Below are 72,089 nucleotides of genomic sequence, written 5' to 3' on the forward strand. Positions count from 1 at the left end.
TTTTTAACCAGGACTCAAGCTATCCCACTGTCTTCTTAAAAAAGAAAAAAAAACTTTTTAAAAAAGTAAGTGAAAATATTATAGGGAAAAGTTGAGGAGCGTGAGCTCGACTCCTCAGATGCCTAAGCCATTAGAGATGATCTAATGCAGTGCAAGGGACGCGGGTGGCACTGTGTGTTAAACCACAGAGTCTAAGACTTGCTGATCAGAAGGTCGGCGGTTCGAATCCCTGCAACGGGGTGAGCTCCAGTTGCTCGGTCCCTGCTCCTGCCAACCTAGCAGTTCGAAAGCACGTCAAAGTGCAAGTAGATAAATAGGTACCGCTCAGGCGGGAAGGTAAACGGCATTTCCGTGCACTGCTCTGGTTTGTCAGAAGCGGCTTAGTCATGCTGGCCACATGATCCGGAAGCTGTACGCCGGCTCCCTCAGCCAATAGAGCAAGATGAGCGCCACAACCCCAGAGTCAGTCATGACTGGACCTAATGGTCAGGGGTCCCTTTACCTTTACCTAATGCAGTGCAAAGGGTTGCAGGAAGAAGGGAAAATTATTTGTGTGCCCCTTTTCTCATGCAGAATCCCAGGATCCCAGTCTTGGTGTATATACAGTGGTACCTCGGGTTACATATGCTTCAGCTTACATACGCTTCAGGTTACAGACTCCACTAACCCAGAAATAGTACCTAGGTCTAAGAACTTTGCTTCAGGATGAGAACAGAAATCGTGCTCCGGCGGCGTGGCAGCAGCGGAAGGCCCCATTAGCTAAAGTGGTGCTTCAGGTTAAGAACAGTTTCAGGTTAAGAACGGACCTCCGGAATGAATTAAGTACTTAACCCGAGGTACCACTGTATTTCTCCAGATGAATGATAATTTTACAACTGATAACTATGTAAACAGCAATTGGATTTTGAATTGCCAAAAATCTCAGCCCTGTTTTGATATTGGATGTTTATCTCTGCTTTGGCTGTTTTTTAAACCTTGTGAAAGGTTTTTAATAAATGCTGGTACAATAAGGCATGTAAACTTGAATAAACCAGTATTCAAGGGCTGATTATAGACCTGTACTCACTCTTGCATGCTAGCAATATTGAATATGAACCTATGTTATGGAAACCTCTATGTCCTAAACAGAGTCCATTTAAAAGCAGATTAGGCTTAAGAGAAGCAGATATCATGTTCCATTTCAGTCATGGTGAACCACTAAATTCCACTGGCTACCACTCTGGTTATATTCTATGCTGGTTATATTCTATTCTGTAACAATGTGGGAAGCTAAATTACATATTTTTATGTGAAGAGATGTTAATGAAATGAAGCTCTTCTTCCGAACACAAGCCAGGAACAAAAATCATCATGGTTCCATACCTGGAAAGAAAGAGAATGGAATGCAAACTGCCTTGAGACCAGGAGATTGCCAGTAGACAGCCATACCGGCTGCAGTGTGACGATAGCCTTGCATTTTTATGCATATAGGAAGATATAAGGATACCAGTAGTTATCATACTAGGACTGGGTAAATCCAAGTTCTATCCTGACTCAGCTCTGAAGCTCACTGGATGATCTTGGGCCAGTCATGACCTTTCAGCCTAACTTACCTCACAAGTCTGCTGTGAAGACAAAATCGAGGTGGGTGGAACCGTATATTTCAGCTTCTTGGAGGAAAGATGGAGACATAAATGTAATAAGTTTCATGATGAGAAAGGAACCTTTTTATACAGCCAGACCATAATTTGAACCAGGGCATCCTCTTCTGAGTGCACCAAGTCTTTTCATCTCCACAATCAGAGGCCAGAATGAACCACTTCCCCTTCCTGATGTATGGTTGGGATTCCAGGTCAAAAATCTTCATGAAGTCCTGGCAGGCTTGAGGCCTGGAGCCTTTCTGTTTAGGCTGAAGGCAATTCACTAGTAATATATGATGACCCACATTTCCCTGGCTTTTGTGCATGCCTGGGAATGCAAATTTGCTAAAGGAGATTGTTGAGCAGCTGTCAATAGATGGCTCAGCAGGTCATAAATTTTAGAAGGAAGCCTTGGCTGCCCACTTACTATGTGAGAAATAGCCTTATTTCTGCTACTTTTCCCCCTATAGCTAACTGGCAAAAAAGCCCCTATGCATTAGCAATGACCATCGGCTAATGTATCATTTCCTTAGAAGAACTCCAAGCAAATTACTGGCTTTTTCATTCCTAAGGAGACAGGAATGATGTAGTGTTGATTCTCCAGGCAGAGGTTTATACATTTTCTGCAAAATGAAATGGAAAAGGGTGGGGAGGCTGACAGATCTTTGCAGTGTAATCTTGCACTGACAATATGGCTTCCTGTTAATAAGCCTATAAATAAAGCTTCTCATCTTCCCACCCCCTCCGCAAATTTTCATACTTGCTTGCATTTCATACTCTTATCAGGACAGATCTAAATTGCTGTTCGCTAATGATGTGCTGTAATTAAATCCAGCTATCTGGAGCTGGTCTGTGTAGATTGCAAACATCTCCCAACAGTTGAAATTTGGAGAAGCAGCTGCCATGGAGACACAACAAAATCATATCCCGGAGTTTCCTCCCACCTACCCACCCAAAGGTTGTTTAATTAAACTCCATAACTACTTTCTAGATTACAATTAGCACACAGACTCGCCATACTCTTCCTCGTCGTTACATTCCACTGAGGTCGATTCCTGGCAAAGTTTACAATTCAAATAAAGGCCAGTGTTGTCGTAAGGTAAGGTACCCTAGAACTGGTCTTTATACTGGTTAATTGTTAATAAATTCTCCTCCCAAACCCTCCAAGCGCCCCTATTTTCCAGGGACAGTCCTAGATTTACAGAAGCCATCCCGGTTTGATCTCAGAATGTCCAGCTTTTCCTTCTGACTTTTCCTCTGTTTTCATCAGAGAAATGTTGGAGGTTAGGACCTCCAAGTGGCAGTAAGAGAGGCAACCACAAATGTATATATTTATTTTTATTCATTTGTTGGTCTTGCATTTATACCCTGCCTTTCTTCTGTCATTTGCGCAACATGGCTTCCTCTCTCTCCTCCCCCCCACCCCGTGTGCCCCACACCCCTAAAATTGGTTCAAGGGGGATTGGAATAACCCTCAGAACAGCCTGCGGGGGGACAGCCCTATTCTATGGGGACAGCCCTATTTACAGTAATCAGATGGCAACAATATTCCAAAGACAGATGCAGCCAACTGAGTTCCTGTTTAATATGCATGCTTGCAAATGCCTGTATACCATGTGTTTATTGGTCCAGTTGCAAGGGGCCCTGAGGATCATCTTGTCCAACCCCCTGCAATGCAGGAATATGCAGTTGCCCCATACAGGGATCGAACCTGCAACCGTGGCGTTATCAGCCCGATGCTCTAACCAACTGAGCTATCCAGGCTCTATGGTCCATATGTGACACAACTTTTTTTAATGGTGGAATTGCAAGCAACTTGGCAACCCTGGAACCTAGTACCTACTCGTACAACAGCACTGTATCCTAATGAATCTATAGCTTGTACTGGGTTTGCAACACAACCATTTTTAAATAATGGCATTTTGTGAAAATTACTAGATGATGGAGAATGTTTTGTATATATGTTAACACATGCAAACTAACTCCCACCTATTCTCCTTCACTGCTGCATTACTGTACCATCTTATTTCACTTTGGGTAATCACCCTCCAGTTATACACACATATCCCATAATACAAATTAGAATGCACATTACACCCATATACACTGAAAATTTGTTGTTGTTTTTCTCAACTATACATTGAAGCAGCAATGGGACATTCTGTTCCCTCTACTGACCTGATTAGCAATATCATAAGGTGATGGTAAACATAATCTGCTTCTTTGTTTGTCTGCAGTCCATCTGACTGGGTTGCCCCAGCCACTCTGGGTGGCTTCCAGGAAATGAAAACACAGTAAGACAGTTATGTCTTCTTTTTGGTTAATACCAGCAGGGTGCTGCTCCTGTTCAGACGCCTGATGCCAACCTCCATTAGCAAATATGCCAAGCTGAACAATTATTTTTGTAAACCTGTTTTGGGTGGGGAGCAGGGAGAGACAGGTCTGATTCTGAATCTAGTTTGCTGGCATTTGTAACAGTGCTGTAACACCAGGAGTCCTTTCGATTCCAGACTGCTGTTTAACCCCCTTTTCACCACGGACTGTATGAACAGTTATTAGTGTTACAAGAGCTCCACCTGCATTCGGTGACAGGGACAACGAAAAGCTTTATGAAACAGGCGAGGATTTCCGCAGCCAAAATGCATGCATCTGCTCTAGGATTTGTGGCTTGAGATGATAACTAAGAAGATGGGAAGGGTCTCTGTACCAAGTCAGGACATTTTGCTCACCTGGCCTTGTTTTGCATATTTTGATTAGAAATTGCTCTCCTAAGCAGGGAGCTTTCGCAGCACCTACCAAGTACAGATGCTAGAGATGTTTTCATGTTTGCTTTTATAAAAGGTAAAGGACCCCTGACAGTTAAGCCCAGTCACAGAAAACTCTGGGGTTGCAGCATTCATCTCGCTTTATGGGGCAAGGGAGCCGGCATTTGTCCACAGACAGTTTTTCTAGGTCATGTGGCCAGCATGACTAAGCCGCTTCTGGCGTAACAGAACACCAAAACCAGAGCAGCGCACGGAAATGCCATTTACCTTCCTGCTGGAGCAGTACCTATTTATCTACTTGCACTTTTTTGGCATGCTTTTGAACTGCTAGGTTGACAGGAGCTGGGACCGAGCAACGGGAGCTCACCCCGTCATGGGGATTTGAACTGCCGACCTTCTGATCGGCAAGCCCAAGAGGCTCAGTGGTTTAGACCACAGCGCCACCCGCGTCCTTTGCTTTTATTAGTATTTCTAATTACTATTTAGGTTGTTGTTTGCAAGCCATTTAGAGGTTTGTTTGTTTTTTATTGACTAAGCAGTATATACCTTTTGCCAAAGAACAAAAATAAAATAAGTATAAAGGAAGCTATGCCAGAGATCAGTGAAACTTAGTGTGATCAGTGTGAATTGGCTTCTTTTAGATGAGAATAGAGACGCATGAAAGTGCTTAGTTTGCCCAATTTTCCAGACTAACAAAAAGGCAGCGCTATAATTTAAAGGTCTATAAAGCTCAGAAGCTCGCACATTCATTAGAGGAGCTTGTAATTTAAATAGTCAAGTCCTAACTTATTTTCTGGGAACAATACATCAAATTGCCCTCTGCGAGAAAAAGTTGCAAGAGCCTACCATCTTTTGGAAGCAGTTTCATGTCCGTTTACCTAGGAGCAAGTCCCATTGAACTCATGGGGCTTACATCTGAGTAGACATGAATAGGTTTGCCTTGTGTGTGCTTTTAAAATAGATCAAATTTATAATAAAGTTATAAATATAACACTATTCGATTTAAAAAATGAAAATAATAATCTACTGCGGATCTCTAAGAAGCGGTAGTCAGTTTTGCGTCTTTGCTGTCATATTCTTGTTCAGCACCACAGAATCTATAAGAAATGGCTACTTTTATCTCAGAGGCATGACTTTTGTCAAAAAATTGTTGTGCGGAGTTATGACAATAATTCAATTTCTATTTAATTCCCAAGAAATTGTAGTTAGAAGCAGTGCTTCTTTTCTGGGAGTACACAGGGGTACACATACCCCTAAACATTTTGTGAATCTAAGTTTGGCCTCACTGAGGGGCAGTATTTCAGTATGAGTAGTGTTAAGTTGTGGGTGAACATATCAGACAACACAGCGATTCTTCAAACATCTCTTGTTTATTCACAGGCCAGAAATGAACTGAACTGAAGGGTTCAGGCAGCTGGCTTGTATAGAGCTCCACTACAACGCAACAGTAACAACTTTCTGTAACTATCCAATCACTGAACGTCACTTTCAATTCCTAATTTGCATATGTGGACCTGAGTATCCCCCTGCTGGCCCAGGGTGAGAACTTCAGTACATAACAAGTAGGAAAATGAGAGTATATATTTTTTAGAAAAAAAGCACTGGTTAGAAGAATGCTTGTCACATCCACTACTCAGAATCTTCCACCTCAGGCGGCTGCCTTACCATACCTAATGACAGGGATTGCCCTCTTCAAAATATGCCCCAAATACCCTATGGGAATAGTGATTTGCCAGGGACAATAGCCAGAAAATAATAAATAGGAATAGCCAAAGTATTTCATGGAACCTCTTCTGTTTACTACAATGTTTGGTTCCTCCATTCTTGACCATGAAGAAGAAAATATCCCTAATCCTTTAAATAAGTACTTATTTCCCATCCTTAGAGCACCCAAGGACCCCAGAGAGGGTGGAGCAGGACAACTGCTCCCATGTTTTCTCATGACACTTTCCCCCATGAAGCTTCTGCTATTGGCCATTTTGGGAAATCAGGTTGAGAACTGGAAGGATCCTAGCTCATGCCATGACTCATACCACTCATCCTTGTGTTGAAGTGTCAGGCATACCATGAGATGGCTCTGGGCCCACAAAAGATTTCACCCTGGAGGTGATAGTATGCTCCTTTGATACCAGACACCAAAGGCTGACGTCATGCCATTCCACTGTCCGCCTGAAACCACATTTCTTCATCTGCCCCCAGATTCCTGCTGCCAACTCTAGTTTATTTGGGAGGCCAGGCAGGAAAGATATCAAAAGCTATCCAAACATTCTCTCAGAATGCCAGTCCGGTGTTACTGGCACCAGTCCTCCGAGATCTTCTTCCACCAACAACTTGCTTGTCATTCAAAGTGTTCCCTGCTAATACTTGGGCAATGTCTGCATTGCTGGAGTCCTGCTGGCCTGGCATGGGAGGAAGGGAGAATGCACTCTTTAAATTAGGAATGGATTGAAAAGTTTGATCTAAGAAAAACACGTAGACCTATACAGTGGTACCTCAGGTTAAGTACTTAATTCGTTCCAGAGGTCCATTCTTAACCTGAAACTGTTCTTAACCTGAAGCACCACTTTAGCTTTAGAAATCATGCCGCCGGAGCCCGATTTCTGTTCTCATCCTGAAGCAAAGTTCTTAACCCGAGGTCATATTTCTGGGTTAGCAGAGTCTTTAACCTGAAGCGTATGTAACCCGAGGTACCACTGTATTAGATTAAGGTCTGGTTAAGTACAACAGCAAGTTCCCCCTCTCCCTTTTTGTAACGTACAGTGGTACCTTGGGTTACAGATGCTTCAGGTTACAGACGCTTCAGGTTACAAACTCCGCTAACCCAGAAATAGTACTTTGGGTTAAGAACTTTGCTTCAGGATGAGAACAGAAATCGTGCTGCAGTGGGAGGGCCCATTAGCTAAAGTGGTACCTCAGGTTAAGAACGGATCTCCAGAACGAATTAAGTTCTTAACCCGAGGTACCACTGTATCTTTGTTGTTTTGTTTTCTACATGGGTACTATTTCTTGTTTCTTCTTATTATTTGTGTCTTCTCTTGCTCTGTGCTCTCTGGGGTTTCAGGTAGGAGTCTTTTGAAGCCCTACCTGGAGATGCTGGTGATGGAAGCTGAGACCCTGAACTGCAGTCCCTGAGCCACGGTCCTTCCTATATGCCCTTCCAGCTTAGTCTTTCACCTCAGAGGAAAGTCTCAGGGAGAGCTCTGTAGGCTCCTAACCAGCAGGAAGGCCTAAATTTGGATAAAACCTAGTCAATGAAACAGTGAGTGTGAGATGGCCAAGTCTGAAGGCATCATAACACAAGTCTGCTCAGAACTGTCCGGCAGCATCAGTCTGCCACAACAGCTGCTGGTAGAAAGATCATGTTGCTTCTTCCATGGGGAACAAGCATTTGAAATTTGCCCACATGAACTCAGCCGGGGATTGTTTGGCATGAATTAAAAGCAGCAGGTGCCTAGATGAAAGGACTTTTAAAACAGTTACAGCCTTTGCTATCACCAGCAGCCACAAACAATTCTGCTGTAACAAATCATTAAAGGAAGTCTAGAATGAGGTGGGGGGTCTGTGGTCCTCCAGATGTTGGTGGAGTAGATGTTCTATCATCCTGAACCATGCTGGAGCCCGATAACATCTGGAGCAAGTGCTCTGGCACTGAGCTGCAGCCTCAATCAGTTAATGCCACAAATGCCTATGTGGAGCCTGAACTCCACAGTCAAGATTCCACACATGGAATATTCCAGCCTTTGACAATCTTCCAAAGGTTGTAGACTCCAACTCCCATCAGTCCCAGACAACATAGTAGTAGTACAGTGGTACCTCGGGTTACATACACTTCAGGTTACAGACTCCGCTAACCCAGAAATAGTGCTTCAGGTTAAGAACTTTGCTTCAGGATAAGAACAGAAATCGTGCTCCGGTGGCGCGGCGGCAGCAGGAGGCCCCATTAGCTAAAGTGGTGCTTCAGGTTAAGAACAGTTTCAGATTTAGAACTGACCTCCGGAATGAATTAAGTACTTAACGCGAGATACCACTGTATTGACATTTCAACAATTGTTTTGACAAATCTGTGCTTATTAGAAAAGGCTTTTGCAGTCAAATGCTCTGCCACATTTCATAGGTTGTGGATTGTAAGTATGCAAGGGTATTTTGGGAAATGATATATGATGAGATAAAAAAAAAGATGTTTAAAATGAGTATACCAAAAAACAAACTAACAAACCCTGAAGCGTTTTTGTTAAGGATTATACGGACAGAAATCCCCCGAAATATGCTAAAGTTGTTTATGTTATGCAGCAGCTAGGATTGTATATGAACAGAAATGGAAGGAAGAAGTTCTTACCAAAGATGAATGGATAATGGACTATGCAGAACTGGCAAAATTAACAGCAAAATTAAGAGGATCTAATGATGAGTGTTTTACAGAAGAAAGAATGCCTTTTTCGGACTACTGAAAGAAATATTATAGTATGATGAACTCGTGAGCAGGATTTGAGCCATGAGCAACAGAAATAATTAGATTATAATATTGTGATTATGATTTAATAGATAGAAGATAGCAGAAGGGGAGAAATAACAACTCCATTGAAAATGGGGTGGCAAGGTGACAAAAATAAAAGATGTGATTGTATTTTGATTGTTAAAAATATTGAAACTTAATGAAATATATTTGTGAGGGGAAAGAAATGCCTTTTGCAAATGCTCATTTGGAAGAGAACTGTATCCTTCTCAACAGACATCCTTCTGACTTTGATTACCAGCTCAAATCTGAGGTTGTCATCTCTGAGTGCATCAACATGACCCACACTAGGCAACACTTCACTGATGATGAGATGCATTATCTTACATCCAGACATTGCAACATAGTAAACAGGGAAATTACATGGTACCCCTAGCTGATAAACAAGCTAAGAAGGCAGGATTTGTATTAGACTACGACTGGAAAGTGTGTTGGAACATGCCAGCAAACATGTGGTAAGATAGCATTTTCTAAAACATTCCATGGATAACCATTAGATTTGCCACAGTGACCTAGAGGAGTCTACTTCTCATTGTTAGCACGGCTCTGTTTACGAAGAGTCTGGTCACAAATTTTAAATCATGGCTTATGGGTAAGTATTTCATAACACTGAATTATTGTCTGACTACATTCATTATCAGGATTTTACATCTTTACTCAAAACACTCAGTTATCGGGGTTGCTGTCTCCACTATTCTTTCAATCTTTGATCTGTGGCTGTAGATTAGTAAAGGTAAAGGGACCCCTGGCCATTAGGTCCAGTCGTGACCAACTCTGGGGTTGCGGCGCTTATTTTGCTTTATTGGCCGAGGGAGCCGGCATACAGCTTCCGGGTCATGTGGCCAGCATGACGAAGCCGCTTCTGGCGAACCAGAGCAGCGCACGGAAATGCCATTTACCTTCCCGCTGGAGCGGTACCTATTTATCTACTTGCACTTTGACCTGCTTTCAAACTGCTAGGTTGGCAGGAGCAGGGACTGAGCAACGGGAGCTCACCCCGTTGTGGGGATTCGAACCGCCGACCTTCTGATTGGCAAGTCCTAGGCTCTGTGGTTTAACCCACAGCGCCACCCGCGTCCCTTGGCTGTAGATTAGGGTTTCCCAAACTTGGGTTTCCAGCAGTTTTTGGACTACAGTTCCCATCATCTCTAGCAAGCAGGACCTGTGGCCAGGGATGATGGGAATTGTAGTCCAAAAAGAACTGGAGACCCAAGTTTGGGAAACCCTGCTGTAGATCAAGGGCTTTCAACTTTACCTTTAATCTGAAACTGCAATGGGGATTTAGTTTAAAATACAACAGCCATTTCTTCTATAGCAGGGGTAGAGAGCATGGTGACCTCTGGGTCTTTAGGATTACAATTCCTCTAATTCCTGCAAATTGAGCATGCTGCCTGGGGCTGGTGGGAGTTGTATGTCACAGTGTCTTGAGGGCACTGTGTTGGCTGTCCCTGTTCTATACCAGCCTGCCACTCTGCTTCCCAATCCTATCCCAGTACTGGGAATATTTGCTCCACTCTTCAGAGAACTCTAACACTGCACATGCCACTTATTTCAATGATGCTTCTCCTGCTACTTGAGAATGAATTAATGGCCTAATTTGTGCAGTCCTTAATGGTGTGTCAGTGTGGTGCTAGCCTGCTGTGCAAAGTAAAGAGATACGTTGGGGGCTTTATTCCTCTAGATTCTTGCATGGTATGATTCTTGATGGTGAAGAAAGGCTGTTTCTGAATAGTCAATAATGGCCCATCATGGTAGTTTGGTCAGAAAAAAAGCTTGAGGTAAAATTTACTGCCTTTCACAGAATCATAGAATTGTAGATTTGGGAGGGACAATGGTTATCTATCCCAATGCCGAAATATTTTGCCCAACACAGGGCTCGAACGCATGACTCAGTATTAATTTCAGAGAAACAGAACCTACGCAGGGTGCCCAATGGCATGGGAGAAGCGCGGCAAGGAAAGGAAACGGTCGATGTGAGAGGGAGGGAGGGTGCCTGGCCCGCTGCCACCGCTCTGCTCCCTCCTGAGGTCCACTGCTGCGGGAGGATGAGGGTGCCGCTGCGGGATGGGATGGACCTGCGTAGGGCTAGGCAGGGTGCCCGACGGCACGGGAAGAGAAGCGCAGCAAGGAAAGGAATCAGGTGGGATGTGGAAAGGAAAAGCTTTGCCCGCGGTGCTGGGTGGAGGTGGAGAAGCCACCATGCTGCCCTTACCTGGGCTTGCACACCTTCCCTGCACCCATCCACAGTGAACGGATCTCCCCCCTAAAAGTTCCTAGGGAGGGGGATGTCCAACTACAGCCTCCAGGGCTGTCTTTAGCATTTGGTGCCCCCCAGAATTTGGTGCTGGGGTGCCCCACACTCCTTGTACCCCCAGGTAAAGACAGCCCTGTTCCCATGTACCCTACCTGTAGATTTACAAAAAACATATACAAGTCTTCAATCATCTATTCTTCCAAGGAAACAATATTCTCCAAATGTAGCTTGCAATTCCCTACTTCCAAGGAGCAGGAAACACAGTCACGCACAGAGAATATCCTGAACATTCGTTAACTAGGACAACAACAAACTTAATCTAGTTTGATGTCCTGGCTAATAAAAACAAACGTTAGCCAGTTCATTTCTTGCCAGCTTTGTAGGGATGCTGTGTTTTTGACGCACATACTAATAATCCATTGCTAGCTTTCAGTTGATGTGTAACTGTGGATATAAGCCTCGCTGACCACATTGGATGGGATCATTCACCACTTTCTTATTATGATCTCTTCTCAAACTTGGCGTGTCAGAGCACACACGTTTCGCAACACGGCTAATTATTTAGAAATCGGATACACCAGGTAAAAACACTGTGTCAACAAACCCAGCGGTTTCTTATACAGGAGAATCCTGGGTCTCTGAAAAAGTGGGGAGCCTACAGAAAAACAGAAGGAATAGCACAATAGAGTCAGAGAGCAAATGGAACACCTTTAATTCATTTAATTATTTCTCAAAAACCCAGCCAGTACCAGCAGGGTTGATAGCTCTAAGTCGGCCAATTGGCCGGCCAATTGGTGCCAAAGAAGGACAGAACTTTTTTTATGTATGCAACAACAGCAGCAAGAATACTTATCGCAAAGTATTGGAAGACACAAGATTTACCCATCCGGGAAGAATGGCAGATGAAGTTGATGGACTATATGGAATTGGCGGAAATGACTGGCAGAATCTGAGACCAGGGACAAGAGTTGGTGGAAGAAGACTGGAAAAAATTCAAAGATTATTTACAGAAATACTGTAAAATTAATGAATGCTAGAAAAATGTTGGAATGAAGTTATATGGCTTTAGCAGAAAGGTTATAAGGAATTAAGTATAAATAGATTTTTAATGTATTAAAGGGAAAAAAATAAGGCTAAAATAAGTTAAGATAAAATACAGGACAGAAAACTGAGGAAGATGGAAAGGATTTGCTGAAACAGTTAATTGAAGTGGAATACAAAAAGGGAGGTGTGAGGAGGTCGTGGAAACAAGTGAATGAAAGATAAGATATTGAAATTATGGATGTGTTTTAAATTGTGTTTGTTGTATTTTGTTAATTTATTGTTTCAGTGTCAGGGTTATGTAGTGTTTTTGTTTTTGTATTGTATTGTATTGTATTGTTGAATTATTTTTCTTTCTTTTATACTCTTTAAACTGTTAATAAATATTTTTTTTTTTTTTAAAAAGATAGCTCTAAGTCAATGAATCAATTACGTGATGCTTCTGGAGCAATTTTTTTCTCTCTTTGCATTTTTCACTTAATAAAGAAGGCAGGATATGACCTCTTGGCATTTCTGGGTGGATACATCTGATCCATTCACTTCAAAGATAACAAGTAATGTTCTTTTCATATTCTAAAACATTCTGCATGTGTTTTCCTTTGCTCATGGGCTTGCCAGACAAAGATAGGATTCCAGTGCCTTTTAAAGTTAACACTGTCCAAGTAACCAGTGGTTAAATCACTGATTTCAGTGGGCTGGATGCAAACCAAGCATGCAGAAGGTGCCAGGTTCAACATCTCGCGTCTCCATGTATGCTGGGAGGGCCCGTGCCTGTAACATAGCTGTCAACTTACAGATTTGAAAATAAGGAACCAGCAGCCTCGAAAATAAGGGACCAGCAGCCAAAATAAGGGATTTTGCTTAACTCATACATCAATCCGCCACTGATGGAGCCATGCTGCTTTGGCTGCGACTGACTGTGTTTTGCAGGGGGTTGGACTAGATGATCCTAAGGGTTTACAACTCCCACCAAAGAAGAGTGGCAGACAAAACTGATGAACGACGTTGAGATGGCAAAGCTTACAGGCAGAATTAGAAACCAGGAAGAGGACCTCTTTAATAAAGAATGGGGAAAGTTTATAATTTATTTGAAAAGCTATTGTAAAGAGTTACATACATTGGTAGGAGTGACAGAAAACTTGTAGTAAAAATTTGAACTATGGACGCACAAATGATTTATAAAAATAGAGTTATGAAAGGGATGCAGAGGGGGAAATCACTACATTAAGATGGTGCACTGGTTGGAGAGTATGCTAAGCAGCACGTTTGGGCTGCCGTCGTCCCAGCGCAAGGAGTTCCACCGGCCCTTCCCCGCCCGAGAGAGGGAGGGAGGGAGGGAGACTCTCGCCCACACCGCCCACGAGCCTGGCTTGAGGTGGTTGCGGCAGCGCCGCGGCCGCTGAAGCGCCGCCCTTCTGCGTCCCTCCCCATCCCCTCCTCTTCCTCCTCCCTCAGGCAGCCTCCTCAGCTGCCGCCGTCGCTGCCGCCTTCAGCTTCCCCTGGCAGCGCAGCGGAAGGCTCGCAAGAGAGGGGCTGCCCGCCCGCCGCCACCCGTCTCCTCAGGACACGCCCCTGAGGGGGAAAAGGGAGAGACAGAGATGTGGCAGCTCATGCGCGTGCTCTCTCTTGCTCTCTCAAGGCAGAGGACCCCAAGCCGCTGCTTCCCGCCCGAGCATGAAACCCGGGAAATTTAAGGGACATCATCAATCCGGGACAGCAGCGGGACACAGCGCTGGGATAAGAGAGTTTCCCGCCAAATCAGGGACAGTTGACAGCTATGGCCTGTAACCTTGTAGAACAGCTGCCTGTCAGTATAGACAAGGGTTTCAAAAACTGCTTTTGGACTACAATTCCCATCACCCCGGCTACTGGTCCTGCTAGCTAGGGATGTTGGGAGGTGTAGTCCAAAAGCAGCTGGAGACCCCAAGTTTTGGGTGGATTGGTGTAGACAATAGTGAACTAGGTGGACCAACGGTCTGATGCTGTACAACTTAAATTCCCAGGTGACAATTGCTACTTTACAACTGAGGATTGCTTTGGAATCTTTGCTGAATCCATAGTTCCATGTGCGTCTTGGTCCGAGTTTGCCTCTGCCTGACTAAGCTGGGGTGTAGACTGGGCAGTGCAAGAGTAGGAGGCAGGAGGGTGGGCCAAACTCTGTGCCATAGACTGGCCCACAGGATCCAAGCTTCATGCTGGTCACCTAAGGAGTATGTATGAACAAGCAGCAGCAGCTGTTCATAGCAATCAAAATGATTCCTATGCATTACTTTACCCATCTGTATTCACAAGAGTGTTTCTATTTGCTCCAGCGCATCGGTTTAGTGTCAACATTATGTACTGTACTGCATGAAACATACTATTTTTACCTTAATGCTTTAAAAATGAATGAATAAATAAACTACGCTGTGCATAAAGAGGAAAGATGTTACTAAACAGTCTAACAGACCCAATCTAAATTGCACTGCTCATTTGCTCTTATAATATATAATAGCATATAATTTGATCTACGGGGCTATTTGTCTTTCAAATCTCAAGAGGGAATATTTAATTTTCATAGTGCTTAATACTTTTATTCAAAACAGAATGATGAACATTATACATTACAAACACAACTCATTTAAAGTGCTTTGATATTTCCCCCTCCATTCATTCAGGTGTATATTCAAAAGGCAACAGAGATAAGCTTACTGGCTTGGCAAGTCTCTCGATATGGCTTAACTTCTCCTCAAGAGATATTTGTTTTGTGGGCCTCAGTTACCCAAGAGAGAATGAGAAAGACATAGGATAGGTTCATATAAAAAGAGAAAAACAATTTTAAAGCACTTTCGTCAGCTGTCTAACTGAATTATCAAAATATAGAATCGAGTTGGAAGCAATCATCTCGTTCAGGTGTGCAGAATCTTTGGCTCTCCAGTTGTTGTTGTTGTTGCTAATTAAATTTCAATACCGCTCTTCATCCAAGGATCACAGGCTGGTGTACAACATAAAAACACAAAAATATGTAACATAGTAACAAAGAAAAACAATAACCCTTACCGCACACAGTTTAAAAGGCCACATAGACTGCTTAATTAGCCAAAGGCCTGGGAGAAAAGGAATGTTTTTTCTGGCACCTGAAGATATGTAGTGAAGGCATCAGGTGAGCCTCCCTGGGGAGAGCATTTGACAAGAGGGGAGCCACCACAGAAAAGGCCTGTTCTTGTGTTGCTGCCCTCCAGACCTCTGACAGTGGAGGCTCATGAAGAAGGGCCTCAGATGAGCACTGCAGGGTCGAGGTCGGTTCATATGGGAAGAGGTGGTCCTCGTTCAGTTACAACTCCCATCATTCCTGGCTACTGACCATGCTTGCTGGGACTGATGGGAACATCTGGAAGGTCAAAGCATTCTCCATGCCTGATCTAGTTGAATGTCTTGCAAGAAATCCACCACTAAGTTGTGGCATCTGCTTAAAATCCTATAATTATGTTCATCTTAATGTTTAGTCCAAAAATAACCCTTCTTTTGCAATTTGAACCCATTGGTACAGGTCATATTTCCGTTCCTTTTCCTAACCCTCTTACAAATAGCATAAGCATCTATATCAAGGGCCTGACATCTATAAAGCTGCAGCTTTTAAATAAACTCACAAAATGCTCGTGAACGTTAGCAGAGATTGATTTACGGGGCTTTTAGCTTACACTGTTCCATATACAACTTAATCTCTCCTCACCCAAAGTGATAGCAAGAAATGCAAAAATTTCGGCTTGTAAAAAGGAGTCTGCACCTTAGCCCTAGGAATGGAGCTGAAGAGACGAAAACCAGATGCCATGATCAAAACTCCCACATTCCTCCACCCTTTTCCTGCTACGTAACAAGCTGCTCCTGAAACTCTGGGGGCTATTGAGCATAGTCTCCAATACACCGCAACAAACTATGGTCAGAAGAGAAAATCTAGCGCTTCTCAGGAAGAAGCACTTAGACACCCTATACACATATAAAGGTAAAGGGACCCCTGACCATTAGGTCCAGTCGTGACCGACTCTGGGGTTGCGGTGCTCATCTCACTTTATTGGCCAAGGGAGCCGGCATACAGCTTCCGGGTCATGTGGCCAGCATGACTAAGCCGCTTCTGGCAAACCAGAGCAGTGCACGGAAACGCCGTTTACCTTCCCGCTGGAGTGGTACCTATTTATCTACTTGCACTTTGACGTGCTTTCAAACTGCTAGGTTGGCAGGAGCAGGGACCGAGCAATGGGAGCTCACCCCATCGCAGGGATTCAAACCGCCAACCTTCTGATCAGCAAGTCCTAGGCTCTGTGGTTTAACATCTACACATATAAATACCATAAATATGGGGCAATATGGGTCTGGGGGGGGGAATGCTGTATGTGCCCTGTAGCCAATCAATCCAGGGGGTGAAGGGGTTTTTTGGCATATTTTCTAGAAAGTTGTCTCAAGGAGATATTTAAACCAAGATGATCAAGGGTCTGGAAACCAAGCCATATGAAGAATTGTTGAAGGAGCTGCGTATGTTTATAGCCTGGAAAAGAAGAAGCTAGGAGGAGATACGAGAGCCCTCTTCAAATATCTAAAGGGCTGTCAAATAGAGGATGGAGCAAACTTGTTTTCTTCTGCTCCAGGACTCGAACCAATGGCTTCAAGTTACAAGAAAGGAGATTCTAACTAAACATCAGGAAAACCTTCTGACACTAAGAACTGTTTGACAGTGAAACGGAATCCCTCAGGAGGTTGTGGATTCTCCTTCCTTTGAGGGTTTTTAGCAGAATTTGGATGGCCATCTGTCATGGATGCTTTAGCTGAGATTCCTGGATTGCAGGGGGTTGGACTAGATGACCCTTGGGATACCTTCCAGCCCTACAATTCTCTGATTCTAGGGACAAGGAGAAGCAGTTAAAACAATTCCAATTAAGAAAAAAAAAGTTATTTTACTTTATTCACCCACCTTACTAAGTCTGCTCCCTTTATCCCCTCTACCTCTCAAATAATCAAATTGCCCCCAATTATGTTGTATGAATTATTCCAACAGTTTGAACTACAACTGTAGTACAAAAAAATGAAAACAAAAAAACGAGATAGCACTCTCACTTTCAACAAAATTCTAGCCTTGCTCTTGAAACTCCCTGAAAAAAACAAACATAAGGCATCTTTGATCAGATCCCAGCTGCTCTGCGGTCAGAACACACACAAGCCGTTCATTGATTTGCTGCTTACAAATCTGCTCTCTTTGCCATAACGAACCAGCAGGCAAGCTGTCAACCGAGGGCGCTGGGCCAAGCCTGATCTGTCCAACCAGATGCAGAAGGCTGGTGGAAGTTCTTCCTGAAGAAAAGTCTGGCATAGTCTGTGTTTCAGAACAGGCTTGGTTCTTCACTGCTGGTAGATTCGTTTTCTTGAATGTACTGGAGGATATCAACTTCGCCCATGGTCTGAACCTTTACTTCAGTTGGCTTTGTTTTGGGGGCTGAGGATAGTGGGGGTTTTGCATCAGTTACTGCTGGCTTCTTTGGTAACGCTGGCTTAGGTGGTAGCTTGGGCTTGGAGCTTAGTTTCCACATCTTCTCAAAATCCTCTTCCACTCTGAGGAGGAAGAACAAGTTCAAAGACGTGAAGCAAATCTTATTCCGATTGTGGGGGTGAGGGAATATTTATTTTGGGGTTAAAGATGAAACTTCTACTTCAAAACCTCACCAACACATAGTAATAGTAGTAGTAGTAGTAGTAGTAATAATAATAATAATAATAATAATAATAATAATAATAATAATAATAAATCATTTTTAATTTGTATACCGCCTTTCTATCTTACAATACTCAAGGCGGTTCACAAGCTGAAGAAACAAAAAATGTACATCTTATAACAATCTAATGCAATACAAAAATGTGATAATAAAACATAACTTTAAAATAGGCAACCTACATCAAAAAAGTAACATTCAACAATCATTACAATAGTATAAAATTTTATTTATACCCCGCCCCCCCAGCACCGACCGGGCTCAGGGCGGCTAACACCAGGTATAAAACAATTGATTAAAATACAACTTAAAAACAAGATTAAAATACAACATTAAGATGCAGCCTTATTTCAGTAGAAACTCAAATCAAAAACTTTTTTGGGATGAAAACGTCATATCTACACCAAGGCCAACTATCCAGACTGGTCCTACGTTGGCCTGGAAAAAAGCCAAGGAAGTCCCCAAATAGGAGTTCCATCACAGAAGGAGAAAGGAAAAAGGATAGATAGGAAGGGGATCAAGTTGATTCCAAGCCAAAGGCCAGGCGGAACAACAGTACTCCTGCTACATCAGACTTTTCATACAAGTTTCACTTTATCACGTAAACCCTGAAAAATAATTGGGTGATTTCCAGTGCCCTAATTCTATCCACAGAAGGATTTTTGCTTGTGCAAAGGACCTTCTCAAAGGCACAGATTTAGGTTTGGTCAAACTGTGTGCAGAGCCTTGGGGGCATTGTAACCAGTGCTATTTTCCTAGAAAAAGGGGTGCCGGGGCTCACCACGAACTTCTCCTTTGTTCTCTTAGAATGGCAGAGAGGTGCCAGGCTGAAAAAAGGCCCTGGCTGTAACAATGGTGTAGAATGGAAAGTGAGAGGCACCAAATTTTGGCAACATGCAGGGTGCTGCTGAAATTTGTACTCCAAAATCCATCACTGTTTCTCCTCTCTCCCCCCCTTCCCCAAATCTGCTCCAGAGGGTTGGGAAGAACACCTAGAACAGATTGAGGGGTACGAGCGGAAAAAGTTTTTCGTTACACTGATGGAATAATAATAATAAGAAGAAGAAGAAGAAGAAGAAGAAGAAGAAGAAGAAGAAGAAGAAGAGTTTGGATTTGATATCCTGCTTTATCACTAGCCTAGGGAGTCTCAAAGCGGCTAACAACCTCCTTTCCCTTCCTCCCCCACAAGAAACACTCTGTGAGGTGAGTGAGGCTGAGAGACTTCAGAGAAGTGTGACTAGCCCAAGGTCACCCAGCAGCTGCATGTGGAGGAGCAGAGACACGAACCCGGTTCACCAGATTACAAGTCCATTGCTCCTAACCACTACACCACACTGGCTCTTAGCACTACTTTGGATGCATCTCATGACTCCTATGAAAGAATGAGATACATCAAACCCAGGCCAATAGAGAACAGTGTTTTCTGAAATTTTGTGCACATTCCATAGAATACAGGAGGCAAAGCAACTATCTGAAAAGTTTAAGAAAAGGAAACAAAAAGTGTATCTCATTGTTTATAAGCGTTATAAAAAAACATGGGCGTTTGCTGTCTATTTTTAATTTTAAAGGTTTATAAAGAGCACAGAAACCCACATTCTATTTTTAAATTTAAATATGTTAAGTTTGGTTTAAAAAAGGAAAGCATGTGTTAGAACTTCTTGTCATAATACTGTAATGGTTTAATAGCAGCTGGGTTTGCATGGAAAACATCAGCACTTTCTAATTAGGTCAAATAAGCTAGAAACAAGAAGTTGGTTCCCATGCCAGTTCCAAAGATTCAGCATCTCCACCACCATTTGAAAAGAGAGCGAGAAACAATTATATTTGTCGTAAGAAAATACCAAAGGGTCACACCTCAGGGATCAGGAAAAGAAAGAGTGGTTCTAATCTACACCACAAGTTTCCCTATTCTGCATAATGGATGGATGAGGTTGAATCCTGACAAGACGGAAGTAATGTTTTTAGCAGACAAGGAGTAGGCAGATGTGGGGGACTCCCTGGTCCAGAATGGGGTAACCGTGCCCCTGAAGAACCAGATGTGCAGCCTGGGAGTCATTTTGGACTCGCAGCTCTCCGTGGAGGCACAGGTCCAGGACGGCTGTCTACCAACTCCATCTGGTCTGCCAGCTGAGACCCTACCTGCCCCCAGACTGTCTTGCCAGAGCGGTACATGCGCTGGTTATCTCCCTCTTGGACTACTGCAATGTGCTTTATGTGGGGCTACCTTTGAAGTTATAATAATAATAATAATAATAATAATAATAATAATAATAATAAATTTTATTTATATCCCGCCCTCCCCAGCCGAAGCCGGGCTCAGGGCGGCTAACAACAATCAAATAGTCAAACAATCAAATAAACCAACATTCTAAAAATATTTCATTATAAAAATTAATTAAAATCAAGTTGATGGCAACCATTAAGCAAAACTCTGTGCAGGTTGCCAGAGGAGGGAGTCAGGCTGTGCCCTGACCAAAGGCCTGGTGGAACAACTCTGTCTTGCAGGCCCTGCGGAAAGATGTCAGGTCCCGCAGGGCCCTAGTCTCTTGTGACAGAGCGTTCCACCAGATTGGAGCCGCAGCCGAGAAGGCCCTGGCTCTAGTTGAGGCCAGTCTAACCTCTCTGAGGCTTGGGACCTTCAGGATGTTTTTATTTGCAGACCGTAGGTTTCTTTGTGGGGCATACCAGGAGAGGCGGTCCCATAGGTACGAGGGTCCTAGGCCGTATAGGGCTTTAAAGGTTAAAACCAGCACCTTAAACCTGATCCTGTTGACTCAGAAACTACAACTATACCAGAATGTGGCTGCCAAACTGGTGACTGGGAGTGGCTGCCAGGGCCATATGTATAACACCAGTCCCAAAGGATCTTCACTGGCTCCCAGCACATTTCCAAGCACAATTCAAAGTGTTGGTCCTGGCTTTTATTGCCCTAAAAACAGCCTCGGCCCTGTACACCTGAAGGAACATCTCCACCCCCATCGCTCAGCTCCGAGGTTCAGCTCCTCGGAGGCCTTCTGGCGGTTTCATTGTTGTGAGAAGCGAAGTTACAGGGAACTAGGCAGAAGGCCTTCTCAGTAGTGGCGCCCTCCCTGTGGAACACCCTCCCACCAGATATCAAGGAGATAAAGAACTACACAACTTTTAGAAGACATCTGAAGGCAGCCCTGTATCAGAGTGTTTTTAATGTCTGATGGTTTCTTACGTTTCTATACACTGGAGCCAACTGCTTCGGCACCCACAATAATATATTTGTGGGGGCTGCCCCCCCCCAAGTCAATGGGCAAAGTTGAAGCCTTTCATTGCGGGCACCCACAATATTCGACACAAGATGGCACATAAGTTTCTATATGTTTTGGAAGCTGCCCAGAGTGGCCTTTTTCTTACTTTACCAAGGTGAAAGAATCAGTATAATGTGATGCATATTCATCTGACAGATGAAGAAGCTGTTTGCGGTGGTTTATGTTTAATTCAACGGTTGCATAAGGTGGTGTTTTGCCCATACAGACAAAATGTCTATCTTTGATTACTGGGGTGAGACAGAAGAAAAACAATAGATGGCAGCTAATGACTGTGTGTGTTCTTCCTTCTCAAATATTCCACTGCAGTAAAAATCAGGCTGTGCCCGGAAGACATCATGCCTTAGAAGATCAAATGTGTTGCCAATGCATAAGACACAATGGGCAACTAAATTTTTGCCTCTGAGTAGATTAAGGCAGGTGTTGCTGATGTGACTTGTTAATAAAAGTACTCTTTGTATAAACAAAAGAAGGCCCACAAACACATATTCCAAGGGACCTCACACAGTGGATTCCCCACCCCACTACCCCACTCACATTAGTAAGTAATCATTAAAGCTTTTGGGAAATCACTCAAAACATGACTTTTGGCCTGGACATTTTGCATGCAAGTGCATTCCTGTAGCTAATGAAATGTGAGTCTGTAAAATCTCCCGGATCACTAATAAAGTGTGCAATTTATTCCAGTCACCTGAAATTCTAAATCATGTCATCGTATGCCTTTAACCTGCAAATAATTGCTAAGCCAAAACTGACCATAAAGATTTGTGCTATAGATGATGAGTAAGGTTGGTGCCACAATGGACAAAACTATTAACAATGGGTATTGTTACTTAGAGTAGGCCCACTGAAATTAATAGACCTCGCTCCATGATCACTGCAGATGGTGACAGCAGCCACGAAATTAAAAGACGCCTGCTTCTTGGGAGAAAAGCAATGACAAACCTAGACAACATCTTAAAAAGCAGAGACATCACCTTGCCAACAAAGGTCCGTATAGTTAAAGCTATGGTTTTCCCAGTAGTGATGTATGGAAGTGAAAGTTGGACCATAAAGAAGGCTGTTCTCCGAAGAATTGATGCTTTTGAATGATGGTGCTGGAGGAGACTCTTGAGAGTCCCATGGACTGCAAGAAGATCAAACCGATCCATTCTTAAGGAAATCAGCCCTGAGTGCTCACTGGAAGGACAGATCCTGAAACTGAGGCTCCAATACTTTGGCCACCTCATGAGAAGAGAAGACTCCCTGGAAAAGACCCTGATGTTGGGAAAGATGGAGGGCACAAGGAGAAGGGGACAACAGAGGGTGAGATGGTTGGATGGTGTTCTCGAAGCTACCAGCATGAGTTTGACCAAACTGCGGGAGGCAGTGGAAGACAGGAGTGCCTGGCATGCTCTGGTCCATGGGGTCACGAAAAGTCGGACATGACTAAACGACTAAACAACAACAAAGTCATGTTCATTAATTCCAATGGGTTTAACTCTGAATAAAACTAAGTTGCATACTACCTCATTCACTATGAATCCTGAGGCCTAAGGGTGGCATCCAGTGAACTTATCCTGCTCACATCCACTTGTACAACAGAACTTCCTCTCCTTCTCCCTTTGCACCATGTGCCCCCCAAATACATTGGGGGTTCCCAAACCCCTCCAGAGCAGATTTACAGGGTGCATAAGGGGCGGAAGTCCCATTACACAAAAGTGGAAGTCCTTGCACCAAAAAGACAACTTTGTTGGATACACCGTAGCACTGAATACACCTCAATGCTCAGGCTTCATATACAAGTTATTTGCATCATGCATTAAAAAATACAAATTCTTAGTAAGGGCTAGATACCAATTTACAGATAAGGAAAATCAAGGTCTCGGGCTATCGTTTAGCCTGTTGACATTTCCAAATGTGAACCCTTCCAGCATAAGAGTTGCTACATGTTTGTTGCTCTGGAAAGTTAGGGAATACAGAAGACCCTACAACTTCAGATGCATCCAAGATTAGTACCTCAAGAGCTCCTCGGTGTCCTCCTCAAGGCTACTGCTTAATGCATGTTCCGTGCTTGCACAGGCGGTTGGCAACAGCAGCGAGTCACCCAGAGTCACCAATCCACCAAGGTCTGGATCTTCAAACAATTTCAGATCTGATAATTGAGCAAAGAGATGACAGCTACATTTGACTTGTACACAGCAGTAGCCTGAATATCGGATCCTCCGAGTCTCCCTGTTTTCCAGTCCTGGATTTACAGAAGCCATCCCAGTTTCTGATTTGATCCTGTAATGTCCCATTTTTCCTTACGATGTCCCTATTTTCATTTGAGAAATGTTGGAGTGTTGGGGACGCAGGCGGAGCTGTGGGTTAAACCACAGAACCTAGGACTTGCTGATCAGAAGGTCGGCAGTCCGAATCCCTGCAATGGGGTGAGCTCCCATTGCTCGGTCCCTGCTCCTGCCAACCTAGCAGTTCGAAAGCACATCAAAGTGCAAGGAGATAAATAGGTACCGCTCCGGCGGGAAGGTAAACGGTGTTTCCATGCACTGCTCTGGTTCGCCAGAAGCGGCTTAGTCGTGTTGGCCACATGACCCGGAAGCTGTACGCCGCCTCCCTCGGCCTGTAAAGCGAGATGAGCGCCACAACCCCAGAGTCGGCTGCAACTGGACCTAATGGTCAGGGGTCCCTTTACCTTTTTATGGAGATATGAGACCCACAAGTAACTATATAACCTTTAGAAGACAGGGAAGTTTTTCAATGTTTAATGTTTCATGATATTCTTATATATGTTGGAAGCCACCCAGAGTGGCTGAGGCCACCCAGTCAGATGGACAGGGTATTAAGTATAATAATAATAATAATAATAATAATAATAATAATAATAATATAATAATATAAAAAAATAGGATGCCCCTATTTTAATCAGAGAAATGTTGGAGGGTGTGGAATATTGGCTTCCCGTCTTCCACCCAATGGGCATAAGCCACAACTGATGACCTCATTCAGCTTGATTCTGAATGTATCCTCCCCACTGCTGGTCTGTAGCCACTGGAAAAATATCCCTAAGGGAATGCAGCCCTCATAGGAAGAAAAAGAGGGAGATAGGGGTCTTTGCTTTTAACTCAACTCAACCATTGGAGCCATACACATATCTAAATGAGCGTACTAAGGCATTTTCCATCTTGGAATAAATGACTGTATGCACAAGCTGGCATAGAACGATTTGGAGTTTTGCAACTAAGCTTTGCGAAACTTTGGCACATGTTTTCGGAGCGCACATCAAGGAGCTGACTAGAAATACACTTACTTTTTTCGGCTGCCAATATCCTCTTGCTGCCGCTGAACGAAAACCCTTTAGCTGAGCCAAACAGTCCTTCATCGGGAACAGCTTCTTCGTCAAAAATCGTTAACTTGGGCTTCCCATCTTTGGCTGGAGGAGGCGTGGGTTTCTTAGTCTTTTTAGATCTAGAGGTTTAAATGACAGCAGAAAAATCCAGCAGACACTATTAAGAGTGTTTCTTTTTTCTTTCTTTTCCAGAGGAACAGCCACCCTGTGGACTTACAAATTGCATTTTGGGGAGGGGGGAGATTCGTGGCCTGGAGGAGGTGCCCTTTAACATTCTCCCCCATGTCTCTAATCAAAAGCAGCTATTAGCTGCAGAGAGGAAAACATGCTGGCACAATTCCACTCGACAGCTGCTTTTCTAAGAGAGAGAGAGGGGGGGGGAAATAACAGCGGTAATTCTTACTGTGCTGGAAGATAAGAAGAAAGCAGTGCAGAACCCTGCAATGTGCTCCTAATGGTATGAAAAGAACTGGCACCCAAAATTGTAATGGAAGACCATTCCAAAAAGAGAGCCTTCTCTGTGCTTTCTGGAGAGGGAGCCACAGAATAAAGCTCAGGTAAATCCTGCAAAGGATGCACGATCAACCCCAAGATGTTATCTTAAAGTAGGCTTTGCATAGTACTGATCCATCAGGCTGTTTGAACTGGAAGGGATCGAAGCTAATGGCCATCCAATGTCAAGCCTTAACAAAATTCTCCCCAAAGCTTGTGCTCATTCCAGTCAACGTCATATTAGATTTCAATAGCGATCCACCCTAGCCTTGGACACAACTGCCACAGAACTTCTTGAAAAGTTGCAATGATCACACTACGCTCTCCTTATTTACAGAGATGGCACATCTTTCCGATTCTTTGTAAATGTTACCACTGCCACTTCCACTTCCCAAATCTGATGCTACTGGAGGTTTCAAGTGCAGAAGAAATGACAGATTAATATTCTACAGCCTTTAAAACATGCCTTTGGGAAGGGGGAAGTTGTCGTTTTGCTGTTTTGTTCTACAATGGTACCTCGGGTTACATACGCTTCAGGTTACATACGCTTCAGGATACAGACTCCGCTAACCCAGAAATAGTGCTTCAGGTTAAGAACTTTGCTTCAGGATAAGAACAGAAATCGTGCTCCAGCGCCGCAGCAGTAGCAGGAGGCCCCATTAGCTAAAGTGGTGCTTCAGGTGAAGAACAGTTTCAGGTTAAGTACGGACCTCCGGAACGAATTAAGTACTTAACCCGAGTACTTAATTTCTGTACTTATTTACTTGTCTTTATCCTATATTTTGTTCTGTGAACCGCCCTGAGATCTTATGATGAAGGATGATATATAAATCTTAATAATAATAATAATAATAATAATAATAATAATAATAATAAGGCAGTCACAGACACTTAAGGACAATGGAAGTTTTTTAAAAAAACAACAACCAACCAACCAATAATCCATCTGCAAAGTCAAATAATTTGCTGGTTTAGTGACACATCTATTTTTAGATATGCTGAAATAATAAAGACACTCGCACCCCAATTAATACATTTTAGCTACATTTCTGTGTGTGTAAAAAAAGGAAGAATAGGTATGTGTGTATCAGTGTTGGCAGTATCTGCAACCATGTTTCATCCTGCCGATTCCCTTCTATGGAAGGGAACCTCTCAGGAACTGCTTGGTGACTAACATTTTACCAGCGACACGGTTCCCTTGAGGTCACTTCAAAACAAGGAGACACCGTTCCCACGAATCTGCATTGAGCAAGTAAGTGCCTTCTCTCCCAACCCATTGCAAGAAAGAGTATCCGTCAGCAGTGTAAAATGTACAAATGCAAAATTATATGGATTTGTGGGAGAGTTGAACGGCGAAGCCAGCAGCAGCCAAAGGGGGATGTCTGTCCTGCTTCAAATAAGGGTGACTGCTGAGTCAAAATCCAGTAAGAGGGATTAAACTGAGGAAGTGAAATTGATCAGAGATGCCACCGAGCGCCCAGCATGACATCACCACAAAGAGCCAGGAGAGCACAATGTTCCGTGGGAACAGACAGAAGCCCTCGCAATTCGCCCTGGCGCTGGTTTATTAATAGCACTGTTTGCAGCTTCCCTGAAGTAGCCCTTGCTTTTCACAAAACTGGGCCTTTGTCAAGCTTACTTCAAGAGGCTTGTTGCTGGTGGAGAGGCAGAAAGTTGGATCTGCCAACATCCCAATGTCGTTTTTACCATTATTGGCTCATTGGTGCTATTTTCCGGAAGCAAAATAGCGATGGGTTCACAGAACTCATTCAAGGTCTAATGCAGCAATTCTCAAACTTCTTTTTCTCTGGGTCACACACTGGGTCAGAATAAAAATTTGCTCACACACCACAGATTTTTTTTTTTTAATTGATAAGAAATACCTTGGAAAGCGAAAAGGAAAAACTCTTAGCAGTGATTGATTTAGAAGACATCTGAAGGCAGCCCTGTTTAGGGAAGCTTTTAATGTTTGATGTATCACAGTATTTTAATATTCTTTTGGAAGCCGCCCAGAGTGGCTGGGGAAACCCAGCCAGATGGGTGGGGTATAAATAATAAATTATTATTATTATTATATATTATTATTATTTAAAAGCATAGGACACAACCACAGTGGTACCTCGGGTTAAGTACTTAATACGTTCCGGAGATCCATTCTTAACCTGAAACTGTTCTTAACCTGAAGCACCACTTTAGCTAATGGGGCCTCCCGCTGCCGCCATGACAGCACAGCACAATTTCTGTTCTCATTCTGAAGCAAAGTTCTTAACCTGAGGTACTATTTCTGGGTTAGTGGACTCTGTAACCTGAAGCGTATGTAACCTGAGGTACCACTGTACTTTATAATATGATCATGGGGACTCCAAATAGTATAAAACAATGCAAGGACAAGAACGTGCCCCATTCATTGGGGGAAGGGGGACAAAAATGTTACACAAAACTTTAGCTCTATTTTCAGCACTCAGCGTTTCTTGCCCATCTCCCACTCTCCTCTAAACATTTGTCATCTGCAAGATGCTTTATGAAACATGACAGGCCAACCTCACTAGCTGGAAATTCTATGATGATTTCAAACATTCCCCTAAAATTTTTTGTGTTCACAACTAAACAATTGTTCACAAGAAACTGATTGGGATGGGGGAAAGTTTCAGGTTCCAGCCTTCCCTAAGCTAGTGCCTTTCGCATGTTGTACCTGAAGGGCACCGGGTTGGGAAAAGATGCCTTAACGTGTTGAAACATGGAAGCCCTGTGTGTCAGTCTCACATCTAGATGACCCTTGAAGTCCTTTCCAGCTCCATGATTCTATGTATATCAACTCTTCTCAGGATCATAAACATGACAAAGGATACCCTTGCAAATAGCCACTTGCCTGGTAACCAGTGGTGACTCTTCAGGACACCAATACAGATGACTAATGTAGCCGAATGGCCTTTGTGGGCTTATTTGCAGGAACATTTGCAAAACATTGAGAAGCATGAGGAAATGCCCATCGCAAACAGTCAAGACCAGACTTCTGCTAACCTACATACACTTTCGCTGCTATGAATAAGCCTTTTCAAAAGCCAAGCCAGTTATTCATTAAAGGCTCAGCAAAAGAGGCCACTGAAATCCACCCCCCATTAAGGTTTACCATTGTCAACAGAACCCACTCTGTGAATCGAGTGATTCAACATTTCCTGTTCCTTGGGCAGAGGCATGGGAAGCTGGTGGATGAGGTAATGCCCGTTCCAAATTCTATTTTGAGAGCTGAGTCATCCTATTATTGCAAAGTCCCGAAGACAAAAGGTGCTTCAATCTGCCCAGTTTGCTCAATTCCAAAGCTGCAGAAAGAAGCAGCCTTGAATTGTACTTCGCTGTGGCACTTAAACCTTCTTAGCTTGTTTTAAAGACTGCTATCCCATTCCACATAAACTACAGAGTAGCTGCCAAACCTGTATCTGGGCTCTTCAATTTCAGACTGCCAATGCTCCCCCATTTCATCCCCATGGGTTGTTGTGTTTTTTTTAAATGAATTTCAAATATATCCCTATTTTCCATCTGTTCATTCTTCTAAATATCTAATATATCATACAAAAGTGATATTACATTCTACTTGTGTGATGTGCAATAAATAGGATATAATGAACATACGTAAGAACACACAGGATATATTTTGTTATCTTTGCTTATAATAAAACTTAAGTTCTCTCTTTTTTTCAAATAGTGCAACAGGCAACCCTTCACCCAGTCTTTATTTACCATTTCCATTTTTCTTTAGAGTTATTGTTAATATGACTATTGCCATCAGCTCCCACGAACGTCAAACCAGTTCTCTTTTGCTCAATTTGCGCTCATCTTTCCATTCTTTTGCATGGGACTCTCTCCCATTTAAACACAATAACTCTGCGTTAAAGAAAACCCTACATTTTTGGTAGGATTAAAGCCTCACCTTTCCCCTTACAAAACTAGCATTTCACATGTAGGAACCGATTTTACATAAGGGGAGTATTTCACAACGTGAGCCCTGCTGCTCACCTTGCAGCCTGAAATGTCCACACAGGTAAGTGTGTCTGGCTGTTAACCAAAAGGTTGATGGTCCAAGCTCACCTAGGGACAGCTTGTGGGGTGTAATCCATTGGAGCAGTCAAATACAACATTCCTTGTTTCCCTAGAGTGGACACAGGCAGGGGGATGTTACTCCAGCCAGTATAACTTCCTGTTTCACTGGTCTGGAACACCCTCCCCCTGCATGTGACCAAGCAGATGGGCGTGACCCTGGCTGACTCCATGAAATAGCCAAGCCATGCTGCCATCTTTCTCTTGATGCCATTTTCTTCTTTTAACATATTTTGCTGTCTGCTAGCTCTCAGCCAGCAGCACATGGGCTCAATCCCAATATGGGATGAACTCACAATTTGTTCTGTAACTACTAGCTAAAGCCTGCCTTCAGGGATCATACTGGGAGATGAATGTGAGTAAACTTCTTGTTACTTTTAAGGAAAGACTCTTGTGTCTTCATTCTTTTAAAAGAGATCAACGGGGACTTAACAGGAATAATCCAATCTGGGCAAGCCAGAGTGCTTAACTAAAGAGATTCAAACAAATCTGCTAACTAGCTTCCTGCTACGTGACTCACTAGCGTGAGTGAAGGAAGGATGATATTTAATCAATATATCCTCTCCTACTATCCTTAACATTCCCACACAGCTGTGGACAGGATTCCTGCACTGAAGAGAGTTCCCTTCCAACTCTACAAATCAGTTCAGTTCTGTGGTACAGCTTTACCACCTCAGCAGCTGTTTGTGGAAAACAGGCTTTACAGGGATTCTCTGTATTTTCACAACAACAGCACAGGCCTTGGCGATTCCATTTTTTCCATTCAGTGCAAAACTTTCCCAAGCTGCTTGCAAGGACATTAGCTCAGGCTTTGTCTAGCCCTCACATCACCATCATGTCATCTGGTTTCCCACAGCTGCCAAGCTACAAAATGTGTGATTGTTGCTAAATATACTATGAAGAGAAGGGGAGGTAAAGGGGATACAAAGACAGCTGTGGATCTGAAGCGACCAGCAAGCATTACTGCTGCCCTACTCTACATAAGCAGATGGTGTGGCAGTCCTAGGGTAGATGCACACACAGGAAAAAAGCACTATAAATAAGTCAGAAATTAAATCATTATAACAAAAAAAACCCGCTATGAAAAAATAACACAGATTTTTTTTGCTCTCTGGCGCCATCTGCTGTTGTAGGCTTATAACGCATTCAAAATGTTGTTTTTTGACTAATTTGGCTGAGTGCCAGCAGAGGCAAGGTAGATACAGCCTTCAGCATGGGTGAGGACTGGACAGCCTGTTCAGCCATCTGCAAAAACAGAACCACACTCATTAAGTGGGGAGGACTTTGTACAACTATTTAACAACTACCTTACCTCGCATCTGAGAAGAGTCTTAAACTGCACATTTAAATTATACTGGAGAAGGATCCCCCACTCATATGTCTCTTTTGTATTAAACGAAGGGGATTTGCACAACATAAAACACAGTACTTAGTTCAGCGGCTGCCAGATCAAAGTACATTGCTGTGCCAACACATTTGGAGGGGAGCAAGGAAGTCAGGAAGCGACTCTGACACAAAAGGGTGCGTCACAGGGTTGACAAAAGTTGTCTAAAAATCTGACAAGCAGCTGGGATTCAAAGCACTCGCAAACACTTGCATCACTTGGCACTGGCTCAATGGCCAAGTGAAGGCTTCGGCCTGTAAGCCGGCGATTGTCAAAAGCGGCGGGGGGGACCCAGAGGCTTTGCAGCTGTGTGTGCTTGAAGATGTGGAACCCTTTTGAACAGGTGGCCATGTAAGTTGCATGCTTCGCACTGTGCCTCAGGAAGGAATAAGTTTTCTTGTCATTATTAGCCTGGATTGCATTATTGGGTGCAATCCAGGCTAAGTTACCTCATTCATTTATTTCAACCATTTACAGGCCCTGCTCCCTCACCTGTTTTGAGGCAGCCTACTCACTGACAAAAATCAGTTAACAGGATGACCACCCATGCTTGCAACTAGAAGGGCAGGACTGGAAGTCAAATAATTCAGGTCCACATCAAAAGCAAATTAGTAGATACATACATGGTTTTACAGTGGTACCTCTGGTTAAGAACTTAATTTGTTCCGGAGGTCCGTTCTTAACCTGAAACTGTTCTTAACCTGAGGTACCATTTTAACTAATGGAGCCTCCCGCTGCCACTGCGTGACTTATGTTCTCATCCTGAAACAAAGTTCTTAACCTGAGGTACTATTTCTGGGTTAGCGGAGTCTGTAACCTGAAGCATCTGTAACCTGAGGTACCACTGTATTTGTATGCTGTCTTTCCATAGCTAGAACCATGGCCCCCGTGGCAATATTGGGGCTCTCTCATGTGGCCATTGGGTCCAACATATTAAGCCCACTTTGTTTTGGATGTGAGGGGTATGTTTAGCCTGGAAGAGAGGAGACTGAGAGGAGATATGAGAGCCAGCTTCTAATATCTCAAGGACTGTCACATGGAAGATGGAGCAAGCTTGTTTTCTCCTTTCTGGAGGGTAAGACTTAAACCAATGGCTTCAAGTTACAAGAAAGGAGATTCCAACTAAACATCAGGAATAATTTTCTGACAGAGCTGTTTGCCAATGGAACAGGAGGTTGTGGACTCTGCTTCATTGGAAGTTTTCAAGCAGAGGTTGGATGAGCATCTGTCATGGATGCTTTAGCTGAGATTCCTGTATTGCAGGGGGTTGGACTAGATGATTAATTGGCTTAGACTATCTACCAACCAGTCACAAATATCTCCTTTTCAGGGAAGGTAGTGAAAAGGGTCATGGAAGGCCAACTATACATATTCTTGGATGATATGAATCATCTAGCCCAAATTAAATCTGAGTTTGGGCCTGGTGATGGGACTGAATCAGCCTTGGTCACCCCGACGGATGACTAAGAAGAGGACAACCAGAAGACGATTCTGTTCCTCCTTGATTTCTCTGCAGATCTTTATACCATTGAGCACTCCATCCTCCTGGGCGGGCTCTATGAGATGAGTATCAGGTGCATAGCAGTTCTGTTCTCACATATGGGGTTGCATGCAGAGAACCATGTTGGAAGAGTGCTCTTTGGACCCCTGTCTGTGGGGTACTGCTATAGGGTATCGCTATGATTATACTCCCAATGCTGTTTAACATCTACATGGAGCAGTTGGGAGAGGTCATTACATTACATTACATACAGGGCAAGATGCCATCACAATTCTGATGACACTGTGCTTCTCTCTCTCAGTTAGAAGCTTTTCTATGGTCCTCTGAACCCTGAACAAAAGGCTTTTAAGAAAACAGATCGGCCAAAGCCCAAAAAGCAGGTTTTCTGTTTCTTTGGACATTGGGATATTATTATTATTTTAACTACATACCTTTCGTTTCAGCAGAATATCCAGGAAAACATAATGTCCAGTTCAGAAAGACCTTTTTCCTATCCAAATAAGGACACTCTCTTTTGTATATGCCTGCAGCCAATGACCATTTCACGGAAAAACAATGCTTTATCAAGGTTCTCAGCAAAAATAGCAATCTAGCTTGTGGCGTGTGTTTTAAATCCAGGCATTCTGGAATTTCAGATATCCAGAGGGACAGTTTCAGTTTTGAGCAATATAGAAGTTGTTAAATGAAAATGCTTAGAGTGCATAATGACTAGACAGAAAATGATAACCACTCAGGAATCTTTTAGGAATCGTAAAATCATTGCAGTATGGCTATATACCTTTAGCAAAAAAAAGGGGGGGGATCCCATAGCAATTCTTAATTACCAAGTAACATTTTGTTCTTATTCTGAGTTGCCAAAAATAAAAAGCATTCCTTCTTCCTCTCTTGCATTTTCCATTTTGAAGTGGAACACATGAGGAAATGCCTTCGTTTTGGGCCAACATGGATGGATGCAGATTTTGGAATTAACTGAATACTTTTTGTCAGGGATGTGCAGAAAAAACAAAGGAAAGGGAAAGAAGTGAAGACACACTATAGCCAAAAGTTTAAAACTTCAAAGTGCTATTTACACATGCTTAACATTGGCTGGGATTTGCCCTAGTTATGACCATCACGCCTGCTCATATGTTTTCATGTAAATAATCTAGTCCAGCTTGTGGGGGCTTCTCATAGAGAATTCAGAGGATTAATCAAGAGCTCCTGATAGCTCCATCCTTGGATTGGAGCCCCACGTTGCGCAAAAGATTCCTAGGTGATCTAGGTGCCTTCTTTGATTGCTACCAGCACTGAACACAAGCAAATATCTTTAAGCACCTGTCAGGTGGTGGTGTGGTTGCTCGAGAGCAAACAGGCAAGACCCCAACCTGTCTTTTCCAGGCTTTATTATCTGTACAAACTATTTTATAGTGCAGAGCGTCGCAAGTCCATGTCTGCTGAGTCGCTAGCAGAATCTGGCAGTGGGTGGTCCTTATACCTTCCCCAGCATAACAGTTGTGTGACCCCCACTCTTCTCCTCCCCTCTCTGCACGCAAACCTACTGCGCAAAGTGGGCGTTGGCAAAGCGGGACTTGCCTCCCCTCCGCTTTGCTCAGGCTCGGTGTTGCGGCTCTCCCTAGCATCTTCTGATCCCTGCGCCCCTTCCCCACTGGAGGCGGGGCTTCCCTCCCCGCCAGAGGAAGAACTGCTTCGCAAGATCTTCGGAGGTTCCCTGTAACACAACTGCCCTTCCACCTCTTGCCTCTGAGCTGATGGCAGTTCCCTGACAGCACCTGAATTGGAGATGCTGTAAATGGAGAGATCTTCCCCATACAATTGAGTTGTTTCTCTCTCCTTTCTCAAGCCTTTCGTCTTTATTGGGCATAACGCAGCTACTACAGCTCAGAAGTACACACTAGGACAGTATGGCAGAACAGATTAAGTTTGAATTACTGATGGACATTTTGCATAAGGAGCACGGTAAAATTAAGAAGTCATACTTGATAACACCAAGTGGGTCTCCATCGTCATCCCCATCCTCTTCTTCCTCTTCCTCTTTTTCTTTTCTCTCTTTAACATCCTGCTCTTCCAAGGATTTGAACAGAGGAATGGGGTCAGGCGTCCTTTCCTCTTTGAAGAAATCAAAGGCTTCGTTTTCGTCGTCCTTGTCTTCCGCATCAGGGAGGTTTTTACTTTTGATGTCCGTGGCGCTGGTGGATCTGGTTCCTGCAGAAGCACAACATGGAAAACTGAATGCAGAGGCTTCAAGAGAGGGTATTCTGGTCCCGTGCCAACGTCACCAACTTCTGACTATTTGGCAAACAAAATGGAGAACTATTTCATCATCAGCATCATCATTAATTAGACTTGTTAGCCACTTGTTGGCCAAAGGCCTCCAAGCGACTTACAACACATTTAAAAACATGAATATAAATACTTATACTACAAAAATAGAACAAAACAACCCTCATAGCAGCTGCAGGAATCTTGGCAGCACATTAGAAAACATAACAGCATCTCAGTCTACTAAAGGCAGGTGGGGGAAGGTGCCAGGCAAACCTCACTGAGAGCATTGTATATGGAATTATATTTATATTATATTATATTATATTATATTATATTATATTATATTATATTATATATTATATTAATTAACCCACCCATCTGGCTGGGTTTCCCCAGCCACTCTGGGTGGCTAACACACATTAAAAAATTGTAAAACATCAGACATTTTAAAATTTCCCAATAACAGCGCCTCAAAACAGTACATTTGAGCATCATAGAGTTTGTCTGGCTCAGTTGTTAGTTGCCTGTCATTTTTAGCCACTCTGATGTGGGATTTCAAAGAGTGCCATGGACACATTGCAATAAACCGCCTGGAGATCTCAGGAAAACGAGATAGGCTTCATTTTTGTAACCTTGCATCATGGTGCCATCTTTAATAAAATATCCGGGGGGAGGGGGAACAAGTAAGCCCCACCCCACACAATCAATCACATGACAGGGCACACCCACATCATTTTAATGGCAATGTCCATCAACTTTGGGGTCCCAGTCCCCTCAAATGTTTTAGGGGGGGCAAAGAGACCTCAGCCCCTAGGAGTTAGCTCCTATGCCATGTATATACACCAATGGGATGCGGGTGGCGCTGTGGTCTAAACCACTGAGCCTCTTGGGCTTGCTGATCAGAAGGTTGGTGGTTCGAATCCCCACAACAGAGTGAGCTCCTGTTGCTCTGTTTCAGCTCCTGCCAACCTAGCAGTTCGAAAGCACACCAGTGCAAATAGATAAATAAGTACTGCTGTGGCGGGAAGATAAACGGCGTTTCCGTGCGCTCTGGTTTCCGTCATGGTGTTCCATTGTGCCAGAAGCGGTTTAGTCATGCTGGCCACATGACCTGGAAAGCTGTCTGTAGACAAACGCCAGCTCCCTCGGCCTGAAAGCGAGATGAGCGCCACAACCCCATCGTTGCCTTTGACTGGACTTAACTGTCCAGGGGTCCTTTACCTTTTTACCTTTATACACACTAATGGCAGTGTCATAAATTCTTGAAAGAAATGAATGCTTTCCTGTAATTCAGATAGAATTTTAGATTTGGAAGGGACCATGAGAGTCATCTAGTCCACCCTGCTCCAATGCATGAAGACGTTACAGCCCCAGACCAGCAGTGTTTTGGAGGCTGCTATGCAGATGGTCACCTTGCCAACAAAGGTCCGTATAGTTAAAGCCATGGTTTTCCCAGTAGTGATGTATGGAAGTGAGAGCTGGACCATAAAGAAGGCTAATCGCCGAAGAATTGATGCTTTTGAATTATGGTGCTGGAGGAGACTCTTGAGAGTCCCATGGACTGCAAGAAGATCAAACCGATCCATTCTTAAGGAAATCAGCCCTGAGTGCTCACTGGAAGGACAGATCCTGAAGCTGAGGCTCCAATACTTTGGCCACCTCATGAGAAGAGAAGACTCCCTGGAAAAGACCCTGATGTTGGGAAAGATTGAGGGCACAAGGAGAAGGGGACGACAGAGGACGAGATGGTTGGACAGTGTTCTCAAAGCTACAAACATGAGTTTGACCAAACTGCGGGAGACAGTGGAAGACAGGAGTGCCTGGCGTGCTCTGGTCCATGGGGTCACAAAGAGTCAGACACGACTAAACAACTAAACAACAACAACAACAACAACATGCAGATGGTTGCCTGCTACCCAGTTTCAACACCAAACAGAAGCTTTAGTTTCTGCTACTCTCAAAAGTAACCAGGCGCCTAGTCTTCCCACAGTGCATTTGAAGCGGGAGTGATGAACTTGTAGCCCTCCACAACAACTCCCTTCCCACCTGCCCACACTTGGCATGCTGACTAGGGCTGGTGGGAGTTGGAGTTCCTCCACATCCTAAGGGCCAGAGGTCAGCCACCCAATTTTAAGCCATGCATACATATAATGAGCAGCTGTGCAGGTCCACCACTGGCAACATCACTACAACAATGGCAGTGTGCATCCTGCAATTCTGCTATCATCTGGTGCAAACATAGTGGCTGCACTCCATGAAGAACTCAGTGTTTTGAAAATGTCAGGGGGGTTTATATAAAAAATAAATCTGGCATCTATCTCATTGTGTGGATAACGCCTAGAGAAATCTCAGAGGCAAGATCCTGAGTGATTCAGACCGGGATTTTACACTTTACATCGCTCTCTGCCCTCCGTACAGTGAGCAAGTTATATGGAATAAATTATATAAAACAAGAAAATACACACACACAAAATTAAGGCTGCAAACTCTTAATGGAACACTTGGGTTACCTTAGTGTAGAATTCTGGCCTTTTTAAAAGAGAAAATGACACAGCCGATGTTGCTTAGACCGTTTCTCATATTAATAACGAAGGTGTGGCTTTTTCTTCTTAAATTGCATTACATGTCTAGGTCACAGGGTGCTTCTACAACCAAATCTCACAATTAGGCAATGGAGTATTTATGAAATTCAAGACCAATCTGAGCACAGGGTTTGTAGGAAAGCAAATCTAGCAGGTTTGCAGAGGTGCTTGGCCATGAGAATTTAATACCTTAAGGGGGAAAAGTGTCTTGAAAATTGATAGGAAATGCAGCTGATTTTGTGAAATTTCTCTGGTATTCAAAAGCTTAAAGGGTCACTGGATACTGAATAAATGACATGTTACGATTACAAAAGCATGCTTGGGAGTTACCTAGGAATTCCATTAACTCGGGACTCGTTGCTAGATCTGTGTCTTTGGAAATGGATCTCATGATCTCATTGAACGCAGCTCTCCGTTCCCGGATGTCAAACTCCCCAACAAACAGCACTTTCCTTGGCAGCGGTGGCAGAGAGGATTGTGGGTAACGTGTAGCCAGCTTCTGATAAAACTCCTCAATCTCGCTGTACTTCTTTGAGACCTGTAAGCAGAATAGGCAGAATTTTTCTTTGTTGTTAAATGACAAATATGGAGAAGCTTGTCACAGCGCACAAACTTGAAAAGCATAAATAAATAAACGAAAATCGAAAAAAAGAAATGAAATGAATGCTTGCAAATTTTATGAGCTTAGGAAAGCAACGGTTGCCCTGAAGAGCCCATTCTTCTGCTATATGGGTCCTTCTGGACACAGTTTCTGCCTTGTTTACAGAAGTGCCTTTGTTTGTGGCCCCAGAAATGCTCACAAGGGATTATCTGTACAAGGAGCAAAAAGCTTCTGTGGATTTGCGTTGACCACTTTGACAATCTGTTCACACGCTGATTTAAGGACAGGGCCATTTCTTGGCTGACAGAACTAATCAGCAATATTCCGAGCAAGATACTTCATAAGTGATAAATGAGTGATACTTATTCAGAGCATGGGTGGCCAACTGTCAGGAATGCTATATTGCAGATTCAAAGCTCCTTCCAACTCTATAATTTTAAAGACCGAGAAGAAAACCATAGTAGCACTGAAACAAACAAAAACTGAATGGGAACACAGATCCATAAATCTCATCTTGTATCCTAGGATGTAGCCCATGGGTAGGCAACCTAAGGCCCGGGGGCCAGATTCGGCCCAATCGCCTTCTAAATCCGGCCCGTGGATGGTCCAAGAATCAGTGTGTTTTTACATGAGTAGAATGTGTCCTTTTACTTAAAATGCATTTTTGGGTTATTTGTGGGGCATAGGAATTCGTTCATTCCCTCCCCCCCAAAAAAATATAGTCTGGCCCCCCACAAGGTCTGAGGAACAGTGGACTGGCACCCTGCTGAAAAAGTTTGCTGACCCCTGATGTAGCCTAAGCTCACCACCAAACGATTAGGAGCAAATCTGGTTCAAACCACCACCAACTTTTAGTTTCCAAATATGCCTTAAAGGGCAGATCCAGATGAGCTGTTTATTCACACAAATTTTGACTGCTACCTTGCACTTCCTAGTACAATCATTGCATGATTTTTCTTACTGGAAAAAACTCGGATAACAAAAATGATAGAAAATTGCACTGGAAAAGTGTGAGGTAATCACCAGAACCTGGCAATTTCATATAACGTCCATGATAATGTATCAGGATGAATGTTTAATAAACTGGTGGTGTTGAATAACCTCCGTGAAAGCTTTATGCAAACATGTCAGCTTGAATTCTCAATAAACAGCCACACTGGAAGCTCCTCTTCTTATAAATTCACAGGACAGAACTCCTTCACCATCACATTGGATAATAAACAGATTGACTGGTGTAGAAGATCCATTGATTTCAAATAAGAACAAGCTAGGATATCTCAATCAGTAGAGCATGAGACTCTTAATCTCAGGGTTATGAGTTTGAGTCTCGCACTAGGCAAAAGATTACTGCACTGCAGGGGGGCTGGACTAGAAGACCCCTGGGATCCCTTCCAACTTTACCATTCAGTGATTCTAAGATTCCAAGCACAAGCACTCAGTGCATTCCCTGTTCTTAACATCACCAGAATGAACTCTGTCTTTCTGGTCACCTCCAGGCCTAGGTAAGTATGCTCTTGAATGGTGTTTGAGTGCCCTCTACTGGAACCACCCATCATATACCGCTCAAAAGATTCAGGCTCTTCTAGATTTCTTAATTTTGCTATAGAAATGACATCCTTAAAAATAAACCTGTACACACAGAGAACAGCGCGTGCTCCCTATTAATGGTCGATCCAGCAAGATACGTCACAGTAGAGCTTGTCACTGCATCAAGGGTGTTATAAATATGTCCCCAACCCTAAAGTACAACATAGGAAGAATAATAGCTGGGAGAAAGTTTGCATTAAGTTTAGCAACTTAGGCAGCAAAGTGGGTGTCTCCTGGTCTGAAAGCACCGAGAGCTAATGGTCTCACTTCTGCACAAGGCAGGGTGGCCTAGGGAGTCTGAGGCCCATATCTTTTGGTCCAGCCCCTTCTCACCCCTTTTTAACTGCATTTTTTTCCTAGGGGTGGCTAGTGACATGGCAGTAGATTCTGGCACCCTCCATGCTGATCTGGCCAGAGGCAAATTTATCCATGTGTCCAAAGTCTTTTAAAGTACCTAAAATGATAGTATCATAGAATTGTAGAATTGTAAGGGACCACGAGAATCATCTAGTCCAACCCCCTGCAAGGAGGGAATCTTTTGCCCGACGTGGGGTTCAAACCCATGACCCAGAGATTAAGAGTCTCATACTTGATGGACTGAGCTGTAATGCCCCTGGATGTTAGCTTTCAATCCTATACTCACTTGCTGGTGGTCAACGAAAGAGGTTTAAAGACTCTCTCAAGGCAAATCTAAAAAAAAGTAGCATAAACACTGACAACTGGGAAACACTGGTCTGCAAGTGCTCCAATTGGAGAACAGCCTTTACCAAAGGTGTCATGAACTTTGAAGACACTCGAACTCAGGATGAAAGGGAGAAACGCGTGAAGAGGAAGGCACACTTGGCAAACCTTCACCATGATCAACTCCCGCCCGGAAACCAATGTCCCCACTATGGAAGGACGTGTGGATCCAGAATTGGCCTCCACAGTCACCTACAGACTCCCTGTTAAAACAGCGTTCATGGAAGACAATCTTACTTGGCTACGAGTGATCGCAAAAGAAGACAACTTGCTTGGGTGTAAGCTCCACTGAACTCAAGAGAGCTTACTTCTGTGAAGACATGTATGAGAGTCCAGGCCAGGGGTCAGCAAGGTTTATCTTGCCTGGGCTGGATCGGTCCCACAGAGATCCCTCTGTGGGCCGGATTGCGTGCGCACCCACGATTTTTAGCGTCTGCGCAGACACGATTTTCAGACCTGCGGAAGTGAGTCTCTGTGCTGCGCTGCACCAGGGGCAGCTTGCGGGCCAGTCAAACGACCTCCGAGGGCTGCTTCCAGCCCATGGGCCTTAGGTTGCTGACCCCTGGTCTAGGCTGTTGGCTTTGTATGCTTTTTACAGTGGTATCAGAATCAGAGATAAAAATGCCACCTAAATGTGTTAGGAGAAAAAGAGAGAAAGAAAGAAGAGAAGGAAAAGAAAGGATCAAATTCAATACAGCAAGGAAAAGAGTAAGGAATTTCCAAGCATAATTTGGGGAGGGGGGGGACCTGCAGCTTCTGCAAGTGATGAGGGTTCAGGGCAACCTTATAAATGTTTACTCAAAGAATCATAGATATGTAGAATTGGAAGGGATCCTGAGGGTCATCCAGTTCAACCCCCTGCAATGCAGAAATATGCAGGTGTCTCATACAGGAATCTAACCTGCAACCGTGGCGTTATCAGCGCCACACTCAGAAAGTAAAGCCCACTGCGTTTAATGGACCTTACTCTCCGGAAAGTATGCACTGGATTCTGGTCTCAGATTTACTACAGCATATAACTGTGTGGATTTTTATTTCTTGCACACAAAAATATCTCAGAAAGCCCAACTATCTGATAAGCCCACCAGCAAATACATGAAGCAAACCCATACTGAAAGAATGGGTGAACACTGGCTAAAGACATAGCCCTGGCATAAATGCTATTGAAAACTCACCCTGTTCATGTTCCCAGTGACGCTGGCAAAGGAGAAGAAATAGAGAAATGAAAAGAAGGGTGGTGGGATTAAATGAGACTACGAGGAAGAACAAGCCGCTGAGATAGAAAGGACACACTTGCCTGCATGTGTAACTTCGAGAGAAAGCGAGGGAACATGCTGGGGAGGAGGTAGAATAGAAGGAGAAAAATCCCTCTTGCCCTCTGAAAGACTTCACTTTTGCTTTATTATTTCTTTTCAGACTTCACTCGTGTTTTATTATTGACATCTCCTGATCCAGTGTTAGAAACTCAGATATATTAACTAGGTGCCAAATGGCTCCTAAAACCGCCAAAACAGAACGTCTAGTTGCCATTTGGGGGCCAGATGGCTCAAAGACGGCTTTCATGTTCCTGAATTTTATTCTGATTGTGCAGATAAATTCTCACGGAGAGAATTCTAAAGGATGTGTTGTCGGTGTGTGAAAACAGGCTAGATCCTAGGATCCCCAGGAATGCACCTCCAGATGGAGGAGACGTCAGGCGCCATCCTGGCACCCGGGCATCGTCACTTGGTTGCAAGTGGCCGATAGCCAGGCACCAAATGCACCTGGCACCTGGCAAATTTTCAACGCTGCTAATCTCTCCCATAAGGGACACGGGTGGCGCTGTGGGTTAAACCACAGAGCCTAGGACTTGCCGATCAGAAGGTCAGCGGTTCGAATCACCACGACGGGGTGAGTTCCCGTTGCTCGGTCCCTGCTCCTGCCAACCTAGCAGTTCGAAAGCACGTCAAAGTGCAAGTAGATAAATAGGTACCGCTCTGGCGGGAAGGTAAACAGCGTTTCTGTGTGCTTCTCTGGTTTGCCAGAAGCGGTTTAGTCATGCTGGCCACATGACCCGGAAGCTGTACGCCGGCTCCCTCGGCCAATAAAGCGAGATGATCACCGCAACCCCAGAGTCGGCCACGACTGGACTTAATGGTCAGGGGTCCCTTTACCTTTACCTTAATCTCTCCCATAGGACTTCTACTGAGTCAGGTCATTGCTCCCTCTAGGTCAGCACTGGTTACAATGCCAGTTAGGACCTCCCTAGCATTTGAGACAAGGCTCTCTCTACCTGGAGATGCCAGGGACTGAACTTAGAACCTTCTGCATGCCAAACACGAGCCCTACCCCTGAGCCCTACCCTAGTGCCTAGGAGATCTCAGGTTCGTTATGGTCATATTCCAGCTTTTACTTATTGCTTAGGCTTAAAATCAAAAAAATAATAATAATAGAAGGAATCTTACTAAGTGTGTTGCTGTATATAATTACAAACATACACAAGACTTCAGAGGTTGGTGGCTGGCAAGATGAAGCCGCTCAGATAAGCTTTAAATAGCTCTGGATAATGTAACAGGTCATGGTGAAACTGAGTAGGTTTTCATGCCACAACTACTTTGGTTGGAAACACCGACGCAACAGAATGTGACATCTCTCACTCATGTGGGGAAAGAATACCTTCTTTCCCTTTCAACTGCCTGCAACAAGCTCAGGAATTAAGATTAGCTACACTGGCTAAACTATTTAAGGTATTTGACCATGTCACAGTGACCCAAAAATATTTCGCAGGATGAAAATGCCATTCCAGTGGGGGACTGGAATGTTTAAATTAATTATCTCCTGAGAAAGGGATGGAAATCAGAGCAGCCGAGGTGTCTAACAAGGAACCAAGGAACCAAGTCGCTTTAATGTCGCATGGCTTTGTGCAAGTATAGGGGACATGTGGTGTCATCAGTGCCAGATTACCAAATAGGCAGAGGTTGCAGGGCCCCTATGGGCCCCACACCTTTTAGGGGCCCTGCAACAAGGGATCAAAATAATATTGACTACAATCAAGTATTAGGAGATAATTTGCAAGGCCAGATTTTGACTGCCTAGGGGCCTCCACAGCGTTTAATCCAGCACTGGGTGTCAATAGGACTACACCTCCCATCATGCTTTACAATGCTGGCTAGGGATGATGGAACTTAGACCACAGGTTCGCCATGCCCTGCAAAAAAACTGAAGCTGAAGAAAACTTAAGCACTGTTCATTGCAGCAGATAGGAATGTTGCAAGACTCCACTTCCCATTTTCTCTGGTGACTGGGCATATTGGCTGGGACTGATGAAAGCTGGAGACTGACAGTATCTGGAGGTTGAAAAATTGCCCATCCCTCCATTAGAGGCAAAGGAATGGTTCACAAGCATTTTCCTCACTTGATGGCATCAAGTGATGGCTTGCATATGTGTGAATGAGTCATGACAAAATCCTCCTTCTCACATTACCTCCATGGAAAACGCTGGTTGAGTGGTGCCATTTCACACATTCGGCTGAGAAATCTCTACTACACTCAATGACTGGATGTGTGAACTGGCTCCACTGAGAACAATTACAGTGGTACCTCGGGTTAAGTTCCAGAGGCCCGTTCTTAACCTGAAACTGTTCTTAATCTGAAGCACCACTTTAGCTAATGGGGCCTCCTGCTGCTGCTGTGCCGCCGGAGCACGATTTCTGTTCTCATCCTGAAGCAAAGTTCTTAACCCAAGGTACTATTTCTGGGTTAGTGGAGTCTGTAACCTGAAGCATATGTAACCTGAAGCATATGTAACCCAAGGTACCACTGTACTAGGCTCAGTGCCAAGAAGACCTACACCTGCTTAGAAGTCACAGCAGCCCTAGTTGTGTCCTGTACTTTTGCCTTAGACTGATAGATCTCAGGTCTGGTCTGGTCTACACTTGCCACAGAATGAGTGGTGGTGCCATTTCACACATTCGGCTGAGAAATCTCTACTACACTCAATGACTGGATGTGTGAACTGGCTCCACTGAGAACAATTATACAGGTGAATATAAATTGGGGGGTAGGGGGAGGTAATTCAATTACATACAAAGCATTATCGCCCATTCACACATGCAAATCATTGTTTGACAATACAGTTATCAAAGGATGGGCATGTAGGAACCAGCTTACAACTATCCATTAACATAAACTGCCAAGAAGCTTTTTGTTTCCTCAGTGCTACAGGCAAACATCTTAATTTGTCTTCTAAAATCAAATGCTTTCTTCGCATCCAAAGTCTACTGGTGCAAGATATAGATCTACCCCTATGAAACAAGAAACCTGCACAAATGGCCGTTTTCTTAAAGCAATCTGCTTCGGATATTTCCCAATATGAGTATTTGTTTGCAGGGAGTGCGTACAACATAAGTAGCTGCTACATTGTTCCACTGAATACTTAAGGCAACTCTTTTTTTTTTTAATAGAACCAATTTTTGTAGCAAAAGGGGATACAATCTGTCATGTTTTCCTTCAAAATACAGTCATACCTCTTGTTGCATTTACCTCACGTTGCGGCTTTTTGGGTTGTGAACGCAGCAAACCACACTTCTGGGTTTCGCCCCGCACACATGTGCAGAAGCGTTCTACACACTTTGTGCATGCGCAGAAGCGCTCTATCGCACTCCGCACTTGTGCAGAAGCACTGCTCTAGTTGTGGACTTTTTGGGGTGCGAACGGCACCCTGGAATGGATTGTGTCTGCAACTAGAGATACCACTGTAGAAACATAATGCCTTAAATCAGTGGTGGCCAAACTTGGCCCTCCAGCTGTTTTGGGACTACAATTCCCATCATCCCTCACCACTGGTCCTGTTAGCTAGGGATGATGGGAGTTGTAGTCCCAAAACAGCTGCAGGGCCAAGTTTGGCCATCACTGCCTTAAATCCTAGGAGAAATTACCAGACAAAGGTCCTTTAAAGTCCAGGGTCCCTTCCTCCCCACATTGTTCAGAAAGGGGCCCCAAACTACCAATGAGGCTCTAGCCATGATGGTAAAATGTAAAGGACCCCTGAACCGTTAAGTCCAGTCAAAGGTGACTATGGGGTTGCAGCGCTCATCTCATCTTTTCAGGCTGAGAGAGTTGGCATTTTGTCCACAGACAGCTTTCTGAGTCATGTGGCCAGCATGACTAAACTGCTTCTGGCACAATGGAACACCATGACGGAAACCAGAGCACACAGAAATGCCATTTACCTTCCCACCGCAGTGGGACCTATTTATCTACTTGCACTGGTGTGCTTTCAAATTGCTAGGTTGGCAGGAGCTGAGACAGAGCAACAGGAGCTCACTCCATCGCGGGGATTTGAACCGCTGACCTTCTGAACAGCACACCGAAGAGGCTCAGTGGTTTAGACCACAGTGCCACCCGCATTCCTACACCCGCATCTCTAGTCATGAACATCCCAGATTCACAGTGTCGCTCATGTATCCATATGCGCTCTCTCTGTTACATAACAACAGTTCAACAGCAACAACAACTGTTTCATAGTGGATTACCATAAACTGAATTATATCTTCTGGCTTGTGCTTTGCTGATTTGAAAGCAGGCAGCTGCGTCACGGCGACAATATTATATTCCACATGGCCTGACATCATCTTCCCCCGGATTTCCTGGTACTCTGGAACGGACAGATCGATCCCTGTGTGGGTGTTTTGAAGAGGTCTGCAAATGAAAACACAGACAGAGTTCAATCAGAGTTCAATGCCACATTTCAGTGCAAACAGACTCCCAACGCTGACATCAGTTTTTGATCCAGAGTTGGGCAAAAGGTTCAGATCTGGTCAGTTTGGATAGGGGACTCAGTGTTGCGACTCCTGCATTACAGGGGGTTGGACTAGATGACCCTCAGGGTCCCCTTCGCTACAATTCTACAAATCTCCATTCAGCCATGAAACTCACCAAGTGACCTTGGGCCAGCTGCTGCCTCACTGCCTAACCTACCTCACAGGGTTGTTGTGAGAATTAAATGAGGAGGATCCCACCGAAGAAGAATGGATAAGTAAGATAGAAGGTGGTGCAGAACTGGCAAAATGAACAGCAAAATTAAGAGAATCTAATGACAAGTGTTTTATGGGAGAAAGGATGCCTTTTTCGGACTACTTAAAGAAATAGTATGATGAACTCGAGAGCAGGATTTGAGCTAAGAGCAACAGAAGTAATTAGATTATAATAATGTGGTTATGATTTAATAGATAGAGGACAGGGTGTAGCAGAAGGGGAGAAATAAGAACTCCTTTGAAAACGGGGTGGGAAGTCGACAAAAATAGGAGACAATAGTTGATTGTGTTTTGATTGTATATGTTGAAAATATCAAAACAATAACATATAACTGAAAAAAATAGAATTTGAATCGCTATGTAACAGTCCTAGCCATGATATGAAAGAGGCCGTTTCTTTAAATATCAGAATATTCATTTAGCCAACCTTAAAATATCAGTGACTCCCCTTCTTCTCTTTCCATTGTTCATTTTGCATAGCAGAAATCCCTGCATATTTATATAAACTTCAGTATTCTATTGTTTCTGAAAGGGGCAGTTTCAGTGATATATGGTATGATATTAGACAACTTTGCGGGCAACACAAAAGTTATTTGAATGAGATGGGAAACTGACATAGAAATTTCAGTAAGTGAGAAAGCATGGGAATCTATATTGCGTAATCCATTTTTAAAAACAATTTCGGCTCACCTTCAGGAAATTTCCCTTAAAATTTTGGTGGCATTGCAAAGATAAATTCTTCAAGCTCACCATTATGTTGGAAGGGCTGTAGAGGTCAAGGGTCCTATGTTCATGTTTGGTAGGAGTATACCATGGTCCATTTTGGGAAAATGTTTTTATCTGACCTCCAGCAATCAATCCCTCTTAATTTGGCACTTGCCTTATTATCACTAGATTTGACCCCAAATTCTACCTTTAAATCTAAAGAATTAATTTCCTTCCTGTTCAACCAGTAGACTAATTATTGTCAATGATGAAAGGAAACCTCTATTATACCAATAGAGGCTTGGGTTAATAACATATGGAGCATTGCTCTATCAGAATGCCTCACATAACATCAAAGACTAATCAACCAGATTGGTAGTTGGGTTCCTATTGAGGGTATTTGGGGAGCCAACATGACAGTGATGTGGGACTGAGGATTGGAATGGACATTCTGAGATATTATGGCAGTGGAGAAAGCTGTATTGTAACATTTGAATAAACGGGGAAAAGAATGAATTAAATGAGGGGGAGAACCATAGTAGGGGGGGTACTGATTTTGTTTTGTTACTATGTAATGCATTCTGTGCTTTTCCATTGCAAACTGCCCTGTGATCCCTGGATGAAGGGCGGTATAAAAATGTAATAAATAATAACAATAAAATGCACGCCCCTTCCAGCTCCTTGGAGAAAAAGGCGGGGTGGTACCAATGCACCGAACAATAAATTAACCCCCCAGCCACCCAAGGCTAAGATGGAGGGAGCTGGCTGCCAGTTCCACACGCTCTGGACTTGCTTGTAACCGAAGCAGGCGGACGGGTGCGCAAAGATCCCCGTGCGCCCTGACGCACCAGCTACCCTTTGGGAATAGGGGAGCCGCGGGGGAGAATGGAGGAAGCGCTACTGGAGAGGCAGGAGGCGCAGGCAGAGAGGCTCGTCCTGCTCGGCAGGAGGCGGAAAGGCAGTCCATGCCAGCTGCTGCGCCGGGCCCAAGGCGCACATCTGGATCCCGGGGATTGCTGGGCCAGGAAGGCTCCCCTGAACTCTCCACGCCCCGCGTCCTCCTGGCTTTGGGAAGCGGCAAGAGGCAGGCAGGCAGAGCAAAGCGAGGCCCCTGCACTGCAAGCCGCCTTACCTGGTGGTGACCAGCACGGCAGGCCCCGAGCTGGGCTGCATGGCGTCGCCAAAGCTCCACCGGCGCAGCGCAGACTTTGCTGGGAGTTGCGCGCAGCGAAAGTGCCGCTGCTGTTGCAAGGCTGGAGAACAGGAGGAGGAGGAGGAGATCGGCGTGTCACGAGTTTCCCTTCCCAAGAGCTGGGCTTACGCTGCCTCTGGCGGCCCCATCCTGGTTCTTCCGGGAAACCCCCGCCCTGCTGGGATCGAGGCGCTTCAATTAAAAGTTTGGCCCTTTGAAAAAGAAATCCGCGCCGTAGTCGGCAGGATTCGAACCTGCGCGGGGAGACCCCAATGGATTTCTAGTCCATCGCCTTAACCACTCGGCCACGACTACTCCTAGCGGTGAAGGATTTCTGAACAAGTGTTTTTAAATTCTCCTTTTCCCCACCTCCTCCTCCTCAAGGATTTTTATACAGTTGTTAACAGTATAGAATGGTAGAGTTGGAAGGGAACCTAAATTGGAGGGTAATCTAGTCCAATCCCCCAGTATCGCGATTCGTATACTGTGTTGCAGAAGGAAATGAAAGTTAACCCCCTTGTCCCAATAAAACGTTTAAACCTGCATTGGAAAAAACCAAAACGCGTCCACAGAGAGCAATTTGCACGGAGCTATTTACTATTATGCCACGACGACCTTGCTTTACGTTGTGATTCTGGGGTAAGGTTCACCAAACCCTTTGCAATATCGTAGTTGTGCCTCTTCCTTGAAAGCCATGGTATCATGGGCGGAGGCAGTTGCCCGCCCCCCCCCCCCCCCGTCAAGTAAAACATTAGAAATACTTAACTAACTGACCAATCATGTCGGTTCTGCCTCCCCTAACAAAAGTCCTGCCCCGCCCCCGCCCCCCACAACAAAAATCCTGGCTACGCCCACGCGTGGTTTTTCACTCTTTCATTTCTTAGTATTGCTGCGGATCTGGAAGCGTCGTTCGGATAAAGGAAGCCACTTTATCCTGATGAGTGTATTATTTGGGGTTGGTCCAGGATCCGGAGGAAGTGGCTTGTTTGCGGACGGCATGGTGGAGCAAGAGAATTCAGAGAGGCCAGCCTCAAAACGCCTTGCCTCTGGTTTGGGAACATTATGCGATTAACACTGTGATTGCATGCCTAAGTTCCACCGAAGTCAGTGGGGCTTCCCCTGACTAAGCAATCATCTGATCTGGCTTCAGTGGAGGCAGCTGAGAGAGAGAATGCCGCTGCTTTGAGCATCTCCTTTGTACACTGTCTAGGTATAATGTAGTAAAATAAATGCATTGATATCCCGGCTCCCTCTGGATAACAGCAGCATATTTTCTGGAATAATACGCATTGAAACAGAATGCTTGGCAAGGTTTCATTTCATAGTGTAGCACACCAGTGCCCCCTAAACTAGGGATGGGAACTGTGTGGGCCTCTAGGTGTTCATGGAACCATAAAGTTGGAAGGGACACTGAGGATCATCTAGATTCTAGCGTAATCCCCCTGCAATGCAGAAATCTCAACCAAAGCATCCATCAGGGTTCCATCCTCTCCCCCATGATTTTTAACATCTATATGAAGCCGCTGGGAGAGATCATCAGGGGGTTTGGGCTGGGTGGTCATCAGTATGCGGATGATACCCAGCTCTACCTCTCCTTTAAATCTTGAATCCTGACAAGACAGAAATACTGTTCTTGGGGGACAGGGGGCGGGTGGGTGTGGAGGACTCCCTGGTCCTGAAAGGGGTAACTGCCCCTGAAGAACCAGGTGTGCAGCCTAGGAGTCATTTTGGACTCACAGCTGTCCATGGAGGCGCAGGTCAGTTTCTGCCCAGGGCAGCTGTCTACCAGCTCCATCTGGTACGCAGGTTGAGACATTACCTGCCCACAGACTGTCTTGTCGCAGTGATGCATGCTCTGGCTATCTCCCTTTTGGACTACTGCAATGTGCTCTGTGTGGGCTACCTTTGAAGGTGATTCGGAAACTGCAATTAATCCAGAATGCGGCAGCTAGACTGGTAACTGGGAGTGGCCACCGAGACCATATAACACCGGTCCTGAAAGTCCTATATTGACTCCCAGTATATTTCCGAGCACAATTCAAAGTGTTGGTGTTGACCTTTAAAGCCCTAAACAGCCTCAGCCCAGTGTACCTGAAGGAGTGTCTCCACCCCCACCGTTCAGCCCGGACACTGAGGTCCAGCTCTGAGGGCCTTCTGGCGGTTCCCTCACCGCGAGAAGTGAGGTTACAGGGAACCAGGCAGAGGGCCTTCTCGGTAGCGGCGCCTGCCCTGTGGAACGCCTCCCACCAGATGTCAAGGAAATAAAAAACTATCTTACTTTTAGGAGACATCTGAAGGCAACCCTGTTTAGAGAAGTTTTTAATGTTTAATGCTGTATCATGTTTTTAATATTCAGTTGGGAGCCGCCCAGAGTGCGTGGGGAAACCCAGCCAGATGGGTGGGGCATAAATAAATTATGATGCTTATGACAGATCTGGTATACATTTAACCTGGTTGAGCACAACTAGTAATCTAACTAACTAACTAAATAATACCAGTGGGGATAATAGCTCTGAGAAAAACCTTAACATCTCTGGTCATGTATAATCTAGGAAGGCAGGGCAGAATTATGCAGATGCAGAAAATTATAAACAACAACTCACTACTGAATTGAAATCCTATTAAACCTCATTGAAATTCTATTTGTTTCAAGCAAGCTTTTGCTAAATAAGTGTGTTTGGGGCCGATGTGTCTCTCATGAAAGCTGTTTCTGAGAGAATTGATATCAACTACCTCTCTGGATGACAGTTACAAAAGCCAGATGTGAACCTGTAGAGGGCCTTTTTTATTATTATTACATCAGGCCTTGTTTGGTTGAATTGCAAGATTTAAAGTCTGCTGTTTTATAATGTGGTAAGGCTATTGATGGTCTGGCAAGTCTGTTTTTTGTGTGTTTTTTTAGTCTATGCACACATTCTCAATGTAGGCTGTATTTATGGCAGAGAGCTGGGAGAACTCGCCCCCGCTGGTGTTCTCCATTATCTCTGATGTACTTCCATCTCCATCCTTAAACATTTCACTTTTATGCCATGCAGGACACATCAGTTCCAATCAAGGCAAAGTCCTAAGCAATCCCCCTTGAAAAATAAACCTGCCACTTGCCTGGCTTGAGACATAACTCCCGTCTCAAGTTTGGGATGCCCCATTTCTGACAGCCTTTCAGGGGTCTGCCTAAATCACCCAACACATTTCAGGGCACCTGCGATGCAGAAAAAGCTCACGTTTCATTGCCTGCCGCAGATTAATACAAGATTCCTGACTCACAATATTTGCGAGGGAAGGACTGTGTTTGGGGGTGAGAGGAAAAATGGGGAGCCTGACAAGGAGGTGTTAAGGGCTTGACTGAACAAAGATCAGGTGAGAAGTTTAGAATGGACTATACTAATTTGGAAAGGAGAAGCTCAGGGACATCCCATGAGAGAGGGGGAAAACACTCAAGAAGGGGGGTGAAATAGGGAGCTGTTTAACTGAGCCTTCTCGCTGTCAAATTATTTTTCTCAGTGCATTGGAGTCTGAGGTCCAGTGCCGAGGGCTTTCTGGCGGTTCCCTCACTGCGAGAAGTGAGGTTACAGGGAACCAGGCAGAGGGCCGTCTTGGTAGTGGCGCCCGCTCTGTGGAACGCCCTCCCATCAGATGTCAAAGAAATAAACAACTATCTAACTTTTAGAAGACATCTGAAGGCAACCCTGTTTAAGGAAGTTATTAGTGTTTGATGTTTTATTGTGTTTTTAATATCCTGTTGGAAGCTGTCCAGAGTGGTCTGATGGGCGGGGTATAAGTAAATAATAGTAATAATAATAATAATAATAATAATAATAATAATAATAATACACTGGGCAAAAAATTTTTACTTTTTGAATGTTGTCTAGATTTCTACAACTGATTTAGGGTATTTTTGCACTGCTGAATCAGGAAATGGCATCCGTTTCTCTCCATCAGGTCAGGTTTACTGTAAACTGAATGGTGAGTATTGATAAAGGTAAGTACACGTAAATTGCATGTTGCTTCAACATTTTTCAAACTTCAGGGCTTGAACTTCTGCTTCTTGGAACTCCTGGAATGCTCAGCGGCAGGGAGGTCTCTCTTCAGAGTCCAACAGTAGTCAGCCATCATGACATCACCAGCTACCCTGATACCTGGTCTCCATCTCTTTCATGTCCTGATGGAATCTCTCCCCCTGCTCGTCACTCATTGAACCCAGGTTCTCAGGAAACCGGTCCATATGTGAAAATAGGCAGTGCATCTTGACGCTCATGTTGCAGCCCAGGTTTCTGAAAGCAGTCAGCATGTTGTTGACAAGTTCTGTGTAGTTTCTGGCCTTATTGTTGCCAAGAAAGTTCTTCACTACCAGAACAAATGCCTTCCACGCTTCCAGTTCCACTTCATTCACTGACTTTCCGAACTCTGGATCTCTGATGAGCTGACGGATCTGAGGACCGTCAAAGATGCCAGCTTTCAACTTCTCCATGGTCAATCCTGGAAAAGCCTGGCACAAGTAAGTGAAGCAGTCACCATCCTTGTCCAGAGCCTTGGTGAACTGCTTGATTAAGCCGAGCTTGATGTGCAGCGGTGGGAAGAGTATTCTGTCTCTGTCCACCAGAGGGTCGTTGATGACATTCCTTTTTTTGCAAGGCACCAATTCCTCCCGCACAGGCCAGTCCTTCTTCGTGTAATGCTGAGCACGGTCCCTACTATCCCACATGCACAGAAAACATGGGTACTTGGTGAAGGCAGACTGTTGTCCCAGCAAAAAGTTCACCATCTTCAGGTCAACACAAATAAACCACTTATGCTGATCATAACCAATTTTCTCCAGCCCATACTTCACCGCTTCATAGTTCTCCTTCAGTGTACTCGAGTGAGCCAGGGGTATAGAGGCAAACTGGTTGCCGTTGTGTAGCAGAACACATTTCAGTGATCGCTTGCTGCTGTCAATGAACAGTCTCCAATCTTTGGGTTCGTACTGTGGCACTCCAAGCTTGAGCAGAAGCTGCGCAATATCTGCACAGTACACCAAGTCCTTCTCTTCCTAGAAAAAACGGAGGTACTCTTGATGCCTGTTGCGGAAGAAGCTGATGCGAGCACTGTCAGAGAGGAGGTTTTTTTCCTTCAAATTAGTCATAAGTTGGCGCATGCACGGGTGGAGTTTCCTATACACTTTGTGGGGCGGCTGCCCCATTAACTTAGTTTTGATCCCCCAACTTTATGCTTTGCCGCACCAATTTATGGAAGATTTCAAGGTTTTATGACTTCAAACTGATCCCTTTTCGACATAATCACCCAGAACTATCGGACCTGAATACTTCTTGTCATTAAAATAATCATTTCCAATCAAAACAATTATTCAACATGGCATTTTACCCCCACCAACTTCTTCTAAAATGCTCCACACAAGCGTACATGTGAACAAAAATGTAAAAAAAACGACATGTGGCCATAGCTCAAAAACTTGACCTGATTGAGCAAAACCAATGTGATTTTTGGATTCAGCACATCAGATTCGTGCTAAATAAACTGAAAAAACGCAGACAACAAATTTGTTGTTGACCAGTGTAATAATAATAATTTATTTCTCATCCATCCACCACCACTTATTTTTTTCTCTTTCTTTTCTTTTCTTTTCTTTTCTTTTCTTTTCTTTTCTTTTCTTGGCAACCTACCACAGACCCTCCAAGTGTCCCTATTTTCCAGGGACAGTCCTGGATTTAAAGAAACTGTCCTGGTTTCTTATTTGATCATGGAATGTTTCACTTTTCCTTAGGACGTCCCAATTTTCATCAGAGAAATGTTGGCGGATATGGAGTTATGCAACCTTTGAGCCAAGGAGATAAGTAACTATACACCTTTACAAGACACCTGAAGGCAGCCTTGTGTGGGGAAGGTTTTTTATGTTTAATGTTTTATTGTGTTTTTATAAATGTTGGAAGGCATCCAGAGTGGCTGGGGCAACCCAGTCAGATGGGCAGGGTTTAAGTAAAAAAGCTATTATTATTATTATTATTATTGAATAGGACGTCCCTATTTTCATCAGAGAATTGTTGGAAGGTGTGCTTACCACCTGCTGTCTTATGTGATAGAGTCCAGGAAAAAACTTTATTGCTTGTGTAACTAGCTCTTACACCAGTGCAATCTGAAAGCAGTGACCAAAGGTCTGGATCTTTGCAAAAGCAAGGTTTCCTTGATAGCAATCTCAGTGCATAGAAAGTTGAAGAAGAAATCAGCAACGGGAACTTTTTCAAACATTCCCACTACTGTCGTACCTTGGAAGTCAAACGGAATCCATTCCAGAATTTTGTTCAACTTCCAAAACATTTGCAAACCAAAGCGCAGCTTCTGATTGGCTGCAGGAAGCTCCTGCAGCCAATCAGAAGCCCCGTCAGACGTTTGGCTTCCAAAAATAGTTCACAACCGGAACAGTCACTTCTGGGTTTGCGGCGTTTGGGAGCCAAAATGTTTGAGAACTAGGCTGTTCGAAAACCAAGGTACGACTGTAATGACAATTCCATAATGGTTGCTGATGACACACGAATGTTTCCAAGGTCTCGCACAATGGGATTGTAAAAGAAAAACACAGTTTCACTTGAATTAACGCTGCAAAAGTCTGACAAAATAACAAAGTGGTTCTCTGCAGCCGCTTCCCCAAATAGCTTTATTCAATATTTACAATGACTCACCTTGCAAAAACATGTTTCGGGATCTAATTATTAACGGCCGCATGACTAACGTTTGCAAAGAAACAGAAGGCCACACATCTAAATTTCTCAGAAATGGGGGCAGCAGGAAATTTGGAGCATTGCATTAATGGGGGAAAAAAACCACTAACTGATAAAATAAAAGCTACGAAGAATGGCATGGAAGCAGGCAAATCTGCAGATGTTTGGCACTGCTCTATTGAAAAGGCATCCTGAGAAGAAAATAACTTTATGCCAGTATGACTCCCATGGAAACTTATAGAAGAATGACTTTGGTTAATTATATAAACAGACAACTGCAAGCCTACCATGAAACTTAATGATCTTGCTATACTGTTGTGATAATAGGTTTATTTCTCCAGACGTTGTATAATGATAGCTGTTTTTGTAATGTTCAATTTGTCTGAAAGTTAAAAATCTAATAAAGTCTTTTTTATTTTTTATTTTTAAAAACTCAGTGGTAGAGCATCTTCTTTGCATCCAGAACGTCCCAGGTAGCACCTGGGAAAGATTCTCTGCCTAAAATCCTGGATAGCTTCTGCAAGTCAGGGCATCAATCTGAGAACAGAATAACTGGAAAATAAACATTTTTCTTATGTTACATTGGATGCTAGTTTGTCCAAACAGCCATAGTCAAAGAAATAGCAATATATATTTTTAAAAACAGTTTTATAAGTTCTGCATCTTTGTTTCTCAGTTTGATCCTTTTAGATGGCTTTGTATGTATTGTGGTATTTTTATTACATCGTGACTTGCAGTTCTTTTTATTGATCATGGTTTAGTAACTAGTTATTGTAATTGTTCAGAGTTAATTTCTGTTTAATTATTATTTGCTGATGTTTTGAGAGTTGATTTTATTGTGTACTATTAGATTCTAATAGATTATTGAATATTACTTTATTTTATAAAGTTGTTCCGTTTTGAAGTTGTGCTCTATTATGACTTTCTGTATTGGATCAGATTATTGTAAGGTATGTGTTCTTTGTTGTATATTTTGATGTTGTAAACTTCCTTGTGCATAGTAATATAGAAAGGCGGTACACAATTTAAAAGTGAAATCAAATGAAGAAATAAGAAGAACTTTTCAGTTCTGTACCCACAGTGGACCAGATGGACCTACTATCTCTAGCTTCACAGATCCTTCTTGTACAATTTTTGTTTATTCTTTATTATGGAGCATGTATTGAAGGATGAGATAGACACCATCAGCCACCCGGTGGAGCTCTTTTCCTGTGTATGACTTGGGAAAGGCTTTTCCTTGAGCAAACTTACAGGAAGAGTCTAAAATTCAGATGCTATCAGTTCTGGGTGTTGATGTTTGAAAAGGTTTGGTAAGTTGTCTTCTCATAATAGGAACAGTTGTACATGTTTTATACAAAGGAGCTTATCCAGTTCAGTGCCAAACTGAAGTTATTAGAGGCTGGAGACATGTACAGGACTGAAAACCTGTAGGTCATCTGTAATGTGCATTCTGAAAAGCTCTGATTGTGCATAAATATATATTTTTTCATCCTGTTTTTTTAAAAATATATATATATAATTTCCAAAATACAATACAATTAATCAAGCAGTTTCCCTTACTGATCGACTTTTCTTCTACCCTTCCATGGTTTCTTCTCTTGTCTATTGCTGCTGCGTATTATGATTAATCTATTCCTTCCTTTTCTCCACCTGGTTTTCTGAGTAGCTTTTACTGCTGAGCTTACTCCAAACCAGCTAGTGTCTACAGTCATTTTAAGGTACTCTACAGTTTCCAGCCCTCCTTGAAGGTTGTCTCATATCGTTCTCTAATTTTACTAATTATTTAATACCCAGAGTTGTATTGCGGTCTTTATAGGTCAAAACCAGCACTTTGAATCGGGCCCAGAAACTAATGGGCAGCCAGTGCTGTCAGGCCAGGATCGGTGTAATATGCTCAAACCGCCTTGCCCCAGGGAGCATCCTGGCTGCCAAATTCTGCACCAGCTGACATTTCCAAACACCTAGAAAACCACAGGTTCCCTTTCCCTGGTATAATGTAGCTCATAGGGTTGCTGGAAGTCTTACTGGTTAATTCTACCACAGACTCAGTTATGCAGACACTATTCATAGGCAAGTAGGATTTCTTTCGTCACCCAGACTCAGCTTAGTGGGGGACCGAGATTTGTGACCACTGTCACAGAACCCAATAAAGTTTTCTCTGTTAGGATATAGGATTTTTTTTACCCCAGAGAAAGAAAATTGTGCATGGGTTACTTGCATTTATTTATTTACTTACTTACTTACTTACTTACTTATCATTGTAACTATGCTTTCAGTAGAATTCTAGTTTTATTTTAACAATTTGTTGGCTACTGAGAGAGCCTGTGCTCAAGAATAGTATATAAGTATACTGCTCCTTGAGGGACGCGGGTGGCGCTGTGGGTTAAACCACAGAGCCTAGGACTTCCCGATCAGAAGGTTGGTGGTTCGAATCCCCGGGACGGGGTGAGCTCCCATTGTTCGGTCCCTGCTCCTGCCAACCTAGCAGTTCGAAAGCACGTCAAAGTACAAGTAGATAAATAGGTACCACTCCAGCGGGAAGGTAAACGGCGTTTCCATGCACTGCTCTGGTTCGCCAGAAGTGGCTTAGTCATGCTGGCCACATGACCCGGAAGCTGTACGCCAGCTCCCTCGGTCAATAAAGCGAGATGAGCACCGCAACCCCAGAGTCGGCCACGACTGGACCTAATGGTCAGGGGTCCCTTTACCTTTATACTACTCCTATAACCAGAGCCTCATCGGTGAGGTGAGATGAAGATCTTTATTACACACACACACACACACACACACACACACACACACGTTCCTGATGTAGATCTTTACTCACCCCTTCTTCTCTGGCAAGAAGGGGGTGTCATTTTGAGTGTTTGCCTCAGGTGCCAAAATGTCTTGGGCCGGCCCTGGTTGGCTATGCGGCTATTGTAGTGGACACAACATGGTGTCGTAGAATTGTAGAACTATAAAGGACCCCAAGAGTCATTTAGTTGAAACCCCTGCAATGAGGGAATCTCAACTAAAACATCCAAGATAGATGGCGATCCAAACTCTGCCTTAAACCCGCCAAGGAATGTGAGTCCATCACCTCTAGTTGGAGTTTGTTCCACTGCTGAAGGTTTTTTCTGATGTTTAGCTAGAATCTCCTTTCTTGTAACCTGAAGCCATTGGTTCGAGTTCTCCCTTCCAGGGAGAAAACATGTGATACCCTTGAGGTATTTGAAGATGGCTATCATATCTTCTTTCAGACTCCTCTTTACCAGTCTAAACATACCCAGCTCCCTCAGCTGTTCCTCGTAAGGTTTGGTTTCCAGAATCTTGATCATCTTGGTCACTCTTCTCTGTGTACATGCCAGGATGTGCCTGGAAGATTGGAAGAAATATACAATTTATTTGAAGAGCAACTGTAATCAACAAATTACGCTAGTAGGACTACTTGACGTTTTGTAAGGCGGAATATATGAAATATTGCAAATAAGAGAAAAAGAAGAGAGACATTGGTCATGATGTTTAAATTTAATAGTGAAAGTAAGAAATGTATATTAAGTCAAAAAGATTGGAAAATTTTCAGATGTGATTGATGGAAGTAAAAAAAAATGTATAAGATATAAAAGTATGTTTAATAATGGTTGAAAATGATATGCTAAAAAACTATATATATTTTAGCATATCATTTTCAATCAAACCAATATATATATATAGTATGTATGTATATGTGTTTATATATATATATATATGAAATTTGACCCATCATCTGTGTTTACGCTACTTGATTCAAAAGGATGCCTTCTCAGGGTTGCTGTCTTCCCATCTTATTTAATGTTGTAAAATGTGAACAGTTCACCATCTCTGACTTAGGAAAGAAGGAGTGATTACTGGCAACTGGGTGTTGTTCATTAGGAATTGGGGGGGGGGACGGAAAATGAAAACAGAGTACAGGAAGGATGCAAAACACCAGGGCCCCCCAGTTGGTAAGTCATACCGCAGTAGTTTGGGGACAGCCTAAATCTGTGGGGCTGCTCACATCTTTAAAGTTTATAGGTTGCAACATCCAAAGATGACTTCCTGGTGTTAATAAAAGGCCATCACAGATCCATGTAATACCAGCACCAATCGTTCCTTCTATGTCTTGTGCAAGGCTCTTCCCTGAAGTCAGTCCACACAGTCAATAGCCAGGCATCAAGTATACAGCAAGCCTGTATGGAGGGATTGCATGTATGTGTGAACAAAGCAGTGACTAATTTCTGCTGTGGGAAGTGTGGGATGTAACATAAGCAGTCAAGTACAACACTTCCTGTTTGCCCAGAGGGGGTGTTACTTCAGCCAGGAGGACTTCCTGTCACACCTGATCTGGAGCATCCTCCCCCTGCATGTCACCAGATAGGGATGAACTCAAACTCTGTTCTGTAACTATAAGCTAAAGTCTGCTTTCAGGGAACCTACTGTGAACTGAATGTGAGTAAACTTATTGTTGCTTTTAAAGAAGACTGTTGCGTCTTTATTCTTTTTAGGAGGGATAAAAGGGGAATTTACCAGGAAGAAACCCAATCTGGGCAAAGCCAGACTGGATTGCTTAAGTAAAGAGATTGAAACTAATCTACCAACTAGCTTCCTGCTATATACTGGGGAATGTACTCTGCTACTGACTCACTAGCGTGAGTGAGGAAGGATAATATTTAATCAATATATCCTCTCCTACTATCCACAACATTCCCACAGGAAGCAGAAGACCAGATAGCAGAGGGAGCAGCTCTGAAGACCACTTGCTAAAAGGATTATTTCCCACTCTGGGGATTGACTGGCCACTTGGGGAAACAGGACGCCACATGAGATCTGGCAGGGCTCTGCTTGTGTTTGACTCTTTTCACATTCACTGGCTTAAAATGCAGCTAGTTCACTCTTTTCGAGATTGAATTGAAGCTGGTTTGGGAGAGATGCATCAAAAAGCAATGTGTCATAAGAGGAAATATAGATGCAGGCTAACACCATATGTCAACAGCTTCCCAAACCACAGATGTGTACACAGCCTCGATCTGAAACATCACTTGATTTGACCAGAGAAGGTAACAGACAGCCAATCGCTGAGGTTACAAGGTGAGACCCACTTACCTGGGAGGAAGTCCTATTTAACTCTGTGCAGTGCTATTTTTCTAGAAAAAGAGGTACCGGAACTCACCATGAACACCTCCCTTGTCTTACAATGGCAATGGCACCCACCCAAGAGTGCCGGTGAGTTCCAGCTGAAAAAAAGCCCTTACTCTGTGGGAATTACCCTATTTTTCCCTCTATAAGACTCACTTTTTCCCTCCTAAAAAGTAAGGGGAAATGTGGTGCATCTTATGGAGCGAATGCAGGCTGCGCAGCTATCACAGAAGCCAGAACAGCAAGAGGGATCGCTGCTTTCACTGCGCAGCGATCCCTCTTGCTGTTCTGGCTTCTGAGATTCAGAATATTTTTTTTCTTGTTTTCTTCCTCCAAAAACTAGGTGCGACTTGTGGTCTGGTGCGTCTTATAGAGCGAAAAATATGGTACTTCTGAAAGTTGAGGTGTGCAGGGTTTTTGTCAGGGGGAAAGAGAGGGAACTCTTAAGTTGTGGAGAGGAATCCCTGCTAGTTTCAGTTCCATTTCAAGAGTGACCAGGAGGACAGTTAAATGATTTATCATCTGTCGGAGAGTTCTCCAGAGAATGTGTTAGTACGAAGGGAAGGAGATGGGCATAGACTTTTGGCAGTCAATGAAGCCATGGAGAGGGAGGTTTGCCTACATCTGATTAAGGGCAGGTGTCGGGGATTAAGGCTGAGACTGGCAAGTCCCCCGGAGTGGAAAGGGATGTTATCCTGAGCTGGAACAAGTTTCTGATTGTTGGAAAGTTCAGATGAGTCAAAAGAGAAAAGTAATAAGGCTTGGCTACATGTGTATGTGTCCCCCCCTCCCCTGTCCGTTAACTCACTAATTGAGGTATAAAATAAATTGCAGCTTTTCCTCTCCAATTTCTGTTATGGCAATCTGTTAATTAGGCTTTTATTTTTATAAAAAAAAGAAAGGGAGTGGCAGGTCCAAGGAAGCGCTTTGCCAACACAACAGTGTGTGTATACACAAAGAAAAACAAATGTTTGCATTATTACCCAAAGCAGTCCCAATCTGTCCTAAGGAGGGGCGGCGGAACGGGGGTGGGGAGGGGGAGGGGAAGATTCGCTTGAGGAACTTCTGAGCCACAACAGTATTGGAAGGTCCTGCAGCTGGCCTAGGCTGGGCAGAGTAGATGGAAATTTAAGAAAACCCAAAAGGGTTTCGATAGAGCTTCAATGCAGAACAGATGGGGGAAACGCACTGCGTTTCCTCGTTTTGATGGACACTCTGGGACGGAGAGGACAGAATGTTCAGTTACCACGTGCATCCCTCAGAACACATCGGCGGAAGATGGAAGGGTGGCGATGGTTGACTGTCAGCATAAATCAGAAGAAATCTCGCTGAAGTCCATGGGATGCGGACTGCGGAGCAACCAGTGAAATTATTAATCAAGCCACATATCCAGACCTGTACGAAGGAACTTCCCGGATAATCCAGCTGGTGGGTCGGGCATAGTGATAAAGTAGCACAGGCGTTCTGTGTAGGGGGTCTAAAATTCATTGTTCTCCAGAAAGGAGAGGGGTGGGTGGGTCTCGGACAGCAAACCTGGGTTAAATCTTGGCCTGAGAACTTGGAGAGCTGGTGATAGCAGACACGACGACAGGCAAACGAGACCAGTAGCTTGACGTAGGCCTAACCACACTATGCGTTTAAATCGCTACTTCTCCCAAAGAATCCTGGGAACTGTAGTTTGTTAAGGAGACTCCAGATATATCATTTAAAAGTTGGGTGCTGCTCCTTCTCTCTGCTGAGCAGTGGCAAAAGCCCATGGGGTTCCAGTCACCCAGGGTCTGTGCTCCTTTGGAGAACTGAGACAAGATGGAGACTGTCATAGCTTTAAGAAATGTGGTTCATTCACCCATTTACACATTCACTCTTCATGGAGGTAGTCCAGATCTTCCACCATGGTCATTTCAAGAAAGCTTGTTCCCCACAGCAGGGCAGTCCAAGGCATCTCTCTCAGCCAACCTGCCCAAGATGGATCCCAGTCTTTCTTCTTCCTCCTCCTTCCTCCCAGAACACCTTGCTAAAAACGCTGTCCCCTCATACCCAGTTACGCAGGCAACCTTCCAAATCCCCTGTCTCTGGTCACACCTCAGGGCAAGGGGGAAGGCGTTCTCTTGCATTGCCAATGACTCTCAATGGCCCTAGCTTGGCCAGGTCATTTTGCATAGCCTAGCCCAGGGATTCCTCTGGAGCTGGTATTTCTCACTTCACACCCCAAATAATCAAAATCCTACCATTTATTCATTTCTAGGGAATTGGGGGTGCCCCAAATCCATAACAATATGTTAGACTCCAACCCCGCCCCCACTTCAGCCACCATGGGCAATGATTGGGTTGTTGGGGGGTTGAGTCCAGTGTCCATGGAGGAGAACAAGCTCTCAGTCTAAAACAAGGAATCTCTTTAGGGATAATTGGTACAGAGATACCAAAAAGAACAAAAATAAATAAATATGTGTTTATGTATGCTATGGCCGCAGCCAGGATGATTTATGTTCAGAAATGGAAAGCAGTTTCTGTATCAGCTAAGGAGGAATGGCAGACTAAATTAATGGACTATGCCGAAATGGCAAACCTTACGGGAGCATTAAGGGACCAAGAGAAAAGTTTTGTGGATTATCTGAAATGTTATTGTACCACTAGCAGGATTAACTTAAACCAAACAGTTAAAATTAATGTTAAAATATAACTAGGGAGTAATTATTACAGTGGTACCTCTGGTTAAGTACTTAATTCGTTCCGGAGGTCCGTTCTTAACCTGAAATTGTTCTTAACTTGAAGCACCACTTTAGCTAATGGGGCCTCCCACTGCTGCCGCGCTGCCGGAGCACGATTTCTGTTCTCATCCTGAAGCAAAGTTCTTAACCCGAGGTACTATTTCTGGGTTAGCGGAGTCTGTAACCTGAAGCGTATGTAACCCAAGGTACCACTGTAATTGGAGGAATGAAGGAGATGCAGTGTTATTCATTTAAAAATATAAGAAACTGCAAAAAAAAAAAGAGCAGGGGAAAGTCAAAATACATATATTTGTTGGAAAATGTTGGATTGTATTTATGTCAAAATATCATTGAAAAATTGAAAAGAAAATATAAAAATTAAAACAAACCAAGGAATCTCTGCACTTTCTGCAGTTGCGCCTATCCCTCTGAAGAAACAGCCAGCCTAGGCTGTGTCATAGATGCGTCCAGGCTAGATTCAGGAGCGATAGCCCCACGTTTTGTGAGCCGGCTGGTTCAGTCAAGCAGAAGGGTCTATCTGTCTCATCTGACTGGCAGATGCTCCGATTTGTTTAGCCTCGTGCCTTTTGTTTTTTAGGGTTGGGGATCCTTCTAAACACAGATAGCCGAGAGAACTTGGAAGCGTGCGTGGCGACTGATGCTCACAGAGCGCCTCTCTATATCTGTGATGGAAGCATTTCGGCGCCATGGGAGAGGGAGAGGCCGCGGGGATGTGTGAGGGAGAGAAGCGGAGGAGGAGAAGGAAACGTTTTCTCCTTTCGCCGACCCTTCCTCAGGCCTGAGATTCTTCTGAAGGCTACAGGCAGCCTTCAGCCACCTTCTTTGCAGCAGCGTGCGCCCTGAGCCTCTTCTGCTGCCCAGCTCCAGATGACCCGACGTGAGAGACCCGTCGCTTCGAGCGAGAAAAGAGCAGGAGGCGAGGCGGTGGGACCTGTCGTCGGGGAGCCTCGCGATGATAATGAAACACCTTCGGGGGCGCAAGAGAGGTGTCTGCGACTATCTCACTCGCACTCCCGAGGGGAAGCGCTGGAGATTCTCCGCCGTGCGCAAACGGAGACGTCCAGTTTCTCTCTCCCCTCTCTGTCCATCCCAGATTTCGGGGAGCTACCAGAGCATTGGCCATTCGTGGTTTTTGGTTTAGCGACTTTAGCCATTAAGGGATGATCTGAGGCGGAGAACTCCCGGCCCCTCCACCCAAACAAGCCGTATAGCGCCCCTTTTTCTCTTGCATCCAAAGGCAATATATACACACATATACAGTGGTACCTCGGGTTAAGTACTTAATTCCTTCCGGAGGTCAGTTCTAACCTGAAACTGTTCTTAACCTGGTGCACCACTTTAGCTTATGGGGCCTCCTGCTGCCGCCGCAGCACAATTTCTGTTCTCATCCTGAAGCAAAGTTCTTAACCCGAGGTACTATTTCTGGGTTAGCGGAGTCTGTAACCTGAAGCATATGTAACCCGAGGTACCACTGTATTTTTATTACTCTTTCAAAAACTTTAACAAATTAACTTCAATTTCAATATTCTGACAGCCTAGTCAATGACCTCCGCTTGTCACTGCCATGGCACAGGTCAAGTCTCCTTCCGCAGGGCAACTCCACTTTCCGTGAACCTCCCCGAGTTAGAAACTTAGAATCACAGAGTTGGGATCCAGGGGTCATCTAGTCCAACCCCTGCAATTCAGGAACCTTTTGCCCAACGTGGGGCTCCAACCCACAAACCTCCGATTAAGAATCTCATGCTCTAATGACTGAGCAAACCCAACTTTTTTATTTGTTTGCTTATAGTTTCTAATTGTTGAAGAGGCGTCGTTCAAAGGAGTAAAGAAAGAGGATTTAAGGCTTCTGGTCCGCTTCAAGCATCCTGATATAACAACATATTGAGCAGGTCTAAAAAGCAGTGGTGAAGAATCAAGTTTCCGTCTTCTTTCCCTTTCCCATCCTCTCCCCCTCTCATTACAGTGGTACCTCGGGTTACATACGCTTCAGGTTACATACTTCGCTAACCCAGAAATAGTGCTTCAGGTTAAGAACTTTGCTTCAGGATGAGAACACAAATTGCGTGGCAGCAGCGGGAGGCCCCATTAGCTAAAGTGGTGCTTCAGGTTAAGAACAGTTTCAGGTTAAGAACGGACCTCCGGAACGAATTAAGTACTTACCCGAGGTACCACTGTATATGTAAAACCTGCTTTTCCGTTTAAAACAGACACCGCAGCTCACCGGCGTTTTGCACTGCCTTGTAGCACAGACCACAGAGAGTTCCCTGGCACCTTAAAAGACTTAGCAGCTCCAAGCCCGAATGAACTCCATGACTTTGATAGCCTGGGCAGCTCAGGTGGTTAGCGCATGGGGCTGATAACGCCTGGGAGCAAGCCCTATTGGGCAGAATGGGGCTCCCTTCTGCGTGGGCATGGTTAGGATGACATTGTCAGGCTGCGCTCTGCTGCTTTCACACCTGGAAGTAAGCTCCCTGGAGAGACTGACTTCCGCTGCAAGAGACGCACTGGGGCATGAGAGCATATATGCGAGGTATGTATGTATATATATATATCCCCTAGCCTTTAACTTATCTTACTAAAAGGTTGCCCATGGCATCAGCTCAGGAGCAACCTCAAAGGAAAGTGTGTTTGGGTCTGCAGTGAACTCCGTTACGCGGCGATGTTTCTCCGTGGCGCTTCCGTTCGCTCAGATTTGCTCGACGGGGCGTCCCGAGGTGTCCAGGATAAGCGCGCAGAGAATTGTCTTGAACGCAGAGGCGATGCCATCGAAAGCACTGAGAAGCTCTGTATGACTCCAAGGAAACTTATCTCCCAGCAAGCGTGTGTTGGCTGCCCTGGTTAGGCTGACACCCAAACAAGCAACCGGGCATTCATGGACATCTCATTGCTGATGACTTGAATTGTGGGGCCGAGGCTCGGGTTCAGAGGCGCACAAGTAACTTCTGTTGGCATCGGCGGAGCTTAATGAGCGAATAGATTTATAAACTGCCTTTGCAGGCTTAGGTCTACCCGGCTAGCTGGCTGGCATACTCCCAAGTAGATAGAGACCAAGATAGAGAAAGAGTTAAGGTGGTCTGTAAAGCGTTTGGAAAATCAAACACCGTTTTGGGTTGCGAACTGGGTTGGGAGGCTGGAGAAAGCCTACCTGGATTGCGAAACTCGCTTGCAGCCCCAACCACGAAGTCTTGAATGCAGTCGGGGGGTGGGTGGGGTTTATTTATTTTATTATTATTATTATTATTATTATTATTATTATTATTATTACTGCATGTGGGATTTACAGTAGGATTGCAATCCTCTTTTGGGGCTAAATGAATCCCGTGGGATTTTTAAAGCATGGACTGGGTTGTGCGTCGGGTTAAGATCCGGAGCCCGCTGAAATAATTTATTGTGTGTTATCAAACAAACAAACGTACGTAAAGCGCTTTCAGACGCGACGATTGCCACCCTTCTGGGAACACGGGTGAGGTCTCAGAGGAAGCTTCGCGGGGGTGGGGGTGGGGAGTGTAGCTGGCTATCGCTTCGATCGTTGGGGTTCAGCCTAGGACTGAAATGCGAAGGGTTCGCTTGTGTTCCTTTCCCATGCTGTGGTCTAAAGATACGTGAAGCCAACGCTTTGCTGAGATGAAGCAGGAGGACTGGGTCTGGTCCTGCGCTTAGATGGGAGATATCCTGGGTTCCATTCTGGAAGACAGGCGAGACAGACAGACAGATATTCATTTAACCCTGAGACAGCTTCAGCCTCCATGTTCTTCTCCATGGGAGAAGAAACGCCGATATTTCGTCTCTTTCTCCCTGTTCTGCTTTACCCGCCGGTCAATTGCTCACGAATCACCAAGCAGATTAAACACAAAACAGGGCAATCGGAAGTTTCCTGGGGATGCAACAAGGCCAGCCACATGGAAGGGAGGAAGCGCCATAGAAATCCATTGGTGGCTTCCACATGAAATGGTGTTTGTTTTTTTTGCAGACTGTGTGGTTTGGATGGACTGGGCGAAAGGCCATTCTCCTCGCTCCGCAGAACTCGCCGTTCCTCTTGCTGACTGCATTATATTTTTATTATAGAGGAGCATCATTTGGACAGGAGACTGCTCTGGTGGTAAGGAATCCAATCACGGCAGCTTGTGCCAGGGGCAAGAAGAAGACCCCGCAAACACCCAACAGAGAGCCACAAGCCCTTAGCTTGGCCAAGCCCTTGCAGAACGAACGAAAAGAACCCTGATCTCTCAGATCTGCTCCCTAGCAGCGCGCTCCCAGAACGAGTGATGGGATTAACCGCCGACGATCTTGATGCTTTAGGTGTTGTTTTATTATTTGTGGAGAAAACAGACATTCCCCATCTCTCTCCTTTCCCCCTCCCTTCCCCACTCCGCCTTCCACACACACACACACCCCGCAAAGGGCTGAGAAAACTTGAAATAACATCCGAGTCAATACCGCGGTTTGTTATTTTAACTGGGATCCAAGGAAACATCTGAATTTTACCAAGGAAGCCCTCGAGAGGAGAGAAAACAAAACATTAGCGCTCAGGCAGGCGGGAGGGCGGCTTTGCGGGGGCGGAGAGAGAGAGATTTGAGCGACTTCATTTCCCCCCTTTCAAGCGAGGATCTCTTTCTGTCCTAAAGATTAACGACCATTTTCTGCCAGCATCACCGACAAACTCTTGGTTTAAGGACGGCGGTGCCAAAGAGGCCACAGAAGCGAGGAACTGGCTTCTGAAATTCTGAAATACTTTCTTTTGGCTGGTGATGGAAACCAGCTTCGACTTTAAAAAAAGATCCCTTTTCTCAGTCTGCCCCTGAACATACAGACTCGGTAAGAAACGAGTTCCACTCGATTGAAGAGGAGGAGGAGACAGGCAGCCTGGCCCTACACCCTGAAACGATTTTTTTGTTATTATTTAAAGCGTGTCCAATTCGGGTGCCGCTTTCCCCTGCATCCTTCAGGGTTGGAGTCCCCAGACGTTGGCCTCCAGCATAGCTTTTACTCCAGTCACATCTGGAGTCACACAGGTTCGTCCCCGTCTCGGTCCCCCACACGATCCCTGCGTAATTGAAACGCTTCCAGCTTGCACCCGCGCGCGAAATGAACCAGGTTTAGGTTGGTTCGAAATCAAGTTCGCAGGGGAACGAATGCGCGCTCCTTGTGGTTAGGGTGGTGGCTGTTCGGTGGCTTAATGAGTAGGTGGATCGACAGCAGTAGCATTGAAAACGCAGCAAAGATCTCTGGAGGAGGAAAAGCACAGCAATAGCACGACAGTGGTACCTCGGGTTACATACGCTTCAGGTTACAGACTCCGCTAACCCAGAAATATTACCTCGGGTTAAGAACTTTGCTTCAGGATGAGAACAGAAATCGTGCAGCGGCTGCGCAGCGGCAGCAGGAGGCCCCATTAGCTAAAGTAGTGCTTTAGGTTAAGAACAGTTTCAGGTTAAGAAGGGACCTCCGGAACGTATTAAGTACTTAACCCTAGGTACCACTGTACTGCAATACTGGTAGTAAGAGTAACAACCTTTCTATCACTTTCTTACGCCTTCTTTCATTGCAAAGGCGGCTTACAAAGGATAAAGAAAACTCTCAGTTGTTGCCCCTCCCCAAAGACACACACAGCCCACAATTGAACAGTGTGTCTGGCTGTTAATTGGAAGGTTGGAGGTTGGAGACTCCCCCCATTGGCTGTGGGCAGGATTCCTGCACTGCAGAGGGTTGGACTGGATGACCCTGGGTGTCTCTTCCAACTCTGCAATTCTACGATGAAAAACTAGAAGCAGCAGCGGTTTAAATCGAGCAGCGCCCTTGGTGCAAGGAATGCTAGGAGTGGTCCTCTCTGCGACAGCCAATTCGAAGTATGGTTCTTGGAAGTAACTCCTCACCGGGGCCTCACTCCCAGAGCAAAACGATGCCACTCCTCCTAACACACACACACACACACACGCTTCTCCTGGATTAAACTGCCAGGGGGTGTCTCTCCCCCCCCCCCGCGCGCTCTTTTTTCCCTCCCCCTTTTAACATCTCTTTTGTTGGTGCTGGCGAAATGATCTCTGATTTCTATCGAAAAGGACACAGAGCAGGAGGAGGGGGGAAATCAGCAAACGCAGCGCGTTTCCTCTGCAAGTTCAGGGAAGTTTATAAAGTCTGTGTAACTTCCTCTCGGGTGCGTCCAATTCCTGCCACCTTGGGAGAAAGAGGGACCCCCGCCCCCTCGGGCTCCGGGTGAAAACCCCTCTCTGGACATCTCTCTGGCTCTTTCTCCGCACGATCCGGTTCCCTTTAACGTGTCCTCCGAGGCGCTCCTCTTGGCACTCGGCTGCGCTCTGCCCAGTTGGCAACGGGCGCACGTCGAAAACACCTCGGCCAGTTTGTTACGGGTGTTATTTCCGACGGATTCAGTTTAAAAAGGGGTTTTCTTTTTTTATTTTTTTTTAGGAGAGAGAGAGAAACATTTTTTCAAAAAAACTGAAGAGGGCAGGCAGGAAGGAGCTCTTGCAAAAAAAGCAAATATATGACTCAACAATGTTTGTGTTTTGGTTCTGGGTTTTTCGTTGCGCGCGCGGCGGAGCGGCGTCCGAGGGCTTGAGCGCCGTCGTTGCCAAGCGGCGGCCGCTCGGCAGGGGGCGCTGCGCGGGGTCCGAAAAAGCCTCCTGCCGCTGTCGGCGGAGTCGGCGTGGATTGTGAACACAATGTTAAAAAGCGGCCGGGGAGTCCGAGGAGCCCTCAAAGCCCCTGCGCGAGCCGCCCGGAGCCCGCCGAGCTCTGTCTGCTGCTGCTTCAGACGGCGAGGACGGCGACGGCGAGAGGATGGAGCTGAGGGCGGCCGCGGCGCTTTGCCTCTACTGCCTCTGGAGCGCTTGCCGCCTGCGCCCGTGGCAGCTGGACGCCGCCGCCGTCAGGCCCCTGCTGCCCGCCTCGGCAGCGCAAGCGGCAGCCGCCGACGAGGAGAACCTCGAGGTCAGAGACGCCGCCGCCTCGGCAGCCTGGAAGGCGAAGCGCGAAGGCGCGTTCCGCAACGGCACTGTGGTGCCTCACGACTACATGGTAGCGCTTTACCACAGCCTGGCCCGGAGCAAGGAGCCTCCTGTGCCCGCCGTCGAAGGAGGCGGACGAGCGGACACCGTCACGGGCTTCGTAGACCAGGCGCAGCCGCGAGGTGAGCCAGCCCGGGTAGGGTGGTGGGTGGGATGGGTTGGAATGCCCAGCGCGCACCTGCGCCCTGGAGCAGGAGCCGTCGAGCCCCGCGTGAGGGAACAGGTGGGACTGCCCAGGACAGGTGGGATCCTGTTTGTGCGCTCATTGTCTCCCAAGTGAGTCCCGCTTCGCTTGAGACGCTTCCCCCTCTCCTCCTGTGGTCAAATCCCCAAGTAAGCGGTTTGCTAGGATTGTAGGCTTCACCCGCCCCCTCCCAACGAACAAAGAATCTGACCGGGATCGCCCCAGTTAAACCCAGTTCTTGCTCTGAACGGTGGAGGAGAGAGAAGGAAAGGACCTCGATTTGGCTCGGGCAAGCGCCCGGCCTTCAGTTACGCCGGGTGTTCTGATTTGGATTGGATACCTTGCAATTCCACTCCAAAGCGAGAATCGGGATTCTTGCTCGGATGGTTAGTTTGAATCAACATTGCCAACCTCTTGGGGTAGGGTAGCAGTCCAAATCTGATGCAAAGTACTTGGAAAAGTTACTCTCGGTTCTTTCAGCTAATACTCTAAACGATCTAAAATATTAATCTCGATCTAATGCAAAGCAACAAACGCCCCTCGACTGTGTAATACTGACCTCCTCTCTCTGCACTCTGCGAGTGAGAGGTTGGTCTAAATTTTGCTAATTCGAAAGAAGAAGAGAGTCGCTGCTTGGTTGTTGTTTTTTGGTGGTTTTAAATGGCAAAACATTAAGATATATAATATTTGTGTGTACATCACACCCCACAGGTTTCGAGAAAAATACACCGTGTATCCTCAAGCTGGGGCGGGGCGGACTTAATGTGAACCCAAACTGTTAAATAAATGTTGGCCCGAAGCAAAAGCATATAGGGAGAGGAGGGGGAAATCCAGAGAATTGCTGCCGCTACAGTCCTATGAGCGTGTAATTCGACCATACGAAAACAGCCAAGGAAATGTAAAGCTGGAAATAGTTTTGTTTTAAATCCAAGCCGCAAAAGCAGAGGGGTCTATCTAAAACTGCGGTCAGCCCAAACCTGATAGGACACAACCCCACAACTGCGGAGGATTTGCTCACCCCAAATCCAAGGGGTTTAATGGGAAGTCAAATGTTGGAGTTCTGCTCAAGAGCTGCAAAGATTTCTGCAGAGGCTGGCATTCGTTCTCTGACAATCGGTTGCTTTTGAGAGCCAAAGGGAGCTGCAGAAGGAAAGAAAGGAAGGAAGGAAGGAAGGAAGGAAGGAAGGAAGGAAGGAAGGAAGGAAGGAGAGAGAGAGAGAGAGAGAGGGAGGGAGGGAGGGAGGGAGAATTGGACCAATATTTTTTTGAGAGCAGAAAAGAGGTCAGACCAGACCAGATAAGATTTTTCAGCTGAAGCGAGAAGCAAGAAAAATCTGTCCAAATGCACTGTGTGGCGGATTTTCTGCCGACTGCAGAGAGCTCAGCGCTGTCCCGCCGGTTCCCTCTCCGGGCCCTCTCTCTTCTGCCAGTGGGTGGGCCAGCTTTTGGCACCCAGCGAGCGTGACAGCTCAGCGGCCCGCTTTGACTCGAGAGGCCACCTGGCGTCGGGCAAAGAGAGCTGAGGTGCATCTGGTTTGCTGGCTGGACGACGGAGTGGGTGGAGATAGCAGGTGTAAGGCAAAGGAGGGAGGGGGGAGGCGGCGGTGGCCGCCGGGCGACCAATCCTCGGGGGCTCCTTCTTCCTCATGCAAATACAGCTCCGCCGCGGAACAGAGCGCAACCTGCCTGCAAGGGTCAGGAGGAGGGTTGAACCACCTTCTTCCCCAGAGCATCGCTGGGCAGGCGGGACTCTTGTCCAGGCAGTGCGCTCCGCGCTCCTGCAAAAGACGCACGGTTCCAGCCGCCTCCCCACGCGTCGCGCGCCACTTTGCGCCCTCCTTCTTCCTGGGCTGGCACAGCCAGGTTGCTAGGGAGGGGGCAGCCTTCTCACCCCGTCACCTGGGGCGGTAAGACTAACGTAGAGCAACTTTATTTCCCCCCCCGCACCCACCCACGTCGCTTCCCTTCCTTTAGCTTTGGGGGGGTCCTAGTCTTGGGTGGTGACATTCCTGTTCCCCCAACTTTGGTAAGGTACGGAAGCGGTGCGGTGGGGGAAGGGTGCGCGCGCTCGCGCGCTTTGTTTTACAGTTTGGTTCATCTGGAGCGCATTAATCTGCGCTGGAGGAGCCATTAAAGTGTGGAGAGGTTCAGGACGCTGTAAACGCATTTCGAGTTTGGGGGGGGGGGCGCTTCAGCCTGCCTCCCACCGCACTGCCTCCCACCGCAACCCCTGTCCCGCTTGCCCTGCCCGGAGCCATTTGGCACGCGACCCCTCTTGGGAAGAAGGTGACACGCAGGAACTGAAGGGAGAGGCCAATTTCTCACCAAAAACGTAAAAAAATCCAAAAGCAAAACAACCCACCGCGCCTGCTCCGCGGGGCGGAAATGGTTTGTTTTCGCCTGCAGCGGACTAACCAACATCTCAAGCCGCTTTTGAGTGCTGCGCTCCACTCTGCTTCTGACAGCAGCTATTTTATTTACTTAGCCGGCCACAATCCAGCCAGTTTTAAAACAATCAGATTGAAGATGGAGCGATGTAAACACGCGCTCAGTAGCCATCTGCCACGGATGCTTCAGTTGAGATTCCTGCAT

General features: G+C 44.9%; 2 protein-coding genes across 3 annotated transcripts in view; one reads left to right on the forward strand and one right to left on the reverse strand.

Moving 5' to 3' along the window:
• Positions 1-14,738: 14,738 nt before the first annotated feature.
• HS1BP3 (HCLS1 binding protein 3) lies at positions 14,739-47,877 on the reverse strand. Of its 2 annotated transcripts, XR_014546483.1 has the most exons (8): positions 47,651-47,808; positions 45,313-45,478; positions 37,201-37,408; positions 34,003-34,228; positions 24,516-24,673; positions 23,225-23,360; positions 16,501-17,772; positions 14,739-16,158 (listed from the first exon to the last, which is right to left on the reverse strand). XR_014546483.1 is itself a non-coding variant. In XM_083607372.1 (7 exons), the coding sequence occupies exons 1-7, from the start codon at positions 47,689-47,691 to the stop codon at positions 17,544-17,546; spliced, it is 1,164 nt and encodes a 387-aa protein (XP_083463498.1). In that variant the 5' UTR covers positions 47,692-47,877; the 3' UTR covers positions 14,739-17,543. The 2 variants fall into 2 exon arrangements, 1 of the variants encoding a protein (XP_083463498.1); XM_083607372.1 differs by having other exon boundaries at positions 14,739-17,772; positions 47,651-47,877.
• A 21,194-nt stretch (positions 47,878-69,071) lies between these two features.
• The window catches only part of GDF7 (growth differentiation factor 7), an 11,773-nt gene continuing 8,755 nt past the window's right edge, over positions 69,072-72,089 (forward strand). Inside the window, exon 1 of the mRNA XM_083606165.1 lies at positions 69,072-69,435. Coding sequence (XP_083462291.1) covers positions 69,087-69,435 — 349 coding nt within the window. The 5' untranslated portion in view covers positions 69,072-69,086. The remainder of the gene's footprint in view (positions 69,436-72,089) is intronic.

The sequence above is a fragment of the Podarcis filfolensis genome (genome assembly GCF_964270895.1).
Source record: "Podarcis filfolensis genome assembly, chromosome: 3".
NCBI lineage: Eukaryota > Metazoa > Chordata > Lepidosauria > Squamata > Lacertidae > Podarcis > Podarcis filfolensis.

Coding starts and splice junctions, on each gene's coding strand:
- HS1BP3 (XM_083607372.1), bottom strand. CDS start 47,691: ATGCAGCCCAGCTCGGGGCCTGCCGTGCTGGTCACCACCAG. Junction 24,674..34,002: donor GACCCACTTGGTGTTATCAA/GTATGACTTCTT, acceptor TTAAACCTCTAG/ATCTAAAAAGACTAAGAAAC. Junction 17,773..23,224: donor GACACCGAGGAGCTCTTGAG/GTACTAATCTTG, acceptor CTTCCTCCTCAG/AGTGGAAGAGGATTTTGAGA.